General features: G+C 38.9%; 2 protein-coding genes across 2 annotated transcripts; both read right to left on the reverse strand.

The window, feature by feature from the left end:
* Nucleotides 1–753: 753 nt before the first annotated feature.
* Nucleotides 754–11,397, reverse strand: LOC131241061 (GDSL esterase/lipase At1g31550-like). Its single transcript, XM_058239691.1, has 5 exons — nucleotides 11,105–11,397; nucleotides 10,685–10,903; nucleotides 2,626–2,774; nucleotides 1,831–2,107; nucleotides 754–1,122 (listed from the first exon to the last, which is right to left on the reverse strand). The coding sequence occupies exons 1-5, from the start codon at nucleotides 11,358–11,360 to the stop codon at nucleotides 866–868; spliced, it is 1,158 nt and encodes a 385-aa protein (XP_058095674.1). The 5' UTR covers nucleotides 11,361–11,397; the 3' UTR covers nucleotides 754–865.
* A 20,307-nt stretch (nucleotides 11,398–31,704) lies between these two features.
* LOC131241062 (GDSL esterase/lipase At1g28600-like) lies at nucleotides 31,705–45,241 on the reverse strand. Its single transcript, XM_058239692.1, has 5 exons — nucleotides 44,903–45,241; nucleotides 44,484–44,702; nucleotides 40,329–40,477; nucleotides 33,512–33,788; nucleotides 31,705–32,052 (listed from the first exon to the last, which is right to left on the reverse strand). The coding sequence occupies exons 1-5, from the start codon at nucleotides 45,156–45,158 to the stop codon at nucleotides 31,793–31,795; spliced, it is 1,161 nt and encodes a 386-aa protein (XP_058095675.1). The 5' UTR covers nucleotides 45,159–45,241; the 3' UTR covers nucleotides 31,705–31,792.
* Between the last annotated feature and the right edge of the window lie 17,072 nt (nucleotides 45,242–62,313).

The following is a 62,313-nucleotide window of genomic DNA, read 5'->3' on the forward strand; positions in this document are numbered from 1 at the left end:
GAAGATTGACGCTCCAACGGCCCGCCTATCTACTACTGGAGCAGATGGATCTATTCACACCTCTGATCTTACAGTAGAAGTGGCTCCGGATTGCGATCTACGGATTAGATCGTCCCAAGAACAAGCCAAAATTGACAGACTACTGTACACACTATATCTCTCTCTGTATACTTTCGGTATTACTTATGATGCATTTAATGAGAGAGAGTCTCATCCATTTTATAAGAAGGTATAAGAGTTTGGATGAGACCATATCATCCGCTCTTATCCCTATCTCCTATCATAAATCAAATTTAAAGTTGAATTTGAAATATAATAGAAAAGGAAAAAGGCATAAGAAACATGGGACATACCCACTAGTGATTGCTCACCATTGGGCCCCACTGGCCTAGGTCCAACAAAATCAACCTCAAGCCAATTGTCTTTCATTGTATCTCGAATCAAATAAGTTTTCTAAATTCTTTCTTACTCGAATTTTTATTTTTATTTTAATTTTCTTTTATAATTTTTTTAATGTGAATTTCTATAATTACAGATTTATAGATCCAAAATTCCAACACAGCTTGCACATGTAACGAGAATGATTGGATGGTGTCAATAGGCAAGAATGAACCTAACATTACGCCCACTTAAAAAGGGGCTGCCCTTTGATGTAACTTTTTGGCTTTAATCAGAAACATTATCGGTCCCACTGATCAATTGATATGCTGGCCTCATGGATGCGCCTATGTTCTATGGGGTTTCTCAAAAAAATAAAAATAAAAATGAGAACTTTTCTAGAATAGTTTTGTTCTCAGATTTGTCTCAAGAACATCCAATTTCAAGGAAAAATTATCATCCAGTCTACATTCACCGACTTCAAAGGTTACCCGTAATAAGGATGGTCGCGGCCGCCTGATGACAGACATGGGGTTGTGATGGAAGGACTGAAAAATGGTCCTCTTATCAAACCATCAGCGATCAATCTGTGTGCCGCTTCCGTTAGGTGAATTCCATCCCAGGCCACATGCGATGACGGGTTGTCGCACACCGTAGCCCCATGGAAGCCACACATGGCGGTCATGTTGAAATTGTATGGCCCACCCCCTCCACAGCATGCCGTAAGAGCCCCGTCGTAGAATCCTAGATTTACATCACAAAAAGACATGAAGATGTTCATGAACACAATAAGTCCTGCCTATAGCATAAACACTTGTAAAATGGGCGAGTGAAGTGAGGGAGGTGAGGGCAAAGTGCTTGTAAGCAGGTCAGGTTGGATCTGGAGTTGGATGGATCCTTGGGCTGCCTCCTCTTGAGGCCAGGTTAGGCTTGGGTTGACCCTCAGCCGTACTCAACCCACCTGAGTTGCACCCCTAAAGCTTATATATAGAACTAATCACCTACACAGACAGGCCAACCCAACTTGTCTGCCGTGCCAAGTCGCTTGTGCAGGACATCCTAACTATTGAAGCTGTAGGCCCTACCGTGAAGATTTCCTTTTACGAAAATAGGTTGATGCACTAAGTGGACAAACCCTGTATGTGACAGGTCAGCTTGGGTCGTTGAGCACCAGATTACATTTACTTGGGTCGGTTGGGGCCAGATAGTTGGATTATGCACAGGTTTCGGCCAGAATTCCGGACCGTCTCCTAAATGGGCTGCTCTTGGGATGGACCCAAGTCTAACATGAACACGATCACCTCAAGATGGGAAGATTGTTAGTATATGTTCTATTGAAAAGAGGCGCGGCATGAGCGGTTGGATCAGCAGTAGTGACCCTACACGTTTGGAACTAGCAATTGATGGATCCAATATAACATAGATAATCTGTTGCAAGGGGAGAAAGCGCACCAAAATGGTATGGAGAGCGGTAGAAGCGCATCGCAGCATTGTAATAATCGGCATAGATGATGGTAGCGTGTGGATGTTGTGCCCGCAATCGATCCAGCTCCTGAAGCAATAGGCGATTGTGATACTCGGCGAATTCGTTCAAGTACGTGAGACACCCGGTAAGAGGGTCATAGTCTTCCTTTCTTTTGCTCTCAGATACAGCTAGACATGCTGCCGAGCAGCCCATGGGTAAGTTACCAGGGACCACAAGCGTCCTAGCCCCGTACTTGATCAACGTCTGGAATGCAACACATCCATTGAAATAACATATCAACATTAAATAGATTTCAAATATTCAACATTGGTTGTTATGTCCGTGTGGGAGATCTGTGCCATACATCGTTTGGCCCTATCAATCATGTGTCATGGTCTAAAGATTGATTGAGATGGACTTGTCCTTAGGTGAGGCTAACATGTACACCAAATGTGGATCAGGCCTTATCTTTTCTTCACCGTTCAATTTCTTCATGCGTGTGTGACCAGGCATATATATGGCACGTGCATGGTTGGACTAACCAGATAAATGCTGGATATCTGCATGTACACAACGACTCAATTGCATGTGCCTCAACTCGGCCCATCATTATAGTTAGCCGTATCAAAATAAAAGCTTACCCAGAATAGATGATCCAAACTGTCCCGTTAGTGGTCAATTAATGCACAGTTAAAATGTAAAGCAGCCAATGTTCAATCAATGCCACGTGTAAACTGGTTACACACCGGCATTTAAAAATAAAAAAAAAAAATTTAACTTACATCGACGGCTGATCCGATGGCATTGATGACCAGAGGTACGAAGGTCTGGACCTCTTCAAAGCTCCTTCGTTGTAAGAGAGGGTGATTGTAATCGTTACCTCCAATCTCTCCCACAAGAACCACCGACCTTTTTAAAATGTCTCCACAACCTTGCAAGAATAGAAAACAACAATCAATCTAAGACCAACTCAGAATGTAATGTGACGCAGGGAGGACGTGAGGTCGAGCACCGTCTTCCTCAAGAGGATAACTACTCCGAATCTACGGAGCTTCTCTGGACTCCTCACAGAGACTTCTCGAATCCACGGGGAAAGAAAGCAGCAAAATAAAAATAAATTTTAATAAATTCAAAATTGATTAATTGATCCATAAAAATGAGTTCACAACCCTTTAAATAGGGGTACCAAGCAATGAGAAAGAAATCAGAATCAAACTACAACTACAACTCCTAAAATCCGCGACTTACTATAAATAGTAAACTTACTATTTATAGACGGTCGTGATGTCTACTAGTGCGCAAGGTTTTCGGCCAAAAATAGTAAGTGTTCTATTTGGCTTCACCAAACTGTTCTCCTAATTATTCTAAGCACTTTTCACATTGGGCGCAACTCCTAAAGCCCGACGGATGAAGAGTTATAACCAAACTAAAACTTACTATTTATAGTAAAAACGAAATTAAAACAGGAAAACAACCGTCGATCCAGGGGTTTTTTGCAATTTCGGGCTGCGTAACCTGGCGTAGCGGGGTTGGTTGGCTAAAGTAGCTCGTTTTACCCCAAAATCATATATTTTACGTCAGATAACTCATTCCGGATTGTAAGATACGCCCGATCTAAGGTGTGACGGTCTGGATCACTTCTATCGTTGACCGAGCCTTTTATGATCCATCTTGGCCATGAAACTGTCCACGACCCGCTCTACATCAGTCCCCTCCACTTCAAAAGAACTCGTCCTCGAGTTCTTATCCTACGCTGGTTCATGATACTCGGTCAGGTCCGCGATGTTGAAAGTCCGTGAGATCGCCATGTCATCTGGAAGATCAACAACATAAGCGTTATCATTGATCTTTCGGATGATTGGTACCGGTCCAATCTTTTTAGTCTTTAACTTGTTATACGTTCCGGTCAGAAATCGTTCTTTGCGCAAATGGACCATTACTTGGTCGCCCACCTCAAATACCTTTTGTCGCCGATGCTTGTCCGCTTGCTCCCTGTACTTTTCATTCGAGGCATGTAGCTTGGTTTGTACCTCTGCATGAATGCCCATGATCTTGTCAGCCATATGCTCTGCTACAATGCTCATGCCTAGGAGCTTGGGCAGAGGGACCAAGTCTAGTGTGTGGCGAGGTACTTGTCCGTAAATAACCTGGAACGGGGATTTCCCTGTCGAGCGGTTCACCATGTTGTTGAAAGCAAACTCCGCTTGAGACAAAGCCAATTCCCACTGCTTCGATTTTTCTCCTGAAATACATCGAATGAGGTTTCCCAACGTGCGATTCACAACCTCAGTTTGACCATCAGTTTATGAGTGGTAGGCGCTGCTGAACTGAAGTCGTGTATTGAATCGAGTCCACAAAGTCCACTAAAAGTGGCTTATAAACTTCGTGTCACGGTCAAAAGTAATAGTTTTAGGAACCCCGTGTAGCTGCAAAATTTCTCTGAAGAATAGATTCGCCACGTGTGTTGCATCGAGAGTCTTCTTGCATTGAATAAAGTGCGTCATCTTAGAGAAACGATCTACTACCACGAACACCGAATCCATGTTGCGTTGTGTTCGTGAGAGACCAAGCACGAAGTTTATAAATAAATCCTCCCAAGGGCTGTCAGGCACGGGTAACGAGGTGTAGAGGCCCGTATTATGAGATTGTCCCTTGGAGGTCTAACAAATATAACAACATTAGACTGCCTTTCCCACATCACGTACTAATTGTGGCCAGTAATACCGTTCTTTCACAAGAGCTCACGTCTTGTCTTGCCCAAGGTGTCCACTGAAGTCACCTCCATGTAGCTCTTAGATTATCTATTCCCTTAGCGAACTGTTCGGGATGCACAGTCGATTCCCCTTGAAAAGGAACCCGTCTTGTATATGTAAGTCGCCGGGGTGACCTTCTTGGCATCTAACCCATGCGTCCTTGAAGTCGTCGTCATCGACATATATGTCTTTGAGGCGCTCGAACCCGACAACCTCATTGCTCATAGTGACTAACAAAGTTGCACGATAACTCAATGCATCCGCTACTTTATTCTGTTGTCTTGACTTGTGTTTTAGTACGAACGTGAATTCCTGCAAAAATGAGATCTATCTAGCATGCACACGATTAATATTAACTTGACTATTAATGAATTTGAGAGTTTGATGGTCCGTGTAAAGTATGAATTCCCTTTGAATCAAATAATGTCGTAAGTGTCGCAGTGCCTGGACCACCGCGTATAACTCGATCTCATATGTAGACCACTTCTTGCGTGTATCGCTAAGTTTCTCACTGTAGAAGGCTACCGGCCTACCTTCTTGAGATAAAACTCCCCCAATTCCGACATATGAGGCATCACATTCAACTTTAAAGAGTTTGTCAAAGTTGGGAAGTACAAGAACCGGGGTCGTGGATAATCTGCGCTTGATTTCGGCAAAGCTCTTGTCGGCCTCGTCAGTCCACTGAAACTGCCCTTTCTTCATGCAATTTGTGATTGGTGACACAATGGTACTGAAATTTTTCACGAACCGACGATAGAATGTCGCCAGTCCATGAAAACTTCGCAGTTCGTGAATATTTGTGGGAACCAACCATTCTCTAATTGCCTTCACCTCTTCCTCATCCACCCGAATGCCCGTAGATGTTACGACAAAACCCAGGAATAATAAGCTATCTTCATTAAACTGCACTTTTTAAAATTGAGATACAGTTTATTTTTAGTAAGCATTTGAAGGACATTGAGGTGTTCCATATGGGTGGTTTCATCTTGACTGTATATCAAAATATCATCGAAATAAACCACAACGAACCGCCCAATGAAAGGTTTCAAAACCTGGTTCATCAATCTCATAAATGTGTTAGGCGCATTTGACCGAAGGGCATAACCATCCATTTGTATAATCCTTCCTTGGTCTTAAAGGTCATTTTCCACTCATCACCCGGCCGTATTCGAATCTGATGGTAGCCGCTCCTTAGGTCCAATGTAAAGAATATGTTTGCACCCTCTAGTATGTCCAGCATATCGTCCAACCATAGTATAGGAAACCTGTATTTTATGGTGATTTTGTTGATGGCTCGGCTGTCAACAAACATGTGTCAACTCTTAACTTTCTTTGGAGTTAATAGAGCTGGTACAACATATGGACCCATGCTTTCTCGAATAAGACCCTTACTGATCAACTCCTCTACTTGTCCCTGCAGAATCTCGCACTCATTTGGACTCATTTGATAATGAGGACGATTAAGTAAATTGGACCCAGGGACAAAGTCGATATGATGTTGGATATCCCTCATGGGGGGGTAACCCATCGGGAAGGTCATCGGGCCAGATTTCTTTGAATTCATGTAGGAGAGGCCTTAGTCTTTCAGGGATGATGATAGGCTCGAGTTCTTCCCCTTTTATAATTAATGCATAAGTCTGTCCTGTTTCTTTGGATTCTTCCACGAAGTCTCGTATGGTTAGGAGAAAACGGCCCTCCACGTTAGAAGTTTCAGGTGGTCCCTCTAGATCCATAGGGGCCAATATGGTCTTCCGACCATCCTTGACGAAGATATATATGTTATCTTGCCCTTTATGAGTGGCATCACGGTCAGATTGTCAGGGCCGACTGAGTAGTATGTGACATGCTTCCATATCAACCACATCGCATTCTACTTCATCCTTATAATGTTGTCAATTGAAAAGGATATGGTGCACCGTTCAGTTACCTTTGTTTCGCTAACCTTCTTGATCCAACTGATTGTATATGGAGAGGGACGACGCTCCGTTTTCAATTGTAATTTTTTCATCATGACCTTGGAGACAATGTTCTCGCTGCTCCCATTGTCAATGATCACGGCACAAACTTTTCGATTCACCGTACACCTAGTGTGGAAGATGTTATGTCACTGTGGATGCACTTCTTTTCTTGACGCATATAATAGTCGCCTCACGACGAGCGACTCGCCGTGATCTTGCTGAACCCAACCTGAATTATCTACCTCATCCTCGGTGGTATGCTTCTGTTCTTCAATATCTGGATCTTCATAAGCATTATCAGCACTACCATCATTGATGGCGAGGTTTGTCACTTTTCGCTGGGGACAAGTATTTGATAGGTGACCCGGTTAGCCACAACGATAACAGTTATCGGGCCTTGGCTGAGTATAGGGGTTCGGGATTCTACTTGGACCAGCAGCAATCGATACGCCCCTTTGGGGTCTAGCTTGCCCGCTTCCATGATCTCGGTTCTCAGACGTAGGATGTTGAGTGCGTGCTCCTACGGGTTCCTTCCCCTTGGGCTATGCAGTTCCCTGGGGCGGACCTGCCACAAGGATCCTTGCAGTAGGATAGGTCCGTGTGTTAGGACGTTCTAGTTGCGCTTCTGCCTGAGTAGCCAACTTGATCGCATCATTCATCATCCAGACGGACTGCATCTTGACCCGATCCTGGATAGCCATACATAATCTACCGTTGAATCGGGCGACTTGTTGTGATTCATTCTCAACCAAATCGTTACGCACCGCCAGGGGGTAAAATTCTTCTGCATATTCTCTCACCGACCGACTAATCTGTCGATAATTTTGGTATTGTTGAAATAATACCTGATCATAGTCGCTAGGGAGAAATCGAGCACGTAGTAGCTGCTTCATCCCCTGCCATGTGCGGATTGGTGCTTTTGTCTGCCTGGTTCGCACAAGTTGTAATTGTTCCCACCAAGCTGAAGCTCCTCCTTTTAACTTGCAGGTCACAAGCTTGACCTTCTTTGTTTCAGGGATGTTCATATAGTCAAAAAATTGCTCAACTTCAGAAAGCCAATCGAGGAAATTTTCAATATGTAGTTGGCCATTGAAGCTAGGAATATCAACCCGCATCTTGAATTCTCGATCTATTCGATCTACTCGATCGCCGCCATGTCTGGGATGTTGGAAGATTATGTCATCGATTTTTTCCTCACTGGAGCTCCCTTCCTCAGGAATGACCCTTGGATGCACTGCCGGTACTATCCTACGATCAGGACGATTACGAGTTTCAGCAATTGGCGGTGGAGGATTACCACCAGGAACACGGAGTTGCCTTAGGTTTTCCATCAAGAGATCCGCTATGCGGTCGATGGAAGCCTGTAGCCCTTGTATGGCTTGCTGATTCTCTCGTTGCGCTACTTCCTACCGCCGTTAAAAGTAGATTACCTGGAGCACCGCCCATGGGATTGTTGCCCGACCCATCGTTAGAAGCCATCGATCCGAGGAGAAATCTCGCTTTGATACCAAACTGATGCATGAGAGGACGTGAGGTCGAGCACCGTCTTCCTCAAGAGGATAATTACTCTGAATCCACGGAGCTTCTCTGGACTCCTCACAGAGACTTCTCGAATCCACGAGGAAAGAAAGCAGCAAAATAGAAATAAATTCTAATAAATTCAAAATTGATTAATTGATCCATAAAAACGAGTTCACAACCCTTTAAATAGGGGTACCAAGCAATGGGAAAGAAATCAGAATCAAACTACAACTACAACTCCTAGAATCCACGACTTACTATAAATAGTAAACTTACTATTTATAAACGGTCGTGATGTTTACTAGTGGGCAAGGTTTTCAGTCAAAAATAGTAAGTGTCCTATTTGGCTTCACCAAACCGTTCGCTTAATTATTCTAGGCTCTTTTCACGTTGGGCGCAACTCCTAAAGCTCGACGAATGAAGAGTTATATTCAAACTAAAACTTATTATTTATAGTAAAAACGAAATTAAAACAGGGAAACTACAATCAATTCAGGGGTTTTTTACAATTCCGGGCTGCGCAACCCGACGTAATGGGGTTGGTTGGCTAAAGTAGCTCGTTTTACCCCAAAATTATATATTTTACGTCAGATAACTCATTCCGAATTGTGAGATACGCCCGATCTAATGTCCGACGGTCCGGATCACTTCTGTCATTAACCGGGCCTTTTCTGATCCATCTTGGCCATGAAACTGTCCGCGACCCGCTCTACATCATAATGGAACCCCAATTTCCTGGGACCCACAATGATCCAAAACTCTAATGGGCCAACGGAATAATGGAGATGGAAACGCCCAACATTTAAACCTTTTGAGGCCGAACCTATATGTTAATATGCGATCCAACCATGGACTGATGCCTGCTATCCAACCAATCTTAACTTTCTCAACGTTTAAACATGTTTAAATGTAATCTAGTAACATTTCATTATTTAAAATTTTCATAAATTCATTTGGAAATGTGTCTTTAGGTTCTGGCCCACCATCCCAATAGTTTGAGATGTCTTCACCAACTCTCGCTGACATGTGGCAACCACAACTTTTATCTCTTCTTAGAGAACATTTTCCATGGAGAAATTCTCCCATGCGCCAAAGATCAAAAACTCGGGTGTCCCACATAACAGGAAACAATGGTCTTAAAACATTCACCCTAAAAGCTATTTCCTTCCTAAGGCTTCCAATGAGTTTATTTGTCATCAAACCAAGTTCATAAGGCCACATAGACATAAATAAAGGAAAAAATAGATATCATCTTGATTCAAATTTTTTGGAGCCCTAAGAAGCTTTTAATAGAAGGTGCTCGATTCTAACTTGTTTCCCATGGCATGGTCCACTTAATATTTGGATCTACCTCATTCTTTGCCTCATACCCAAAAATCAGCTGATATGATGGATGGACCACATGGATATCCAACATTAATCACAGTGGATCCCAAAATTTTTTTGCATCTTTTCTCGATTTTAGCATACTGGTCAACTACAACATTGAGTATGGTGCTCAATTCCAACTGTTTCCTTGTGGTGTGGTCGCTTAATATTTGAATTTACTTCAATTTTGAGCTCATAACCTAAATTCAGCTGACATAATCGGATGGATGGGGGTGGATATACATCACAGTGCGCCCACAGTTTTTCACATTTTCCCTCAATTTTAGCACACTGCAGGCTGTCAACTACAGCGTTGAGATGGTGCTCCATTGTGCTCCATTCTAACTGTTTCTACCGGGTGGTCCACTTAATATTTGAATCTATTTTATTTTTGGGCTCATGTCCTAAAATCAGCTAACATAACAGATGACGGGGTGAATATGCCACATGCATCAATGTGGGCACCACATTTTTTTATATTTTTCTTAGGTTTTAGGTACTACAACATTGAGAATGGTGTTCAATTCCAACTGTTTCCTTGTGATGAGGTCCACTTAATATTTGTATCTACTTTATTTTTCGGCTCATGCCCTAAAACGAGCTGACATAATAGATAGGCAGTGTGGATATGCCATATACATTCCAGTGGGCCTCACGATTTTTCGCAATTTTCCCTGGCCTTAGCGTACTTGAGGCAGTCAACTAAGGATGGTGCTCAATTCCAACCATTTTCTTAGATGTGGTCAACTTAATATTTATATCTACCTCAATTTTGGACTAATGCTCTAAATCCTGACATAATAGATGAACGGCATGGATATGACACATACATCATGGTGCCCTACATTTTTTTTTACATCTATCCTCGGTTTTAGCGTACCGCATGCTATCAAATGGTGCTCAATTTCAGCGGGTTTCCCGTGATGTTGCCTACTAAATATTTGGATCTGGGCTCATGCCGTAATATCAGCTCACACAACGGATGAACGGCATGGATACGCCATATACATCCCGGTGGGCTTCACAATTTTTCGCATCTTTCCTCGTTTTTAGGGTGTCGCTACTGCAAGCTGTCAACTACAGCACTGGGAATAGAGTCGAATAGAGTCGGATGCCTAAAGAATTTTCGCGCATGGGGAAACGTGAAATAGAAAAAAAATTGAGTTAACACGTGCGAATCACGAGGCTGAGTATTAAATTTTCGAAAAATAAAAAACAGAGAGAAAGAGAGAGAGAGATACCTGATGGATTGGGGCAGAGAGAAGGCAACAGATCTTTGAACCATCCCAGCTGAATTCCCAAAGAGTTGTTTGTCAACTCGTTAGATATCCCTCTCTCCCGGAAGAAGGCAGCATCGAGTGCCGTAGCTCCTCCAACCGCAAAATTCACTCCTTGTCTGAAATTACTGTCGCTAGAAGACCCAAGATATGGAGGCAGATATGGAAGTCCGAGCTCTTCGGCTGTTGTACAATGTAACGAAGAACCAGACCTAATGAAAGAGATACACATCCATACATATATAATACAATTTTTTATCACAAATATTGAGGACCCATCATTCCTCACCATTAGATTTAAGAGACTTAAACCTGAAATTGTTAGAATCTCTTATATCAAAAGGTGTTGGAATCACAAATATGTTAAGATCTCTTAGATCATACCAATGAAGTCGACGATCAGCCGTCCATCTGAGTACCGACCAGTGGGACGATGGAAGTACGTCTCTACATAGGGGAAATTGCCCACGTAGCTGGTGTAAATCGATTCGCGGACTGAGTTGCCAGTGTCGGCAAGTGAATCGCCGAAGCTGAAGATGGACGTGTAGCAATCGAGTACTGAATGAGTAGTAGAAAATGTGAGGAAAACTGTAATACGGTGAATGAGGCTGAACATGGTACGAGAAGAGAAGGAAGCCATTTCAAACGGCAAAGAAGAATTAGACCGATGAAATGCATTAAACTGAAGTGTTACTGACCACATGGCACCAAAGGTACATATTGCTTTATGTGGACAAAAATGCCCACCCTGGGTTAGCTAACATGTGGAAGCGGATTGCCTATGTCCTTATCCAGGAACTTAATCCGGAAGTTAGGTGGGGCCCACGTGATGTTTATGAGATATCCATCCCGTCCATCTGTTTTTCCAGATTATATTAGCATACGGGCCAAAAAACAAGGGAGACTCAAGTCTCAAGTGGGCCACACAGCAGGGATGATTAGGTAGGGAAATGTCCTGTTTGGGCGGTGGGATTAGAAGGGATTAGGTGGGATGGGATTCATCTGGCTCCGTGCCAATTTCACTCCATGTTTGGGAAGAAATGGAAAAGCTTGGAATTACATTAAATGGAATTGCATTGGGTCCGTCCCAATTTCACTCAATGTTAGCAAGTTGTGTAGGTCCTACCATGATGAGTGGGCTATATCCACACCGTCCACCCATTTATCGAGATTATTTTAGAGCATGAGCCAAAAAATAGGTAAATCTAAAGCTCAAGTGGACCCCACCATAGAAAGTAATGGGGATTGAATACTTACTGTTGAAAACTTCTTTGGGGCCACATAAGTTTTGGATCTACCTCATTTTTAGGACCATGCCATAAAATGAGGTTACAAAACAAATGAACAGTTTAGATATAAACATGTGTGTTATTCTCAGTAATTTCAAATGATGGTGGGTATATCCATTCAATGTACCACCATATTATTAACATACTATGGTATTAATCTCATCTCATGGCAACTGGAGATAATCCCTGCCATGGGTAATAATTATGTTTTTTTGAATCCCATCCCACCTAATCCCTTCTAATCCCACTGCCCAAATGGTGGGTATATCCATTCAATGTACCACCATAAACATGTCACACGTGATGTTTGTATGCCATCTATACTGTTTATGAGTTCATTCATGATGGGATGAACTGAAAATACAAAAATAATAGCTGATCCAAAGCTTCCATGGCTCAACTAATGTTTTAATGGTGGAAGTTCAATCCTCACCGTTTTCTATCGTGTGGCCCACTTGAGTTTTGGATCCGTCTTATTTCTCGGCCCATGTTATGTAGAAATGGATGGACAGAGTGGATTTCTGAAAAATATGACGGTGAGCCCCAGCTCTTTCCGGAAGTGCTTGCGAAAGGCTTTCCCAGGAAATCGGCATCCGGTGGATGAGTTGATATTATCAAGAAGTTTCTTGATAAACAAAAATCAAGAGATCTCTCTCTCGAGGCCGGTTGCACACTAAGTCGCCGCCTGGATTCTTATTGGCGCTCTTTGAGCCCCACCATGATGTATGTGTTTATCCATGCGGTCCATTCATTTTTCCATATCATTTTAGGGCATGAACCCAAAAATAAGGCAGATTCAAATCTCAAGGGGACCACACCATAGGAAAACAATAGTAATTAAACGCCCACCATTAAAAACTTCCTAGAGCCCACTACAATGTTTATTTTTCATCCAACATTTTGATTAGGTAATACTGACAAAGATGAAGGGAAAACAAAAATAGCAGTTTAATCCAAAACTTGTGGCCCAGGAAGTATTTAATGATGGGTGTTCAATCACTGTTATTTCTTGTGGTGTGGTCCACCTGAGATTTGAATCTTCCTCATTTTTGGCATCATGTCATAACATGAGAAGGAAAAATCAATGGATGGTGGTGATGTAACATCATGGTGGGCCCTACAATCACAAACACACTGAGCTCTAGCGAGCATAGGATCCACTCGGCACAATCATACACACTATGAACACACCATAAAACTCAAAATAAGCAAATAACATTTGGAAATAATGTACTAAAAATAGTAGATAATATTGGAAAAAATAAAAAATTAAATAATAAAAAAAAAGTAAGAAAATATGACTTATTTGTTTAAGTCAAGGCATGACTAGGTCACTCAACTTGAAACCAAATCTGTCCTCCCTGAACTGCATCCCAAGTGTAACATGAATTTTAGATAGTTAGCCTCGAGGATACAATGATTATGACCCAGTTCCAATGGTGCATTCGTTGTACACGGGCTTGAATCAGCCTACGTAACTTAACCGAAGTGAGTTAACTTGGCAGTGAACTCAGTTAGAAAAACAAAATTGAACCATAGACCAATTTTTGAAGAAATAGAGAAAAAAATCATTGGTTTGAATGAATAAATTCAGAAAAAATGAGTACATCTATATATACACCACAATTAGGTACTTAAGCACCGTTTCAAATGGGTTAATTCCATTGGGTTTGAACCCATCTGGTGTGAGCACCCGAACAGATGCGTCCCTGATTTAAAATCCGTGCAAAACCGACAGGTGAGTTATACTCGTGAAGTACGAAATAAAACCGTTAGTACTAGTGTACTCTCAGTACTCACATAGACCTAAACCCAAACCAGGACCCAGCTCAGCGTGGCATGGCACGCCGCATGCACAAGCACGTCCACGGCCATAGCTCGGCCCGACTCAATTTGGCTCAACGCATGCATGCATGTGTGGTCAATGGCATAAGTTCAGACTAATGGTATTGCCCTCCTCCCATTGGACCAAATTCACATACCCTCTTAGAAGGGGCTCAAGCCGCATGCAAAACTTCTCTCTTATATAGTTGAGTTTTTCTTTAGCCCTTTTCGATGTGGGATAAGAGAAATACACTAAAAATAAAACACTTATAAAAAGAAATATGGAGAGAAAACTTTGAATTTTAAAATATATTATTTTAAAATCATTTCACATATTTCAAATTTAAAATACTTCAGTATAAGATAGAAGAGTTGTGTAATAGTGTTAATGTTTATTCAACTTCAATAAACATTTAGAGTAAGCATGACAAGTTTAAAGGAATCGTGTGACTATCAATCTTTAACCTGACCCTTTAAACATAAATGGCTTTACATCCCACTTGAACAACTTTTCCGTTATAGCTGGTTCCACGGTTTTGTATATTTTGGCAATGCACCTTTAAATGAATTTTCATGAGTATTATAAAGAAATGACATATATATTGCATAGAAAGCTATCCCACTTTCATACTCATATAGGTGAATTCCATTAAGTGTACATGGTAACTGGATACACCACCACATTTAGTTATAAATTCATTAAGAATTCAAAAACTCATCATCTCACAGGTTGCTGCTTGAACTGCCTACACCATAAGAATGGGCAAGTTCTCTTTAGTGCTTCTCAGTCTCCTATGTCTTGTTGTTTACCTATTAAATATATCGCATGGAATCTCTACTTGTGTATATTGGGTTGCTGACATTGGTAGCTCATTCTTTTAAGCCTAGCCCTATTCTCTTCGATGTTTCCCTAATTAACACTTTAGATGATCATTTGGTCATAGGATTTGCTATTTTCTTTTCTAATCATACGAAATCAATAGCTATGACTCCATTATTTAACAAGTGTTTCACAATATTGTGTTAGAGTCTAATGTGTTTACTTTTACCATTATATATTTTACTTCCATATCTTACAATAGCTGCGCTATAATCACAATGAATAGATATGACAGATATAGGTTTTGGCCACAAAGGTATATTGGGTAACAAATTTAAAGTCATTTAGCTTCTGATCCTTTCTTTTTTAAGGCAACAAACTTAAATTCCATAGTCGATCAAGCAATGCAAGTTTATTTAGTAGACTTTTAAGATATTACACATCTATCAAAGGCGAAAACATATCCACTTGTGGATTTTGTTTCATCTGAATCAGTGATCCAATTGACATCATTGTATCCTTCTAACATGGGAGGATAACCTGTATAATGAATACCATATACAATAGTACCATTAATATGTTTCAATATTCTATTTAATGCATTCCAATGATCATATCTACGATTGTGTGTATATCTACTTAGCCTACATACTGCAAATGCAATATTAGGTCTAATGCAATTCATCAAATACATTAGGCTACCAATTACTTAAGCATATTCAATCTAAGATATATTACTTTCCGTATTATTCTTGAAATGCGCATTATCATCATTAACTATACTAAAAGGTAAGTAGTTAAAGTGATCAAATTTTTTAAATATTTTCTCAATGTAATGAGATTGAGACTGGGTAATGCTATCATCTTTTTATATTACCTAATATTATACTTACTTCTCATAAGTCTTTCATATCAAAGTTATAAGACAAGAGTTTCTTAGTTAGATTGATTAACTTAACATTAGTTCCAAAGCTAAGTATATCCTCTACATATAAGCATATTATAAAACTATTAAGAATTTTTTATATACACATCTATCCACATCATTTACTAAATATCTTTTTGGCTTTAAAATATTGTTAAATTTCTCATTTCATTGCTTAAGAGCTTGTATTAAATGTTACAATGACTTAACTAACTTACATACTTTATTTTTCTTCACTAAAATTATATAACCTTCAGGTTGCTCCATGTAGATTCCTTCTTCTAACTCTATATTTAGAAACATTGTTTTAACATTTATTTAATATATTATTAGCTTGTATATGGATACTATTGCAACTAATACCTTAATAATTATAATTGTACTTACTGAAGAATATGTATCAAAATAATCATATCATTCTTTTGTATAAAATCTTTTGCAACCAATATAGTTTAAACTTATTTATAGACCCATTTGGTTTAAGTTTATTTTTAAACACCTACTTACACCTTATAGGTGTATTTTCCGGAGGAAGTTTTACGAGTTTTTAAATATTGTTCGATATAATCGATCTTAATTCATCGTTTATAGCTTCTCTCCAGAAAGAAGTATTATGAGAGTTAATGGATTCTGAATAGATCTTAAGATCATCTTCTAACAAGAAAGTAAAAAATACATCTCATACGTTGGTCTCCTTTCAAGCTCTCGTGCTCCTTATAGATTCTGGTTCTACTTAACTATTCATATTTATGCTTCTACTAGTTGAAGGAACATTAGACTCACTAATTTCTTTTATTTTATGGATATAGTCTTTAGAGGAAAGATATTTTCTAAAAAGTCTACATCTTTATGTTCAGTAATAGTGTTTGGATCTAAAAGGCTATCCTTTGATTTCAAAATTAATTAATTCATATACTATACTATTTTTTGTATATCTTATAATACACAATCAATTATCTTAGGACCTAGCTTACTTTTCTTGGTTTTAGATAACCCCACTTTAGCCAGACAACCCCACACTTTAAGGTATTTATAACTAGAAATGATTTTTTCACAATTCATATGGTCTCTGATCAATTTTCTTATGAGATATTCTATTTTATATATAATATGTTGATAGTATGCCTTCTCTCCACATATTAAAGGGTAAATTAGAACCATTCAACATAATGTTTATCATTTCTTTCAATGTTTTATTCTTCCATTCAGCTATTTTATTTTTTTCTGGTGTATAGGGAGTAGTAGTTTCATGTACGATCTCATTCTTTTCATAGAGTTTTTCGTTCACGTATCTTAATCTAGTATGTCATAATGAAAAAAATTCAACAATATAAGTAGAATTGGATGACATCTTATTATTATCATAAGAAACATTTATAACGAACAAACCATCATTATAATAATCTTTTACAATGATGGTTCCATTCTTAGTCATTACAAGTTTATATATAAGAATCAAATATTAGTTTAACTCCAGCCTTGTTAAGGAGTAAATTAGAGACGAAGTTGTAATGAATATTAGACACATCCAGCACGTTCTTTATCATTGAAGTATTTTTTAATATGAGCTTTAAAACAACATGCATTTTCTTTTCTAACAACTGGAGAGGATCAAGCATTTTTCATGAACACTTGTTCCTCATCTTTTGTTACTTGATAGGAGGTGAATATGATCCGATCCTTACATTTTCACCTGATAATATGTTATCAGTGGAATAACGTTGATCAGTAGCTCGGTCATTGCTAAACAGGTATGTCATGTCGCCATACATTTTCACTAGTTTTTGATATACATGTTGTGCATATGGATGTGACTATTGACATTAGTAACAAAAAGTAGTATGAACAAATTTTTAAGATGTTGTATAGTACCAAGCTAATATTATAAATAAGTAAGAAAAGAAAATATGAAGCGCTTCTTACCCCATGTAATCCTCCAAAACCTCATTAGAAGCAATAACAATCTTATGGTTATCATCACAACCAAATTTATAAGCGTTAAGCATATCGCACACTTTAAAATAAAGCTTTTTTAAAGTATATAGACAATTTTTGACATTATTGGAGTTCAGTGATATCCCCAAAATACATTTGGCATTATTTACAATTATCTTAAAAGTTTTCTTCCTGAAGTTATTAGCACTTTTTTTGTTGGTCAGATTCTACGACTTTTATAAGAGTGTCGATGAGGCAATCATTAATTTTATTTGTCCAATGCATAATCCAATTGGAGGATGTGTTTTCATCAAATAATTTGGTAGTGTATTTTTTGGAAGTCCTTTATAGGGTAACATTTGGGTTTTGTTATATTTCTTTCGTAATGGTTGATGGATTATTTTACCTGTTGAATGATAGTTTCATGTCACTCCCTTAAGATATCTGCGATAAGATTGACATCAAAAGTTTTGGAAAGTAAAACCTATAATAAATCGAATTATTTGTAACACTTCTTCAAAACAATATCCACATCATACTCTAAATTAACTTAACATATATTGAAAGTTATGGTAATCATGTTCGTAAAGTTGCAGGTAGAGTATTAGTAGGCAACTGCATATGCCTAGTGATGGTCGAATATAACTTCATCTCTTTCGTCTGCTATAAAAAAATTATTTTTACTATAATATTAATTCCTACTACTTACGGGATGTGAATCATTCCATATCTTAGTAGTAGTTGTCTCTTAAAGTCGTCTATTTGTTTATCTCACAATATTGAGTGACATTCACCACAATTTGTCCATCATGAAGAGACTTGATCTCTACTATCGATGGATTAAGACCATCCACTACATCTGATGATGTGACCTCATCCATCATATTGTCTTCCTCAAACTGTCAAATAAAGTTGTGTTGCATGCAACATACGATCACAATCTTCAACTGTGTAAATATGTTATAAGGTGGAGTCGACTTTAAGATTAGAAACTGAGCTTTAAGTACTCTAAAGAGTTACTCTATGACATTTCATAATTGATCATATTAATAGTTAAATAATTCTTTCTTATTATAGGGATTACGGCCCGTGCGATATTCATTGAGGTGATAACACAAACCGCAGTAAGGAGCCATAAAGCTCAAGAATGTGCATATCCAACATCTACTATATAGTATTTTACCTGCAAAAATAATGTATAATGATCAATATCAATTCAAAACTTTATAATTGTTTAAAATGAATATTGAAGTAGATAACTTGGAGTGTCATGGGGGATATTGAATTGATCATGTAGATGTGTCAAAGTATTATTTAAGATGTATCGAAAGCGGATCTCTCTCGTTCAACGAGTACATACACAAAACTTCATATCAAAGTTACATGTGGCCATTATGTTTTAAGAAATGACCCATTTCCTATTTCAATAGGTTCCACTTTCCAATATAAGGACAAACAAATATATATGTCATATCTATTGTAACGATACAATACTATATTGAAGAGTCGTTGGTAACAATTTCATTAGTAGATCAACTTAACAAGGATCAAGTTGAAGGAGCATACAATCCACATTTACATACACGGAAATATGTGCTCCAACTAAGAAATGAAGAAATCTCGTTCAATGTTTATAATCTAGAAAGTTTGATGAACTTAGGATATAAGTCGGTTATTACATCTAATACCCTATTAAAGTATTGTTTGACAGTTTCCTCCAATCTTATTAAACGATGCCCGATGACTCAGTTTCGCACATAATGGTCTATCATATGGAGGAATGTGACAAGTTGTTCCTCCATATTTATATATTTTTCATTAGGGAGGAAATTCTTCTCCTTGATTAGCAATGAGCATAGGTGGAAGAATGTTGCATTCCCCATTCTTAAATGTATCATGTAATATTATTATCTTCATCTCTAATTATCTCATTAATTAATTAAACTCATTTGTAATCCCCACTTTTCGAAGGACATTAAAATAAGTGGTTGTTATAGTACTCTCTTGTGGCAATAATTATCGTCGCAGCAACAATTGTCACTATACATGTGGCCAACTCCTCTTCAAACCATTCAAGTTGTTACATGTTTTTTACTTTTCTTATATAAGAGAGATGAAAATCGAGTCAGCACATAAATATCATATTCAAACAACTTCGATATTATCAAGTTATGTCAGATCCCAAACACACCACTTGGATATTTAAAGGTCATTTCATATTAATATTTCATAATAGTACAAACAATTACTACTAACTTGTGGCCTTATAAACAAATGTCTAGGTAGTACCTCTATTAAAGAAAATATTCATAATGATTGATGAAAACATTTTGAATTATTACAATCAGCTTTATGATTTAATATTGTTATTAAGTAACATGGACAGAAAAATTTCATGTAAGCTCAAAGAAAAGATATAGAGATTATCAAAAGAAGAAAGCAACTAAAACTTTGGTATATCAAAAGCAATAGAAAGATCCATGATAAAGTTGAATAGTCAGCACAACTCTGAATTCTATATGAAATTAACGAAGTTTTTATAAAGAAGTAAACTCATCTACCACAATTTTCAAAACCACTGCATTCCACAATCCAGTGCATACTACACCTTAAAATATTGTTACACTTCAACGCCTACTCTCCACTTATTTGAACAAATAAGTGTGTACTAAGAAAACTAAAATTGATTAGGCCTCTACCTCTCCTCTAATTCTATTTGGTTATCAAATATTATTGTACTTGAGGCTCATAACAAGATAGCAATCCATTTATAGTTTAGCATCTAATATGAAGAATTTACTAAAGTCGCTTCAGTGACATGTTATGCACAACGCAAAGGAATGCATTGTGCCCTCCATCATGCCAGCTTCTTCAATATTATGTTTAATAACGTCCACATTGGATGTGATGTAGTTCATATATGTATTACTTAACAAAGAGGACTTCTCATGTCTCATAGAAGCTATTCTCACTACCATAAAATCGTGAATTTGCGACAGACCAGATCCATCGCAAAACCAAATTAACGACGGATTTTGTCCATCGCTGTTTGCCATAAAAATTGAATGACGGATAGGATCCATTGCAAAAAATAAAAATCCGTCGCTAAACTAGAAAAACCCATCATCATTATAAAATTTTGCGACAGTTACTGTCCGTCACTGATCTTAAGAAAAGCGATATACTCAAATCTGTTGCTAATATGTCGTTTTTAAATGATGCATCAATTGTAGAATGTGCAAGGGTTAGTTTTTCCAACTCCTGAGGAATCCACTCTTTCAAGATTCAATTGCATTTCTGTAGATTATATATATATATATATATATATATATATATATATATATATATATATATATATATATATATATATAAACAGTGTTAGATTTGCTTTTATTTATTTTTTTCTTTGAATTTGTTACATGTGATGGTCATCCAATAATAATTTCACATGATTGTTTAATAAGAATCCCATTCACAAAAGTCAGAAGATTCAACTGTATATGAAATTGGACTAAATTTCATTTTATGTGTGTTTGGATGCTCGGTCTGAACGACAAACTGAGCTAAATATATATAGTAAATAGCCAAAATTGGGTCTACTACCGATGAAATAGGGTGATGTAAAGAATATCATGTCCTGAAAACTTTAAAAAAAAAAATGATCATCTTAATTATGTTCCAGGAGACTTTTATTCTCAATATTTCTACAAATATCCAAATGACACGTAGCACAATTGAAACAAAAGAGATGGTAAAGATGTAAGGAATTTCAATGGTAGGAATTTCTTTCCCCAAATTTCCCTCTCGGGTGACCCACTTGAGTTTTGTATCCACCTCATTTTTGGTAGCACGTCCTCAAATGAGCTCTAAAAACGGATGGACAATGAATTTATCGCATACATTGAAATGGGCCCCACCCAGCATCTTGCGCATGAACTTCCTGCCGGGCTTTCGCAGGAAATTCACGTCCGACCCGAAAGCAAATTGGCTGTGTACCACACCACCAATCTTGCTGGTGCGTTTATGTCACTATGTGGGTCCCATCATCAGGTATGTTTTATATCCAATCCATTCGTCAATTTGGAGAGCTCATATTAAGTCTTAAGCCGAAAAATAAGATAGATCCAAATCTCAAATAGACCACAATACAAAAAAGCAGCGAGAGAATGAACGTCTACCATTGATACCCTTTTGAGGGTCACAGAAGCTTTGGATCAATATGATATTTGTTTTTCGTCTTCATCTAGGTATGCGTGATATTATTAATAGATTGGATGGAAAGTAAATGTTATGGTGGGCCCTACGAATGTTTTAACGGTGAGAATCATTGTCCCACTGCTATTTTTTGTGGTCCAGTTGAGCTTTGGATACGACTCATTTTTTGTGTCCATGTAGGTTTGATCTCCTTTAGACCGTTAGTGCAACTCAGATCTCAATGAGCGCCAGCGCTCGCCTTCGCATGACACGTACCAACACCAACTAGGTCGGTGGTGTATGGTACACCAGCCAATCCACTTCCGTCCGACGCTGATTAGCTACTTACTCGACACTCGTGTCAATACTAATGTGACGTCACCACATTCTGTGGGCCCCACCATGATGTATGTGTTGCATCCACACCGTCCATCCATTTGGAGAGATAATTTTAGTAAATGAGTCAAAGTATGAGACAGATCCAAATCTCAAGTGGACCCCACCACAAAAAAGTGTGATTGAACGCCTACCATAAAAAACTTCTTTGGGCAATAAACTTTTGGATCAAGCTAATATTTATGTTTTCCCTTATTACATGTCTGTATTAACTTATAAACGGGTTGGATCGCAAATAAACATCAGGTGTGCCGTAAGAAGGTTTCAACAATGGGTGTCTCTATTCCACCCTTTTCTATGGTGGGGTCCACTTGAACTTTGGATCTGCTCCATTCTTTGGCTCATACCTTAAAATGATCTCTGTAGATGGATGGATGGTGTGGATACAACTCATACATAATGGAGGGGCCTAAGAATGTGGTGACGTCGTCCGGGTAAGAAATGGGAGCAGATTAGCTACCACTTGGGTAACTCCTTCATAGGTGTTGTTCTAACCGTATAAGGCACATCTTGATATATTTTTTGTATATCCACACCGTCCATATATTTTTTTCATCATATTTTAGCATATGATTCGAAATCATAAAAAGATCCAAATCTCAAGTGGGCCATACCAATCAAAACAGCAATGAATAATCATTAAAAACTTTTGTAGGCCACATAAGTTTTGGATCAATTTAATATTTGTAATTTCCCTTCATCTAGATCTTCTTGACATTATCAGCAAGTTGGATTGCAAATAAACACTATTAAAATCTTATGATGGGCCCTTGTAATTTTTAATGGTGATGCACTATATTACTACTCTTTCCGGTCGTCTGGTCCACCCAAGATTTAAATCTATATAATTTTTGATACCCCACCCAAAACTGGGCCAGAGAAATAGATGGACAGCATGAATATTCAACACATTATCAAGGTGGGCCCCACGGTCATGGCTGCACTGTGTTGGGTGCGGTCGGGGCCGCACGTAATCCACTCTCCCTTAGTGGGTTTATGTAACCGTGTAGGGCCCACCTTGATGTATTTTTTATAAGTCCACACCGTCCATATGTTTTACCATCTTATTTTGGGAAGTGATCCCAAAAATTGTGAAGCTCCAAATCACAAGTAGGCCAAACTAATAGAAATAGTGATAAATAATCATGTGAGCCAAATTAATGTATTTAATGTATACCAATCTGGTTCATCTGTTCCTAAAATCCATTTATATCTAGACAAACTAATCATACCATTTTAAAGTGTCTTGGATAGATGTGATTCGTTTCATGTTAGATTGGGATGAATTTTGTTCTCCATCCTAATTAGCACATTCCAAATATATCTGACCTTTAAAATTAACTTAAGGATGGCCCGATCATAGAATTTAATCAATCTCATCATTATAAGTTATTTTTATAATTACACTTCTATTAAGATCTCCTTTTCAACTTTTAAGTTATTTTTATAATTGTCCACTTCTATCAACTCATATCTCCTTTAAACCGTTAGTACAACATCTCCTTTACTCTTCTATTAACTTTAGGATGGCCCGGTTATAGAATTTAAAGGAGATCAAATGGCCATGTAAATTGTCCATTTTTTTTTTTTGACTTTTTGTTTTTTTTTTCCTTTCAAAAGGACAATTTTTTTATTCAAAATCATAATGTTGTTTTAAAATCACTATTTTTTTATTTTTTTTTGTTCAAAATCTCAAATTTTTTAAGTTCTCAATTTTCCATTTCAAAATGTCAGTTTTTTGTCAAAATCTCAACTTTTTAATCTCATTTTTTCTTCAAAATTTCTATTTCAAAATGTTTTTTTTTTTTTTAAAAACTTGTCAATTGTTTATTCAAATTCAATTTTTTTTCAAAATCTCAATTTTTTTTATTGAACTTTACAAAATTATTTCAAAATAGAAAATCTCAATTTTTTTCGAACTTTATTTTCTAAAATCTCAATTTTTAATAAATTACTAAGGATGTAGAGTGATTTTCCATGTGATATTGAGAAGCATTTAAATAATATCAGTTTTAAAGCAAATAATAATAATAATAATTTTCGCTCAATTGATATAAGAAAACAAAAATCAATACATTCAAACAATTGATGCAAAAATAATCTTAGATAAAAATAAATACAATTAAACCACTAAAATTCTATTTAAAAAGAACACTTAAGATTACAATAAATTATAAATTTTCACTAAATTCTACAAAAAATACAAGAGGTTGGGGACAAAAGTGATTTTACAACGGAGCATGAACCGTCGCAAAATCGAATAAGATCCGTTGCTAAATGGTTCAGGTTTGTTTCAGGCGGTATTTTGTGACGGACAAAATTCGTTGTATATCTCATTTTAAAGACATTTTGGTCCGTCGCTAAATCCCGCCACTAACCACCATAATTTTAAAAAGAGATGAGCGCGACGGACAAATTCCATTAGCGACGACCTAAGTCTATCGTGAAACCCTTTTTGCGACAAATCACATCCGTCACAAAATAGCAATTTTGGGACGCATTGAACTCAGTTGAAAAGTTGGCATAGAATTCTATGAGCAGCACGCAAGAGCTTTGTATGCTTTTGGGAGGTGTGAACTTCCTTCATAAGGCGGCATTGCAATGCATCTTTGAGCCGAAATTCTTCAAGTGGGCCATTCATTAAATGGTGAATCAACGACTTATGGATGGAATGGATTTTACATATATAACATAATAGGCCCTATAAAGCTTGGGTGTTATACCCACTCAATAAAATGGATGTTATAAGATAAATCCAACTCATGTTACGATTTTTTTAATGGTGGACAACATATTGATCGATGCGATGAAGAAGAACCGCTTACATTATTTTAGGGTTGATTTGATAATGACCTGACCATTCCAATTAACTTGAAACTTTGGTGAGACTTCATTAAGAGAGAGAGAGAGAGAGAGAGAGAGAGAGAGAGAGAGAGGTAGGTGACCAACACATACTTTTGATGTACAGCTATCCAGGCAACCAAAATCATGGCCTAGCACTAGTAGTATATAGTTTAAGCGGACAGGGAATCCACTTTCCATATATGAAAATTATGAACCCACCTCATTTCTCCTTTTATAGTGCATTGTGGTAGCTGGTGGCTACTGACTATTCTGGCCTCTACGCATATAGGTCCCTGCTTGATATGGGTAGAGGTTAGCCCTACATCACTTTTCGAAGTGCCGATAGTTAATGTGTCAGGCCCAATGCTGAATTTTCTATTAGGTCATGTCCTGAGCTTAATTTTGACTATCAATGGGCCCGGAGTAGGCTAATCAAATGTGACGCAGGGATGAACGTGATGAGGATAACTACTCCGAATCCACGGAGCTTCTCTGGACTCCTCACAGAGACTTCTCGAATCCACGAGGAAAGAAAGCTGAAAATAGAAATAAATTCTAATAAATTCGAAATTGATTAATTGATCAATAAAAACGAGTTCACAACCCTTTAAATAGGGGTACTAAGCAATGGGAAAGAAATTAGAATCAAACTACAACTCAAACTCTTAGAATCCGTGACTTACTATAAATAGTAAACTTACTATTTATAGACGGTCGTGATGTCTACTAGTGCGCAAGGTTTTCGGCCAAAAATAGTAAGTGTCCTATTTGGCTTCACCAAACCGTTCTCCTAATTATTCTAAGCTCTTTTCACGTTGGGCGCAACTCCTAAAGCCCGACGGATGAAGAGTTATAATCAAACTAAAACTTACTATTTATAGTAAAAACGAAATTAAAACGAGGAAACGACCATCGATCCAGGGGTTTTTCGTAATTTCGGGCTGCGCAACCCGGCATAGTGGGGTTGGTTGGCTTCAGTAGCTCGTTCTACCCCAAAATCATATATTTTACGTCAAATAACTCATTCCGGATTGCAAGATACGCCCGATTTAAGGTTCGATGGTTTGGATCACTTCTGTCGTCGACCGGGCCTTTTCTGATCCATCTTGGCCATGTAACTGTCCGCGACCCGCTCTACATCAATCTCCTCCACTTCAAAAGAACTCGTCCTCGAGTTCTCGTCATGCTCTGGTTCATAATACTCGGTTAGGTCCATGACATTGAAAGTCCGTAAGATCATGTCATCTGGGAGATCAACAACATAAGCGTTGTCATTGATCTTTCGGATGATTGGTACCGGTCCAATCTTCTTATTTTTCAACTTGTTGTACGTCCCGGTCGGAAATCTCTTTTTGCGCAAATGGACCATAACGCAGTCGCCTACCTCGAACACTTTTTGTCGCCGATGCTTGTCCGCTTGTTCCTTATACTTCTCGTTCGAGGCATGTAGCTTGGTATGCACTTCTGCATGGATGCCCATGATTTTGTCTGCCATATGTTCTGCTGCAATGCTCGTGCCTGGGTGCTTGGGCAGAGGGACCAAGTCAAGTGTGTGGCGAGGCACTCGTCCGTAAATAATCTGGAACGGTGATCTCCCTGTCGAGTGATTCACTATATTGTTGAATGCAAACTCTGCTTGAGACAAGGCCAAATCTCACTGCTTCAATTTTTCTCCTGAAATACAGCGAAGAAGATTTCCCAACGTGCGATTCACAACTTCGGTCTGCCCATCAGTCTGTGGGTGGTAAGCACTACTGAATTGAAATCGTGTATTAAATCGATTTCATAAAGTCCGCTAAAAGTGGCTAATGAACTTCGTGTCACGATCAGAAGTAATGGTCTTGGGGACCCCATGTACCCGAACGACCTCCCTGAAAAATAAAATTACCACGTGTGTTGCATCGAGGGTCTTCTTGCATGGGATAAAGTGCGCCATCTTTGAGAAATGATCTACCACCACGAACACCGAATCCATGCCGCGTTGTGTTCGTGGGAGACCAAGCACGAAGTTCATTGATAAATCCTCCCAAGGACCGTTAGGTACAGGTAACGGAGTGTAGAGGTCCGTATTCTGAGATTGCCCCTTGGAGGTCTGACAAACATGACAACGTTGTACGGCTTTTCCCACATCACGTACTAACTGCGGCCAGTAATACCGCTCTTCCACAAGAGCTCGCGTCTTGTCTCGCCTCAGGTGTCCACCAAGGCCACCTCCATGTAGCTCCTGAATAATCTGCTCCCTCAGAGAACTTTGGGGGATGCACAATCAATTTCCGTTGAAGAGAAAATCGTCCCGTATATGAAGGTCACTGGGGTGAGCTTCTTCACACTTCATCCAAGAATCTTTGAAGTCCTCATCCTCGGCATACAGCTCCTTGAGACAGTCGAAGCCGACTACCTCGTTGCTCATTGTAACTAGTAGTGATGCACGACGGCTAAGTGCATCAGCCACCTTGTTCTGCTGCCCTGACTTGTGTTTCAGAACGAACGTGAATTCCTGTAAAAACACAACCCATGTAGCATGCACACGATTCACGTTAGTCAGACTATTAATAAACTTTAATGCTTGATGGTCAGTGTACAAAACAAACTCTCTTTGAATTAGATAATGCCGCCAATGTCGCAGCGCCTGAACAACTGCGTACAACTCAAGCTCATAAGTCGACCACTTCTTTCGGGCTTGGCTAAGCTTCTCACTGTAGAAGGCTACCGGCCTGCCTTCTTGTGATAATACTCCTCCAATTCCGACGTATGAAGCGTCACACTCAACCTCAAAACAATTTGTCGAAATTAGGAAGCACCAAGACCGGTGTTGTAGACAAACGATGCTTGATCTCATGAAAGCTCTTATCAGCTTTATCGATCCACTGGAATGGTCCTTTTTTTCATGCAATCTGTTATAGGTGCGACTATGGTGCTAAAATCTCGCACAAATCGACGATAGAAAGTCGCCAACCCGTGAAAACTCCTCACCTCATGAATGTTCGTCGGGATCGGCCATTCCCTAATAGCTCGCACATTTTCATCGTCCACACGAATGCCTGTGGACGTTACAACAAATCCTAGAAACAATAGGCTGTCAATTAAAAAACTACACTTCTTCAAGTTGAGGTACAACTTGTTAAGTTGTAGGACCTGTAGTACTTGCCTGAGATGTTTCTTGTGCTCCGCCTCATCCTGGCTATATATCAATATGTCATCAAAATATACTACCACAAATCGGCCAATGAACGGTTTTAGAACTTAATTCATCAAATGCATAAAAGTACTTGGTGCGTTCAATAGGCCGAAGGGCATGACCAGCCACTCATACAACCCTTCCTTGGTCTTGAATACCGTTTTTCACTCATCACCGGGTCGAATACGAATCTGATGGTACTCGCTCCTTAGATCTAGTTTAGAGAACAACTTGGCCCCTTCTAACATATCGAGCATGTCGTCCAACCGTGGTATTGGGAACTAATATTTGATGATAATTTTGTTGATTGCTCAACTGTCGATACACATGTGCCAGCTTCCATCTTTTTTTGGCGTTAATAATGCTGGTACGGCACATGGGCTCATGCTCTCTCTCAAGAGACCCTTACGGATCAATTCCTCCACTTGCCCCTGAAGTATCTCACACTCCTTCGGACTCATCCGATAATGAGGGTGATTGGGCAGGCTAGCCCTAGGGACGAGGTCTATGTGATGTTGGATGTCCCTCATGGGGGGCAATCCATCAGGTAAATCCTCAGGCCAGACTTCTTTGAATTCGTTTAGCAATAGTCTTAAACTTGGAGGGATGTTTGAGGGTTCCTCTTCCTCGCCCTTGACCACTACAGCGTATACCTCGCCGGTTTCCTTGGATTCTTTCATAAAATTCCAAATGGTCAAGAGGGAACTCCCCTCCACTTTAGAGGCTTTAGGGTATTTCTCTGGTGCCATAGGGGCAAGGATTATTTTTCGACTATCCTTGACGAATACGTAAATATTATCTCGTCCCCGATGGGTCGCATCACGGTCCGACTGTTAGGGTCAACCGAGTAACATATGACAAGCTTCCATATCGACCACGTCACAAAGTATTTGATCTTTATAATTTTTACCAATTGAAAAGGAGATAGTGCATTGTTCAGTTACCTTGGTCTCATTCACCTTTTTTATCCAGCCAATTGAGTACGGGGAAGGATATTTCATCGTTGGTAGCCGCAACTTGTCCACCATCACTCTTGAGACGATGTTCTCGCTACTACCACTGTCTATGATCACATCACAGACCTTTCCATTGACGGTGCACCGAGTACGAAATATATTGTGTCGTTGTGGATGTAATTCCTTTCGTGGGGCACACAACAATCGCCTCACAACTAGAAATTCGTCACGATCCTCGCCCGTCATTTCATTGCCACCTGCTATTTCTTCAGTGATTTGTTCATGTTCATCAAAGTGTTGGTTTTCTTCTACGGCCTCATCTTCAGTGCCCCCTTCGTTTATAGTCAAGTGTGCTGCGGGACGTTGAGGACAAGTGTTTGATAAGTGGCCTGATTGGCCACAACGGTAACAATTGTTCGACCTTGGCCGAGGATAAGGATTTGGAATCCTACTCGGACTCGCTGTTGTAGGTGCTGCACGTTGAGGCCTGGATGAGCCGCTCCCCGTATCACGGTTTGCGGTTGTAGGAAGTTGAGGTACTGGGTCTTTTCCTCGTGGCAGCACTGGATCCTGCATGGGACCCGTCATGGGGGGTCAAGTTAAAGGATATGGACGAGCAGGAGCTCTTGCAAGTTGTGTTTCTGCCCTACCCGCCAATTGAACTACTTCATTCATAGTCCCGACTGGGTACATCTGAACTCGGTCCTGAATTGTTGGTCGCAACCCACCTATAAATCGTGTCACCTTCTGTGACTCAGATTCTGATAGATCGTTTCGTGTAGCCGGCCGTTGGAATTCTTCAGTGTAATCTGTGACTGTTCGATTTCCTTGCCTGTAATTTTGATATTGCTGGAATAATATATGCTCATAATCACTGGGGAGAAATCGAGATCGAAGAAGACGTCTCATCTGTGGCCATGATGAGATGGCGCCTTATTCTGGCGAGCTCGTGAGAGTTGTAATTGTTCTCACCATACAAAAGCACCAGATTTTAATTTAAACGCTACCAATTTTACTCTTTTATGATCTGGCACGGCTATGTAATCAAAATATCTCTCTACTTCGGCTAGCCAATCGAGAAAATCTTCTATATGTAATAAACCGTTAAAACTAGGAAGTTCAGCCTTACCTCGATAGTCTTTTTCAGCACGATCTAGATGATCACCTCCATGGATTGGTCCTCAGACAAAACCCTCATTAAGGTCCTCGTCGCTAGAACTTGAATCATCTAGTGTAGCCCTACGGTTTGCACTGGTAGTGCTCTATAAAAATCGGGGTTGTGTCGTACAGCAACCATGGGTGGTGGAGCCACCACGGGTGGTGGAGCACCGCCTAAGGCTCAGGGCGGAAGTAGCATATCCGCAAGACGGTCGAGAGTTGCCTGCAGCCCTTGCATGGTCAACTGACTCTCCCGGTGGAAAGCTTCCATTCTTTCCGAAAGATAACGAATCCCTGAATTACCGTCCACAGGATTTTGATTCATACTTTCGTTGTTTGCCATCAGCCCGAGGAGAATCCTCGCTTTGATACCAATTGACGCAGGGATGAACGTGATGAGGATAACTACTCCGAATCCACGGAGCTTCTCTGGACTCCTCACAGAGACTTCTCGAATCCACAAGGAAAGAAAGCAAAAAATAGAAATAAATTCGAAATTGATTAATTGATCAATAAAAACGAGTTCACAACCCTTTAAATAGGGGTACCAAGCAATGGGAAATAAATTAGAATCAAACTACAACTTAAACTCTTAGAATCTGCGACTTACTATAAATAGTAAACTTACTATTTATAGACGATCGTAATGTCTACTAGTGCGCAAGGTTTTCGGCCAAAAATAGTAAGTGTCCTATTTGGCTTCACCAAACTATTCTCCTAATTATTCTAAGCTCTTTTCACGTTGGGCGCAACTTCTAAAGCCCGATGGATGAAGAGTTATAATCAAACTAAAACTTACTATTTATAGTAAAAACGAAATTAAAACGAGAAAACGACCATCGATCCAGGGGTTTTTCGCAATTCCGGGCTACGCAACCCAGTATAGCGGGGTTGGTTGGCTTCAGTAGCTCGTTCTACCCCAAAATCATATATTTTACGTCAGATAACTCATTCCGGATTGCAAGATACGCCCGATTTAAGGTTCGATGGTCTGGATCACTTCTATCGTCGACCGGGCCTTTTCTGATCCATCTTGGCCATGTAACTGTCCGCGACCCGCACTACATCAAAATGCCAAATTTTGAGTGGTCCTAGCCCAACAGATCGGGCAAACAGTTCAAATTCTGGCCTGAGACAATCCTAGGCACATCCTGTTGACAGCCCCACCTGAGCTTGAGAGTCGGTCCGTTTATGATATCAATGGGTGTGAATGGACCTGACATTAAAGGCGATCTTAAAATCGGCCTGTCTTGATGAAACTTTTGGCACGAATCAGAAACATTATCAGTCACACTGATCAACTGACATGGATGGGCCAATGCTGGATGGGGTTTCTTTAAAAACCTTTTCTAGAATAGTTTAGATCTGAGATTTCATTCCCTGTGCACAAATCAATGATTAGTAGGGTGGGTACCATACCACTATTATTATTAGATATCAATCTTTCGCAGCATATACTCAATAATAGAGGAAAAACTATTATAGAGTATACATTCACCAAATTCTGAAAGTAACATTCAAACATTTTCTTGAATTGACTGCACATCAGTATACTATTGCCTGTAACAAGGTTGGTCATGGCTGCCCAATGACAGACATGGGGTTGTGATGGAAGGAGTTAAAAATGGTCCTCTTATCAAACCATCAGCGATCCATCTGTACGCCGCTTCCGTTAGGTGAATTCCATCCCAGGCCACATGCGATGACGGGTTGTCACATGACGTAGCCCCATTGTAGCCACACTTGGCGGACGTGTTGTAATTGTATGTCCCACCCCCTCCACAGCATGCTGTGAGAGCCCCGTCGTAGAATCCTAGATTTACATGACACAAAGACATGCACATGTTCACAATACAGAAGTGCGTCCAGCATAGAAACTAGTAAGGTTGACAAGTGCAATGCACGTGGAGAGAAGTGGGGGCAAAGTGGTTGTAAATAGCTCAATTTGGACCCATAGTTGGATCGGTCCATGGACTGGCTCCTCTCGAGGTTAGCTTGCGCTACCCTCAGCCCAATTCGAACCACTTGAATTGCACTGGTAGAAACATATATATATAGAACGCCTACAAGCAATGGAAATACAACTTGGGTGCCGTGCCAAATCACTTATACCGGACATCCATACTACGGACACAGTAGGCCCCATCATGAAGATTTTCTTTTGCAGAAATAAGTTGATGCCCTAAGTGGGCCACCCCTGTATGTGGATGATCATCACTTCTTTTTTTCTTTTTTTTTTTTGAAAATAAAGCAACTGATTAGGTGGACCACATTGAGTCAGGCTAGCTGTTGGTTATCCATTGATTCCAAAAGCAAGATCCAACCAGCTCGATATTCATGCCAGGTGATCTTTACAGTGCCAATGTCCTGCACGAGTGGCATGTTGGCTATGGGAAAAAGAAAAAAACAAAATGATCCAGCACGCAGGTCATGGTGCTGTTACCTGTAGGTAATCAACTTTTTATATACGGTACAAATCATGCTGGGTTATCATTTGATGCTTGATTGAAAGACACATTATGAAACTCTTCTACCCAACAATAGTACTTTCGTTCATATGGTGGGCCTTACCATGGGATGGTCCATTGAACAATACTTCTGCTATCAGTTGATCCTAACCATCCAATTAACGGCTCTCAAATGGACAAGTACAGCCAAGGTCCATGTCAAGGAAGGAACCAATCATTGTAGTATAATCCAATGGGAATAGGACTCAGGCTAGGAAATGTGCCCGTATTCGTAACTGGGTCAGGTTGGATTGAACCCTACCCAATCCAATCTGCCCATGTAAGTAATTATCAATACGCTGTGCTAGATGAACCAATCCGACCCAGCCCAAAACCAGAACCAGCTGAAGGTATGTTTAGATACATAGATATGATGTATACATGTAGTGTATCATGCCTTTTGCACCATATTCCCCTCACAAGCTGATTCGTGCCAGGTCAGCTTGGGTCATTGAGAACCCTATTACCATTAATTGGGTCGGGTGGGGACAGTGCATTCGGATTATGCATCAGTTTTGGGCCAGAATTCCTGGCCCATTCACTAAACAGGCTAGATTTGGACTGGACCGTGGTCCAACCTGAACACGATAGATGGCCACCCCCAGATGGGCAGATTGTTAGCATATGTTCCATCGAAAAGAGGCGTGACATGAGCAGTTGGATCACCATAAGTGAGTCCCACATGATTGGGGCTGCCAATATATGTGATCCAACATAACATATTTCCCATGCGTAGATAATTCGCAACAAGGAGAGCGAGCGCACCGAAATCTCGTGGGGAGCGGTAGAGGCGCAGAGCAGCATTGTAATAATCGGCGTAGATAATGGTAGCGTTTGGATACAGTGCCCGCAATCGGTCCAGCTCCTTCAGCAGTAGGCGATTGTGATACTCGGCGAATTCGTTCAAGTAGGTGAGACAACCTGTTCGAGGGTCATAGTCTTCCTTTCTTGGGCTCTCGAAGACCGTTAGGTATGCCGCTGAGCAGCCGATCGGTAGGTTACCAGGGACCACAAGTGTTCTAGCGCCGTATTTGATCAACGTCTGGAATGCAACACATCCATTGAAAAAACAGACCAACGTTAAATGAATTTCAAATATTCAACATTGGTTCTTAGGTGTCCACATGAGAGATCCATGCCATTCATCGGTTGGCCCTATCTTGTCCTTAGGCAAGGCACACGTGTCCACCAAAGATGGGTCGTCTTGTCTTTTTTCGCCTTTCAATTTCCTCATGTACATGTGACCAGGCATATGTATTGTGGGACCAATCAGATTCATGTTGGATCTCCACGTACACAACGACTCAGGTGCATGTACCTCAAATCATCCAAATGGTCGCCTCACTATAGACGTCAAAATAAAAAGTTCATTCCGATAACCCAAACTCTATGGTTGGTGATTATCTAATGGACGGTTAAAATGTAACGCAGTCAACGGTCTCTATTCAACTTGTCTGCATGAGTTGTATATGAGGTGTGATTGATTCTATAATTAGTCTTTGTAAATATAAGAATATTTAAATTCTTTTAGAATAAGATTTTTTTCTTTTATATAAGATGTAATTGTATCAATATATAGCACCCGATTGGAAGAAGATAATTCAATTCATAATTAATATTATTCATAGAAACCATGATTTGACATGGTATCAAAGCGGGTTCGATTCTAAGGAGCTCGTATTCCAATCACTTCGTCGACCACTCCAAGGACGTTGTATCTGTTGCTTTCTCCATCAACAAGACGATCAAGCTCTCCTTACTCTTTACGCTGGTTATCTTCTTCATTCGACGGTTCTCAACGAAGGTCGTGACTTCGAGAGCGTACGACACCGGAGTCACCCCCATAAATCTGTTGTAAGTGTGATGGCAATCACCACAAGCGCTGTAACTGAATCAGCTCCGACATCAGCACCACAGATTATTGTCCACCAAGATAATTCTGTGTTTCCTACCGGCATCACACTAGATGAGACCAATTACTCATTATGGTCTCAACTCATGGAAATGCGTATTGACGCTCGTAACAGAGCAAGATATCTCACCGGAGAAGCGAAAAAGCCTGCACTCGGATATCCAAATCTTGGAACATGGATTACCGAAAATCACAAAGTGAAAAGTTGACTTATTGACTCAATAAGTCCGTCGCTGATGCAGCGATTTATTCGTCTCCCCACAGCCAAGGAGATAGGGAGGCCATATCAAAAACCTTCTATGATGGATCGGACGAAACCTGTATCTTTGAATTAAATTAAAGATCTTTTTCTACCACGCAACATGGTCGGCCATTATCATCATACTATAATGAACTTGTTGCTATTTTTCAGGAAATCGATCACAGGACTATTTCTCAGGAAGGGACAGTTGAAGGGGTGGTCCAGTTACATTTCGCGATGGCTAGACTTCGAGTTCATATTTTTCTAAGTGGACTCGACTCCGAATTTGATCAGGTCCATGGAGAAATCTTACGAAAAGACCTAAAACTCGATTTGAAGAGCTCGTATGCATATGTTAGGAGAGAATATCAACAAAGACAGACAATGGGAGGCTCTCGTCTAATCTCTGAGAGTTCAGCTATACTGGCTAACCAAACTCGATAAGGATCGTCGTCTGGCTCATCGAAAAACCGAAACAATCAATTAACTAGAAAGTCCGGTGGCCTGGTATGTACTTATTGTGGTGAAACAGGTCATTCGAAACAGCGATGTTATGAAGTCATTGGCTATCCTGAGTGGTGGGACTTCACAAAAAACCTCGAAAGAAGATTGTAGGGAAAGCTATGGTGACATATACGAAAGAAGACCAATCGCAGCCTACCGCAAACGTGTTTCATCCAGGTATTGTCGGTAAGGCATCTGTATTCTCTGCAACTTCGAAGAACAGTACTTGGATTATTGATACAGGTGCATCCGATCATATGATAAGTGACTCCGATCAATTGCATTTCATTCTCCCTTCTTCTCAATCCGTTATCTCCACGACTAATAGTAATACCTCTCCTATTACTGGAGAGGGATCTATCATCTTATCTAATACTCTCACATTACATACTGTCCTTGTTGTTCCATCCCTTGAATATAATCTTTTGTCTGTTAGTCAAATTACCTCCAGTCTTGCTTGCAGCATGACCTTTTGGCCCTCATTTTGTGGTTTTCAGGACATTCTAACTCGGAAGATTCTTAGTTATGGTGTTAGATGGGGTAAACTCTACTACTTAGAGTTGACAGAAAATGGGGGACCGAAATTCAGTCAGGCAAATCAAACTACTAGCGAAGACAAATCTCGAGCAACTATATGATTATGGCACTGGAGACTAGGACATCTGTCCTTTGGTTATCTTAGAAAGTTACAACCACATCTTTTTTCCACTCTGAATGATTTGAATTTTTATTGTGACATTTGTAAATTGGCTAGGAGTCATCATATTTCTTATTTACCAAGTTTGAATAAAAGTTCAGAACCTTTTGTGATTATTCACTCTAATGTTTGGGGTCTTACAAAAATCTCTTCTATTTCAAAAGCTAGCTACTTTGTTACATTTATTGATGAATGCACTAAAATAACTTGGGTGTCTCTGCTTAACAAAAAGAGTGATGTATGTACAGCATTTCAAGAATTTCATAATATGGTGGGCACTCAATACTAAAAATGGATTCGTGTTCTGCAATCTGACAATGGTACTGAGTATACAAATACATCCTTTGACAAGCTGCTAAGCCAACATGGGATTCGTCATCAGACCTCTTGCACATATACTCCGCAGCAAAATGGATTGGAAGAGGGGAAGAATAGACAACTATTAGAGGTGGTTCGTGCCTCTCTCTTTGACATGAACATGCATCAGTTCTATTGGGGAGAGGCTGTAAAATTCGCTACTTACCTCATTAATCGCATACCTTCTCGAGTCATATATTTTCAAACTCCTCAACAAAAGATGCAATCCTTACTTTCAGCTTCTCATCTCCCAAATCTTGAACCACGAGTCTTTGGTTATACAGTATATGTTCACATCCCCAAAAGTCTGCAAAACAACTTGATTCATATGCAAAATGGTATGTCTTTGTTGGCTATTCTGAGTTTCAGAAAGGGTATAAGTTCTATAACCCTCAAACTCGAAAATTACATGTGACTTTGAATGCTTCTTTTCGTGAAGTAGAACCTTATTACACAGGGGAAAGTCTCTGACCCTTCTCTTCAGGGGGAGAGCTCTAGTGAAGAGAATGTGGAAGGTAGAGGAGGAAATGAGTTTATGGAGTTAGAAAAGGTGAATGAAAGTTTTGAAAAAAGTGTTCATCAAAGTTGTGATAGTATTCCTGAAGTTGAGAGTGAGTTAATAGTTCTTCCTCAAAACAATTCATGTACTCCCGACATGTCAAAATCATCGATGCTCTCAGAGTTGCCCATGTCCACACCATTAACTGAAGAATCAATCCCAAAATGTTCTTCCTCAGGTAATCTCGAATCCCAAATTTGATGAGTCTAATGAAACACATGTTCCTACAGAAGATATAGCTCTTAAATATCGATAAAGATCAACAAAGGGAGTTCCAAAGAAACAATATGAACCTGATCCTAAAGTCAAGACCAAATACCCAATTAATAACCATGTGTCCTCTCATAGATTGTCTATATCATATGCATTTACTGTTAACTCCCATGAATTGTCTACATCATATGCATTTACTGTTAATCAATTATCCACTGTATCTATTCCTAGTAGTGTGCAGGATGCATTAACTGATCTGAAATGGACAAAGGCGATGAACGAAGAGATGGAGGCTTTACAAAAGAATGCGACCTGGAAACTTGTTCTGTTACCCAAAGGAAAGAAGACAATTGAATGTAGATGGGTGTTCACGGTGAAACTCAAAGCAGATGGCAGTATTGATAAATATAACGCAAGGTTAGTTACAAAGGGTTATATGCAAAGGTATGGGGTGGATTATCAAGAGACTTTTACACCGATAGCCAAGATCAATACAATTTGCATTCTCATATCTATAGCAGCAAATCGGGATTGGCCCTTACAACAATTTGATATCAAAAATGCTTTCCTCAATGGAGATTTAGAAGAAAGGGTCTATATGGAGTTGCCACCCAGAGTCAAATGCAGTTCTTCGTGTAGAAGTGAAGTTTATAAATTGAAGAAATCATTGTACGGCCTGAAACAGTCACCTAAAGCTTGGTTTGGGAGGTTCTCTTCTACAATGAAGGCATTCGGTTATAAATAAAGTAATTCAGACGATACTTTGTTTATAAAACAGAAAGAATGAAAGGTAACAGTTTTTATCGTGTATGTCGATAATATGGTCTTGACAGGAAATGACCCATGTGAAATGAAAGCATTACAGGAGTATTTGTCTACTAAATTCAAAATGAAGGATATCGAGCAACTTAAATATTTCTTGGGGATTGAGGTTGTAAGATCGAGACACGGGATTAAATATATGCTAAATCTTTTAACCGAAACTAGAATGCTTACTTGCAAACCAGCAGAAACGCCCATAGAAATGAATCATAAGCTCAGAGTTTTTCTAGATCAAGCTCTAGTAGACAAGGGTCGTTATCAGCGGTTGGTTGGGAGATTAATCTATTTGTCTCACACGAGGCCGGATATAACTTATGCAGTGAGCTTCATAAGCCAGTTCATGCATGCACCAAGTGAAGAGCATATGAATGCGGTATATCGAATCTTAAGATATTTGAAGCATACACCAAGCAAAGGTTTGTTGTTATCTAAAAACAGTGTCTCTAACATTGAAGGATACACGAATTCTGATTGGACAGGTGATCAAACTAACAGAAGGTCCACGTCTGGCTATTTTACCTTCGTGAAGATAATCTTGTCACCTGGAGAAGCAAGAAGCAGAAGGTTGTGGTAAGATCAAATAGAGAAGCCGAATTCCGAGGTATGGCTCATGGTGTATGCGAATTGTTGTGGCTTAAAAGTTTATTAAAAAATTTGGAAATTAAATATGCAAAACCTATGAATCTCCATTGTGATAATAAGGCAACCATTGAGATTTCACAAAATCCTGTACAACATGACTACACCAAACATGTTGAAGTTGATCGTCATTTCATTAAAAAGAAACTCGATCAAAAGATTATACAGTTTCCATTTGTTCAGTCTGAAAACCAGTTAGCAGATATACTCACGAAAGTAGTTTTCGAAAAGGTGTTCCATAGTATAATTGATAAGTTGGGCATGATAGATATCTATCTTCCAACTCGAGGGGGAGTGTCTGCATGAGTTCTATATGAGGTGTGATTGATTCTATGAGGTGTAATTGATTCTATAATTAGTCCTTGTAAATATAAGAATATTTAGTTTCCTTTAGAATATAAATTTTTTCTTATATATAAGATGTAATTGTATTTATATATAGCACCTAATTGAGAGAAGATAATTCAATTCATAGTTCTTATTATTCATAGAAACCATGATCTTACACAACCATTAAATGTCCGTGAATGATGGTTAGCATCATCAGTATAGGCCCTAGCAAGGTTTCAACGGTGAAAATCATTATTCTCATTGTTCCTATGGTGTGGTCCACATGAGCTTTGGATATGCTTCAACTTGGCCTAAGATGACTGAAAAAATGGATGGACAGCGTAGATAAGTCACATACATTCAAGGTGGCCCAACAGAGTTTACTCAGTACCGTAAAAAGTGTACGGAGCAACTCACTAAGCAGAAAATGGAAACGGATTGGGTGGTGTGTTCACTTCATCAACTTCTGTGGGCCCTCCATGATGTATGTTTTGTATCCAACCCGTTAAATCCATTTTAAGATATCATTTTAGAGCATAAGCCCTAAAAAGGGCATATCAGAAGTTCAAGTGAGCCACTCCACATAAAGTCATGGGAATAAATGTTTATTATTGAAAGCTTACTGGGCCTAAAAAAGTTGTGGATGAATCTGATATTTCTTTTATCCCTTCACCCATGTCTTTACGACCTGATGAATATATTAGATGACAAATAAACATCATGGTGGCCCTAAGAAGATTTCACCGGTGGGAATAATTGTCTACACTGCTTTCTGTGGTGTGGTCTACTTAAGTTTTGAATCTATCTAATGGTTAAGGTCTGAACTAAAATGATCTCACCAAATGAATGGACGGTGTAGATATAACAAATATATCATGGCGGGGCTCACAAAACTTGGTGACGTAAGCGCATGGTCGGAGGTGTGTGCACATCCGGCGGTCTGCTTCCGCGGAAAAAGGCAAATGTACGGCGGGTTGGCTCGTCAAACTCGGCCAGCAAATTAAAATAACTCCGCGGTAGGTTGATGCGCTGGAAGAGTACGACCATTCAAATGCGTGCACACTACCGTCCAAATTACGGGGCTCATCATATCCCGAAAATCATATACAATACATAAGTATTTGTCTTTTATTAATGATTTTATTTCATTGATGAATTGGACCGTTGAGTATTCCATTTTAATTTACACCTGCTGCCTATTAAACCATTTTGACGGTTTAAAATGTTACCTATATCCACGTGTAAACTGTTTATGCATTCTCATTCTTTTATTCTATTTTCTTTTGTATTATATTGTTTTAAACTCACATCCACAGTTGATCCAATGGTATTGATGACCAGAGGTACAAAGGTCCGGATCTCCTCCATGCTCCTTCGCCGTAAGAAAGGGTTGTTGTAATCGTTGCCTCCAATCTCTCCCACAAGAAACAGTGACCTCCCAAAAATGTCTTCACAATCTAACAAAATAGGAAACAACAGTCAATTTAAGACCAGCCATGGGTCCCACCATGATGTGTGTGCGATATCCACCTCTGTCACTTCTGTCCATCAGCTGTACCAGCTCATGTTATGTTATAATATGTGTCCAAAAGTCAAGCCGATCCAAAACGTAAATAGGTCACAAGGAAGAATGGAGATGGGAACACTCAACATATATATTTTTTTATACCCACACAGTTTCTATATGCCATCCATCCATGTGAGCGGTTGAGGTGAGACCTGGCCTCACCCAGGACGGTGGCCTTTACCATGGGTCCACCTTGATGTATTCATTCTGTATCCACTCTGTCCATCCTTTTTTCTTCCAAATCATTTTAGTGCATGGTTCCAAAAATTAAGCAATCCAATTATCAGGTGGACTATATCATAGGAAAAAGTGGCAATTGACTATTAAAGGGCCACGAAAGTTTTAGATCAAGGTGATATTTTTTTCACCCTTTATCCAAACTTATGTGACCTTATCAACGGATTGGATGGCAAATAAACACCATGGAAACATTAAGGTGTGCCCTAAGAAGTTTTTTATGGTAGGGCATTCAATCACCACTGTTTCCTAAAGTATGGTCCACATGAGTTTTGGATCTTTTTTTATTTTTTGGATCATACCCTAAAATAATATAGAAAAACAGATGGACGGCATGGATACAAAATGGATACATCAAGGTGGGATCCACGGTAAGGGCCCCAACGTCTGCAGTGAGGTCGGGGTCTCACCTAATCCGCTCCCACCAACCATGAAATTAGGACTCGAAAGATTCCAATGCAAGTTGTCCGATGGACCTTGTCCAAGTCAACTCAAAATCAGTAAATGCCGCGTCCAGCTTGACACCACAAGTCACCCACACCAGTTACCCCAACCCAACGGGCTGGCCCATGCATGTCAAAGAGTCTTAAATCCTTGCATCGCAATTCATAAGGATAGTTCCACTGTGATTAAGTTGAAAACCAATATTACTTAACTTGGTCTAAAACTTTTGTGGGCCCAAGAAAGTATTATTGACAGACTCTTCCAGGCCCACTGTTCCGAGTGGGATGGCCCAATTTGGTTTGGAATTGGCTTATTTTAGCTCATGTTTCATTTAGGGCATGTTTGATTTTCTAGGTAAAAGGTAAACCCAATGAAAATGGGTAATAATTATTTGCCTAGGAAGTACCTTCGCCGTTACCTATGTTGATTTGACTCTTACTTTACCCAATGCAAATATTGTGGAGGTTGCCAAATATATGAGAGCCCACCATGATGTATGTGGATTATCCACACCGTCCATCCATCATGGCAAATGATTTTAGGGCAGGAGCCAAAAAATGAGCTAGATTCAAAGTTTAAGTGGACCACACCATAGTAAAAATGTAATCTAACACTTACCGTTAAAAACTTTTTGGAGCCGCTATTTACTTTGGTGTGGGCCCCTTGAATGTTGGATTTTTCTCATTTTTCGGCTCATGCCTCAAAATGTTACGGTAAAACAGATGAACCATGCGGATATGTTATATACATGACAGTGGGATCCACAAATTTATATCAGTCATTTTAAACCGTTTTTCAAAGAAGGAATACCCCGATATTTTCAAACAGGTGAAATTGTAATAACGGGTTATTTACGGGGTACGTACAGGGTAAATACTCTGAATTTGAAAAATCAAACGGCCCAAGTGATTCGGTGCATGGATGGATCAGGTATACATCATACATCACATCACCACACGCCTCACAGAGATTTTTATTGTCAGACTGCGATCAGAAATTCGAGTCCAAGGGTTGGTGGGAGGAGTCCAAAAATTCTTTACATACACACCGATATGGACCAAGTCCTAAGTTTTCTTTAGAACATAGATTATAATACCATGTAGAAGTGGTTGGCATGTATAAGATTAGTAAAATCAACAGAAGCTGACTTTTGTGTTTGGATGTACCATTTGAATTGAATTGAAATTTATGAGATAACCAAATTGTGGTTTGCTTCCTTAGCTCTAGTATATAGGATATAACCAAATTGTGGTTTGCTTCCTTAGCTCTAGTATATAGCGTATGGGCTGACTATTGCAATTATGTTAATTTCATGTTAGCCCAGGAACATAATTGCAATTTGAGAACTAATTTCTTCTTGATTAAACTAACTATTTGCAGTTCTATTTACCAAAACATCCAAACAACCCCATCTTGCACAAGTGCATCAAAGTCAAAATAAGATAAGGTTTGGTGGCTTCTTATTTATATATGTTGTTCCTTGTTAGTTTATCCTGTTACTGTATTGCAACAACCTCACCAAACTCTATGTAACATTTTAGATAACTGATCCCAACGGTCAAAGGCACGACAACCTGTCATGCAGGTCTATCTTTTCTGCCAATATACCACTTGAGGAGCACCTATATCACGTAGGCAGGAGGCTGTATCACCAAGGTCACTCATCTAAAAAATGAGGCTGATCCACTCATCAGATGGGCCACACCTGTGTACTGACTCAAGCCACTGGTTGTCCATTTACCCAACTGATGTGGGCCACTCTGGGCGGATCAGGATGGTATTTCTGTTGGTAGATCTTCATGATGAGCCTGCCCGGCTGCATGGCACGGATGTCACAAGCGACATGTAGCCGGTTGGTGGGAAAGATAGAAGACGCATTACAAGTTGTAATCCTCTGTCAGCTAGACATGATTAGATGGAAACTAGTAATATTTTATAATTTAAAATCTTCAAATTTTCATTAACCTGATTAGATGGAAACGATTAATATTTCATAATTTAAAATCTTCAAATTTTCATTGGAAAATGCGTATATTGGGCCATCATTAATGGATGATTGAGATGTGAGTTCACCAACTCTCTGTGACACCTGGCGTTACAACTTTCCTCCTCATAAAGAATATCACCTACGGAGGAACTACCCCTTTTGCCAAAGACCAGCTGACCTTGCAGTGGGCCACGTATCCTGTCCAATCAAAATTTTCACAGGGCCTGGGTAATCGGGAAGCGGATTGGCTGGGGTACACCGGCCATATAGATGCTGTAGGCATGTGTACTCCTGCGAAGACGAGCACTGACGCTCCTCAAGCTCGAGTTGTACTAAGGGTTCAAAGGAATTCAAAGTTACGTGGGCCCACAGTGATGTATTCATTATATCTATACTATTCATATATTTTTAGAGATCATTTTAGAGTATAATCCAAAAAATGAATTATATCCCAAGATCATTTGGACCACACCACAAATAGCGGCAGAGATAATATTTTCACCGTTAAAAAATTTGTAGGGGCCCATCATATTGTTATTCTCCACCGAATCTGTTCATGAGTTAAGAGGAAAAACGAATTTCATATTGATCCAAAACTTCTATGACCCAAAAAGGGTTTCAATGGTGGATGTTCAATTCCCTCACTGGTTTTTTTCAGTGTGCTCCACTTGATAGTTATATCTGCCTTATTTTTTTCATCTCAAGTATGATAAGCTCGCTAGATGGATGGACGTTTTGGACATATATAATCCACAAAACTTGCTAACGTCAACACAGCAGCTATATAGCTGGTGTGAGGTCCACTAGCCAATCCGCTTCCCGATTACCCACGCCCCGTGAAAATTTTGATTGGACAGGATACGTGGCCCACTGCAAGGTCAGCTAGTCTGTGGCAAAAGGGGTAGTTCCTCTGTAGATGATATTCTTTACGAAGAGGAAAGTTGTAACGCCAGGTGTCAACGAGACTTGGTGAACTCACGTCTCAAATCATCCATTAATGATGGGCCCATATACGCATTTTCAAATGAAATATTGAAGATTTTAAATTATGAAATATTAATAGTTTCCATCTAACCATGTTAATGAAAATTTGAAGATTTTAAATTATAAAATATTACTAGTTTCCATCTAATCATGGTACAGGAATCCCACCTTCAACACAGACAATCCGACTGAGACTGAAAAATGATGGCCAAACGCCCTTGAAAAAAAAAAAAAAAAAAGTTACCTGGTGGATTGGAGCAGAGAGAAGGCAACAGATCTTCGAACCATCCCAGCTGAATTCCCAAAGAGTTGTTTGTGTACACGTTAGGAATCCCTCTCTCTTGGAAGAAGGCAGCATCGAGTGCCGTAGCTCCTGCAAACGCAAAATTCACTCCTTGACGGAAATCTCCATCGCTGGAACCCTCAAGATACGGAGGCACATATGGAAGTCCGAGTTCTTCGGCTGTTGTACCATATCACGAAGAATAGACCGAATGAAAGAGATACACATACATGCATGTATAAATTCAATTTTCTATCAAAAATATTGAGGTCCCATGATTCATCACCGTTGAATTTAAGAGATTTGACCCTCAAAACGTTAAATCTCTTATATCAAAAGGTGTTGGAATCACAAATAAGTTAAGATCTCTTAGATCATACCGATGAAGTCGACGATCAGGCGTCCGTCAGAGAACCGACCGGTGGGATGATGGAAGTACGTCTCTCCATATGGGAGTCGGTTCACGTAGTAGGCATAATTCGATTGGCGGATCTTGTTACCGGTGTCAGCAAGCGAGTCGCCGAAGCTGATGATGGACGTGTAGCAATCTAGTAACGAATGGGAGATAGAAAATGTGAGGAAAACCGTAATAAGGTGAATGAGGCTGAATATGGTAGGAGAAGAGAAGGAAGCCATTCCAAAGGGCAGAGATAGTATCTTATCCTAAGAATTATAGACCGATGAAATGAATAAACTGAAGTGTTACTTATCAAATGGCATCAAAGATATATATAGACAACTAAACTGTGGAATGTTAAATGTACGGATATATATATATATATATACACGTAAGGAAATTATACGCATGTCCAACTAATACGAACGTAAATCTAACATGATCTAATTAGCGTATGTACAGTTGTACAGATATACATGCGCACCTACCCTAGCTGAATGGTGCTGATTTAACTATAATAAAAGTAGCCGTTATGGAACGGTGCTGATCATAGTATCCGTTGCCAAGAAATGTATGGTTTAAAGGAAGAAGTCGTTTTTATCATCATTTTTTAAAGTAATCCATTAACTGGTTGTGTTATACGGTTGGTGCAACTATAACATCTCGTCTAACGTTTTCAACGAAGCCCAACAAGCAATTGCTTTTTTTATCATTGCACGCCTCCATCTGTGCGGTGGAGATTGAGAGAGCCCTCATTTTCGAGAGATCCACCGGGTATGAAAGAGAGTGTGTTTGGGTAAACATTCCAAGTCATAAAATATTTTTGATGGAATGATTTTCTAATTGGCGTCTTCTCAGGAAGGGTTGGCCTGAAAGGCAACCGATTGGATGGAGTTCACTAAGCATCTGGGCTTGCTTTAAAGTCGAGATTTTTTAAGAAAATCGATCTTTTTATCTATCTTTGAAAACACATCTGATTTTGGCATATTTTAAGGGATCCGCCTACCTTTTGTGTGTCTTTATATGTTGTTGCTCAAATCTAGTTGATCCCATAACACCTCCTGTAAGCCGATGAGTACCTACACTTTAATGAAAAATAGAATAGCACTAGGGACGCCGATTGTGGTTAGAAACCCTCCGATGCTTAACTCAATTAGATAAACCCAAAGTAAATACGGCTAGAGTTGGAATCTTTGTATGTACCTTTTCCCTTAGATGATATGATATATTTATAGGTTTTCTAGGCAGCTTGTATATTTGAGTAGATTTGTGGGATACGTTAGAGGGGTCCATATTAAAGTTGGAATTTATTCTCAATTATATCTCTAATTATGCCTCGATTGGCATAATTTTTTATTAGGATCTCCCTGTGTAATCTTGACCGTATACAACACAAGATTCTCTTTGAATATTTTCATCCCAAGCTCGAGATCGGTATCCTAGATCGAGGTCGACATCCGTGATCAAGGTCAGTATCCGTGGTCAAGGTCGGTATCCACGATTGAGGTATGTCGATATCGATGAACCCAGTGTTCCCATTGCCGATGAAATGTCGATATTATCACCCATAATATTGGTGTCGGTAGTCTAGCGATACCGAAATCCCATTGTTTTGTTTCTCTTCAGATTATCGGCAAAATATTGCAGATATCGTCGAAATATCGGAGATATTAGCAAAAATCATGGATTAACGCTGACAATATCGAGATTCCGCACTTTAGCTACCAACCACAATCCCTATCATAGGAAAACTGTAGCCAACAACCCATAAATCCAATAAATAGGTAAGAAAAATCCTCTTTCAAAAAATCCAAAAAAAAAAAAATATCGAAACTAAGAAAACTCTCTTTCAAAAAATTGAAAAAAATATCGGAACCGAGAAGATCTCCTACTTGTTGATCGGAACTCGGAGCTCGGAAGAACGCCTCGATCAACAACGCCGGTTGTAAACATTCTGTTCGGATTTACAGGTAAGAAAATCCCCCTTTCTTCGGCATCAATCCTCTTTCAAAAACCCCCTTTCTTCGACTGCAATCTCTCTTCCACGAAATTTTAGGTTTTTTTTTTTATAAGAAAAACCAGCCCAGAAGACTTATATGCGTTCGAGCATGATGCGGTTTGGCTACTAACGCTGTCAGGTGGCTAGTCGCAACTCACAAGTGCTATGTAGGCCCCACCATGATTTATTTATTTTATCCACTCCGTCCATACATTTTAACCGATAATTGTAGGCCTTAAGGAAAAACATGAGGCATATCCAATGTTCAAATGGACCACACCACAAGAAACAATTGAATTGAATGTTTACCGTTGAAAAATACTTGCAGGGCCATGGAAGTTTTGAATCAAGCTTATATTTGTTTTTTCCCTTCATCCATGTCTGTACGATCTTATGAATAGGTTGGATGAAAAATAAACATCACTGTGGGGCCTGGAAAGGTTTCAACGGTGGAAATCATTATCCCCACTGTTTACAATGGTATGATCTACTTAATCTTTGGATATGAATCAATTTTAGGCTCAACCCCTTAAATTAGATGGAAAAATGGATGGATGGCGTGGATAGACCACATACATTCAAGGTGGGCCTAAATGAGTGGTCAATTATGTTTAAATGGTGGTCACTGAATCTCCACTATTTCCTCTCGTGCGGCTGCCCTGAGTTTTGGATCCACATGATTTTTTGTCTCATGTCCTAAAATGATCTTAAAAAATGGATGGATGGTGTAAATTTTTTAGAAACATTATGGCGGACCCCACGTAGCATCCCAGTGGAGGAGAAAAATCCCTGTCCAGACGCGAATTAGCTGCTAACAAGTCTACTAGGGAGACTCTCTACCGAGGTGACATCACTAAGTTCTGTAGGCCCCACCATGATGTATGTGTTGTATCCTCACCGTCCATCTATTTTTCTAGACCATTTTAGGGTATGAGACCAAAAATGAGGTGTATCCCAATCTCAAGTGGACCACATTACAGGAAACAGTGTTGAATGAACATAGACCATTAATAATTTTTTGGGGCCCATAAAAGTATTGGATCAAGCTAATATTTGATTTTTCCTCTCATCTAAGTCTGTATGACCTAATCATACAGATTGGATGTCAAATAAATAGTACAGTGGGCCTTAAGAGGATTTTAATGGTGGATATCCAATCATTATTGTTTTCATGTGGTGTGGTCCATTAGAGATTTAGATCTGACTCATTCTCTATCTCGTACACTAAAATGATATCTTCAAATGGTTGGACGGCATGGATATAAAATATAAACCATGGTGGGGCCACATAACCGCTCGATGTCACTTTAGTAGCAAGTCTTGCTGCTCAACCCGTCATAGCTAATTCGCGTCCCTACGGACTCGGGTACGTATGTGTCGTGTGAGGACTCTAATTGCGTACTGAGTAAATTATGTGGGGTCCACCGCGATTTGCATATTTTATCCACTCCGTCCATCCATTTTAACAGATAATTTGAGGGCTTTAGCCCAAAAACTAAGTATATCCAAATCTCAAGTGGACCTCACCACGGGAAACAGTGTGATTTAAAATTATACCGTCTAAAATTCCATGAGGCCACGGAAGTTCTAGATCAATCTCTTATTTTTGTTTTTCCTTCATCCATGTCTTTGTGATCTTATGAACGGGTTGGATGACAAATAAACATCAATGTAGGCCCTACCAAGGTTTCAACGGTGGAAATCATTATTACCACTGTTTCATGTGGTGTGGTCCACTTGAGCTTTGGACATGCTTCAAATTTCGAAACAACTATTAAAATGAGCTAAAAAAATGGATGGACAACGTGGATAGTTCTTCGAGCCATGACCCTTTGACAGGATGATATTCGGGGTACCCGTATGACTGACAGCAATACTATCAAGGAGTCGAGGTTGGACTTAATCTGTTCCTTCAGCACCCTGCTCAGCAAATGTCATCGATGTATGTCATGCAATACTCACATCTAAGCGTACTCATACAGTTTAGGGAAGATGACTATCAGAAGTACATAAGAGAGTTCCTCAATTGGTACGAGCAGAGGATGACCTGGGAACAGTACTGCCAACATGTTCGGCAACAGTACTACTCTCAACTGTTAAGGGATCTGGATAATGATTACGAGTCACCTTGTCACTCTATGTGGGGGATGAAATATGGCCAAAAATGTGTATTTTTTTGAATTCATTTACTTTTGCATGTATTAATTGTTGTAAGCTTGTATTTGTATTATAAACTCATTTTGGTTACTATTTGAGTGATTTCTTATGACAACGTATTCCTTTTTGCCCCCATTAAATGGAAATTTATTATTTAATGTATTCTTTTTGTAATTTTTTCATTCCTGAATATGTAAATATGTGCATTTAGGCATGTCCTAAAGTTTCACTGAAAAATTCCACCATTTTCTCCATGTTCCCCCCTTTTTTCCGTGCATTTTCGGTTATCGATGATAACAATATTATATCTTTATCTCCGGCCAGCAAAACTTGTAGCGATAACGACAACTTGAACACTGGATGAACCTTATTATCGAGCTCGGTTGACTAATTCAATTTGGTCGCTAGGTTTCCTGGCTCGGCCCAACTTCCCTAACATTTTGGTGGTTTAGGGAGTCTGTTTTGATGTTTCTCTGTCATGTGACTCATACGTTAGGTCAATTCGATCTTTCCCATAACATTATGGTATAACCGTCTGTCATGAGTATTATATACGGTTTTACAACAGTATTTTTTAATGGCAAAAATACCCTCCTTTCTCACTAAACTAAGGGAGTTTGCATCTGGTGTTCCGAAGCTAGGTAGGGTCCACCATGGTGTTTATGAGAAATCCACCTAATCCATATGTTTTGCTCATTTTATGGCATAACCCCAAAAATGAGGTAGATCGAAAGCTCAAGTTGGCCACACAACAAAAAATGGTGGAAATTGTACGCCCACCATTGAGACATTCGTGCAGCCTATGGCCACTGGTGGGAGGTTTCCCCCCTATACGGGCTGCCCCACTAGGTATCCAGGTCGAACTGTATGATGGTTGCATGAACGATGGATGTGTGTGTGTGTAGTGATAGATATATATGGATATTGTATGCTCAGTTGATACGAGCAATAGCATATGAATGCCCAAATCCAAAGTCTATCCAAATCCAATGAAATTTATAACTAAGACCTCCATACATGAACCTCGCAGAGGGGTTGAGAAGAGAAGGTTTATAATTTTAGATGCTTGGTTGATACGGACAGTAGCATTTGAAGGCCCAAACTCGAAGTCTATCCATATCCAATGAAACACATAGCTAAAACCTTCATACCTGAACATCGCAGAGGAGTTAAAAAGATAAGTTAATAACTATACTTATACCGTTCGTAATACCCCATACAACCTATTCATATCCATGTATTGATCAAAGTTATCACTAGCTAAAATGAAAGCTCCAGAGTTCACGGTTGGCTAGAATCCGTGGAATCCCCTAGAGATTGAGAAAAATCATATAATTCCCGACTCAAGTGACTCTTGGATAGATCTGCATCATGAATTTTGGGTAAGAGCCCCAATTATGAAAAAGAAAGAGGTTAGGCATCTTTTTACTGCCCCTTGTGAAACACAGTATCTACTTTACCAGGCTATATGCTTCAAAGGGGATTCAAGGAACTTTTGGTAAAATATTAAGATTTAGATGTCTAAACTATAAGAGATAAACTGAAAATGAAATAAAAACAGTAGAAAAATGGTTTTCCGATAAAAGTACGGAAAAGAAAAACAATGCAAAGTTTTCGGTTACTCCGTTAAGTCACATTTTCTGTTAAAGAAGATCCTCAAGAAAGGCAACTATATAGAGCATATTTTACGTGATGTCATAGCATATCCTACAACCTCAAGTATTCAAAGTGGGAGAAATATTGGAATGTACATATTGGAAAAAGATATATTAAAAATACATTTAGCTTCAAAATTGAAATGAGATAGAAGGGATCGAAAGATTAAAAGAGGTCAAGGGAACAGAGACCCAGTCTCTGTTTCTATCTCGACCCTGGCCAGACGCTTCCTGGATTATGTCCTCTCTCCATCTCTGAAGGCTCTCTGATGGACGCCCAAACTCACTTCTCTCCAAACTAATGCCCTCCCCTCTCTTTTATAGAGATGGCTAGTTTGGATCGTACGAGCCACAGACTCAGTTTTAATGTTAGGCTCGCATGAACCAAACTATCACATGGGTCATAAAGGGTTTATGGATGATGGCATGTATCATGACATGCATGATGGCATGGGTGAGGGCATGTGTGAGGCTCATATGAGCCAAGCCACGTGTCAGGGAGCGAGTGGATGACTAGAACCCGTGAAAAATGCCCAAAAATTAGTTTTTGGCTACCGACTATGGAATTTTTTTGCTATGAAAACCATAGCTATATTGCTACACTTTTACTCCATAGCTAGAGACTAATAATCTATAAGGGGCCCTATAGGGCTCACCACAATGTGTGTGTTTTATCTAAGTCGCCCGTTCACTTTGAAACTTCTTTTCAGGCATGAGCTTAAAAAAGGAGGTAGATCGAAGGTTCAAGTGGACCACATCATAGGAAATAACGGAGATTAAGTGTCTAGATTCGCTAATTAGGACACTCCAAAATAAAATAAAAATCACTATGATGATACTCATATTTCTCTAGATAAATTTACTAGAGTGCTTCTTTCATTGGAATATGATTTAACAAGTTTTAAAGGCCCACAAGCTATATTATACATATTTTGGTGGTAAACTCATAATTTTAAAAGAGTAGAAAATCATCCATGTATCCATACTTACAATTGTAAATCCGACGCCCCATATCTTACAAACGGGTAACACATTCACAAAATCAACCGTATATCGACCTCTCTACTCATTAAGGTACCACATGGTCTACTTAAATATTATTTTTAATACATCTCAATCATCCATCCATATACGGTATAACTTCTTAATGTAGTATCTCCTAAACGTGTGTAACATGCCCATTTAAATTTTAACATCTTAAAGAGTTAATAGTATGTATTAAATATATTAATTTTTAATAAAATATAAATATATTAATTCGTAGTAAAGTTATTAGCACGTGAATGTTGAATTGAGGAAACATAAGGTGTGTGAGTATGATCAGAGATCACTACTCTAGACCACACATCACAATGACCAACCCATCAATTTCGAATCGTCCAAGTTTTATTATAAGATCAGTCAATCATCCGTTCGTTAACTTAAATCAATAAAATGAAATCATTAAATTCATACACAAATCAACACCGTCCAAAGAACTTCTCAATTAGTCATCTATTAATTTGACCCATCAAACCACCCACCTGATCAACCATCCATTGTACATTAATTATTTTACATATATATGTCATGTGGATATTGTTCACACATGCTCAACCATGCACCACATGCATCACTCTATATACACGCGTGATGCATATTTTTGTAATGAATTAATTGAATGTAGTGGGTGTTTCACATACATGAGGGGTCACTTAAAAAGAATAATTTATCATTCTTCCACATGTGTACATTATGTATAGTGGAACCTTGTATTATAAATAGGGTCATGAGTTAGGCACGATAAGTAAAAAGTGTGAGAAAAAATAAAAATGATCGGGAAAAAAAAAAAAGGAACTTTGGAAAGATTTTATTAAGGTGGGTGATCCATCTTTAGTCGAAAATTTTTATAATTGTTGTTATTAATTTTTTTTAATCATTATACTTAACTTCTTTTAAATTAAATTTTACAGTAAATTATTATTTATTATTGGTATTTTTATTCATGGAATATTTGGAGAAAAAAATGTTCAATAAGATTAGAATATATATATATATATATATATATATATATATAAATTACCTAACCTTAATAGGATTAACTTTCATAAAATAAAAATTTAACTCTTAAGGTTTAAAATAGAAAAAAAAAATTTAATTAATATGTTTAGGATAGATCTTTCATATAATCTATTAGAAGAAAGTAGAAAATTAAAATATAAAAAAAAATAGTCAGATTTTTTATTACTAAATTAATTAAATTAAAATTATTAAAATCTAAATCATATATTAATTTATTTGGATTCGGAATTTAACATGGGTTAACTTTAGGAGTTCCTATGCTTTACTAATTTACAATTTCATAAAGAAATTTTAATTCGGATGGAATTTTAATTTTGATAAATTAATTATTAACTTATATTAAAAATTAATTCTCAATTTATAATCGATGATTTTAATTATCTAATTAAAAAATTATTGAGTTAATAGTCATCGAACCTTACAACGACTTATATGCATAATTTGAGAATAACGAAGAATATGTGATGTAATGTTATGTAGTTTGTAACTAACACACAGTAAGTTGCATATTTAATCATTCTAATTTGAATGGATGGTGGTCACCCATATTTATTTTTTTAATTAAGAATGAATGTTGAAATGTGAGTGCGCTGCCTGAATATGTCCCTAAAAGGCATAAGCAGGTAAGGTGATTGTGTTCCTTGAGTGAAAGTCCTTAAAGCCAGCAAGTAGGGCGATCATGTCCCTTGAGTGAAAGACCCCAGAACCCATTGAATTCTTTGGAGTCTTCTTTATGTACTGCGTATGAGTACAATTATGTGTACGGACATACGCTAGAGGTACGACTGGAGCAGTAGTCTAACCAACTAACATATAAATGGGTCCTTCACCACGAGGTACCAGTGCGTAGGCATTAATGTAGCATGGTCATCCATTTGAGTACAGGGTTGTAAAAGATGATGATTATTTAATTTTGTTATTTATAGACTTGATGGAAAGCTTGATATTCAGAGCATCATTTCGATTCCAGTATTGCATTCATCTCATATTTTAAGATTCGGTACTTTAATTCGTACTTTAAACTTTAAATGAATTATTTTAATTATTTATACATTTTGTATAATTATACAAATTTCAGATTTGAGTTGGATACAATCCCACGAGCTATTATGCTCACACCTATATTAACAATGTTTTAAGGCTCAAGATTAATCAGGGGCGAAGTGAAGCGACGATCTAACCATCCATCTAGTCGTAATGATATTTTCTATTTGTGTTAGAAAAAAAAGTATAGTGGAAAACAAACTCTAAAGTAAGTCTAAACATTGTATTAGATGAATATTTGATGTAGTTTTTATTAAATTTGTATATGAGAATGTTTAAAAATTTTAATCACAACTTGGGATTTGAAGTCGGATCTACCCAACTCGGGCACCGAATTTCGAGGCATGGCAACCATTGACTGAATCTTTCATTTGCAGTGGAGCTGAGATTTATTTATTTGGAGGTTGTATTACATCGTGAAAAGTTGCAAATAGCAAGGACCTCCTTTATGTTCGACCAGATGTTGTATTCAATGGGTAGAAGCCGATAAGGTTATTCATGCTTCTATGTTCTTAGTTGTGTGCTTAATTAACATTCTGAAACTTCAATTTATCTAATGCATATGAGCCGAGTCTTAAATGATTAATGTGATTTTTTATTTTCTGTTGTGATTCAACCATGTCAGTGATCTAAATTTTGAACTAGAAAGATGTTAAATTTAGTTATTCTTTTATTGGATAAGTGTATTTGAGCTTATTGATGCTTCAACATGATTTAAAGTGGATAAATAATGTTGATTTTATAGTGGGTTTTGTGCATGTGGCTTGAACGTAAATGGGAGTGGAATTGATTTTGACTTCTATCAAATAAGCATGTTCAAGATTTGTCTTTATAAGTATGATATCTTGGCTGCTGACGATTCTAACTTAATTGAAAATAAATAACAGGAATTTTGAGAGATCTTGGCATGTTGATGGTTCTAATATTGAATCTAGAGAGAGAAGTGGAAGTGTTTTTTATTTTTATTTTTGTTGGCAGGTTGAAGGTTACCTTTGCAAGTATGATATTTTGCATGTAGATAGACTGAGCTGGATCTTAAATGGTAATGTAATTTTAAACTCCCTTTGGGAATTAAGCATGTGAGTAGTTTTATTCTTGAAGTTGAATGCAATCGCATGTTGGTTATGACATGGTAGCTATGCATATGAGCCGATTCTTTAAAATTCAAACACCTTTGAGCTTATTTTTAACAGATCCTTACAATCCATCCATTAGAATGGCACCACTATATCACTGTTGTTGCCAAAGTAACAGGCTGATCCACTGGGTTCCTTCTATACCCTTCCAACAGAATTGTATAACCACAAGAGCTTGTAAGACAGAATACTCTCTTGTTATGCATGTAAATAAGTGTGATGTATTTCTTCTATTATTCTTTATCTGTATTAGTATATATGGGTAGATGGATTTGTAAGCCATGAATGAAGTCTTTATCTTTATTAGCATAGATGATTTGATCTATTGGGACATGTACCGATAAGCAAGATCGTAATTAATATTGGTTAGAAAATCAGTCCTCACTACGGCTATTGACCGTAGCTATTGACAATTGAAACCGTAGCTGTGTGTAACTTAACCTTTACCGCGGATCTCATTCTACCGTTAGTACAAATAAAATGGCGTTCGCTACAGAAGAAATAGTGACGGATAAAAACCGTAGCTATTTGATATCTAATATAATCCGTAGCGCTTGGATCAAATGCAATGGCTATATTACCATAGTTAGGCACTTGCTACGAAATATACCGTAGCCATAAGTGTTAAGTTGCGGCTTTTATCCTAACCTTTGACCCTTTTTCTGATAGTGCACAGTGGTAGCACCATGGGCAAAGACAGCGCTGGCACCGCAGCCTTTGGGCAAAAACCTTCACTTAGTAAAGTCAGCATTCAGCACAATGTTGGGCTATACCCGGGCTCAGTACAGATCATTCGTTGTCTTTCTATGACAATTTTAGTTGTTCAAAACGAGGGCTCACCCACGTTACAAGACCAAGTGGTCATGTTTTGATCACAGGGTGTATACAGCCATAAAATATTTGAATTAGGCTAATATTAATTCAAATATTTTTTTCTTTTAGTCATCCCAATGGCAATGACGTTATGGATAATTGGACCGCTTTATAAACAGTTTGGATTGTATATGAACATTAGGTGGAGCCCAGAAATGTTTGAATAATATACCACCCCTTTCCACTATTTCCAACCGTGTGACCCGATTGAGTATCATATCCTACTCATTTTTTATCTCCTATCTCAAATTACTGGCCAAAATGGATGGACGAAGTGGATTTCTCAGTAACATCATGGGGCTCACATGTCGTGAATGCTTCACGCAATTAAAAGTCCTCTCACGTCACATCAGCCAGCCTGTACAAGTTCATAGAGGGAGAGAATGGATTAGGTGAGACGTCGGACTTACCCAAGATGGTCTGGCCATCACCGTCGGGCCAAACTTGATACACCTAATATATATCTACACTGTTAATCTATCTTTCCAGATTATTTCAGAGCATTATCCAAAAAAATGAAGCACATCTAATTATCAAGTGGACCGTACCAGAAAAATAGTGGTGATCAAGTGGACTGTACCACAAAAATAGTGTGATCGGACATTAATGGGCTGCAAAAGTTTTGAATCAAACTGATATTTGTTATTTCCCTTCATCTAGGCTCATCTGACCTTATCAACAAATTTGATGGCAAATAAACATTATGGAAATATTAAGATGCTCAATAATAAGCTTTTAATGGCTGGAAGTTCAATCACCACTCTTTCCTAAGCTATGGTCCACCTGATAATCCGATATGCTTTGTTTATTGGGATCTTGCCGTAAAATTAGCTATCAAAATGGATGGATAGTGTGGATGTAAGTTACATACATCATAGTGGGCCCCACAGTCAGGGATGCATATAAACATCAGGTGGATCCCAGAAAAGTTTGAACGGTAACCAACTACTTTCCACTGTTTTACATCGTGTGGCCCATTTGAGCATCATATCCCCTGAATTTTTAATTCACAGCGTAAAATGACTTGCCAAAGCTGACGGATGGAGTGGATTTTTAACAAATATCATGATGGCCCCGCCATCCATGAGGCAGTCACATCGTCTAAACGCATCTGCCACGTCAGCCAGCCTATAATACAGGCTAGCAGCAGCCGGCGCAGCTTCGATGGATCCCGGAAGTGAGTGGGACCCTTGACCATGGGGCCCAGCTTGATGTATTTGACTTATATCCATGTCGTCTATTTTGAAAACTCACTTTAAGGCAAGTCAAAAAATAAAGCAAGCACCGAAAATTGGACCCCAAACTGTAGATATGAATGGTAGCAAAAGGCATAATGGTCTTTTAGAGACATTAACCGCACATTTCCATGAATAGTTATTCAAAGTCAAATAAGATGTCTTTTCCTTATATTTTTAAATGGAAGACGTGTATTTCTAAGTATTTCTATACGAGGCTAGTATTAAAAAATAGACCTGGGAATGCTCACATTAAATTGATGGCAGGCAGAAGTTGTTACCTCACATTATCTTAGATTTGAATGGCCAGCACGTCTCTATCAAAATTGGAACCAAGGCACTTATGTTTGGGAGTCGATTAGCTGTTACCCAGGTCGGTGTTACCCGAGGAACACATGTCCAGGTCAGGTGATGAATGCATTGTATGTCTAGATACCCTGTGGACCACACTACTGAAAAATAAATGATAAATAATTATTTAAAAAATCTTTAAGCTACACAAGCTTTGGATCAAACTGATATTTTTATTTTTCCTTTATTCATGTCTGGATGATCTTTTCAAGAGGTTGGAAGGAAAATAAAATTATTTGCTGCTTACAATAGGCCTTGGGTAGTATTTAAAGGCGGGCATTTAATCACCGTTTAGATTTAGATCTGCTTAATTTTTGAGACCACCTTCTAAAATGGGCTTGAAAAATGGATGGATGGCCTAGATATATAACACATGTGACCCCCATGGTAAGGGTAACACCTACTCTCTTGTGTTTGAAAGGTACTTTTGGCTTTTCCTGCAAAAAGAACTTCGCACACTGATAATTCACCGTGATGTTTGTAACCAATTCACGGTGTTCATCCGTTAGTTTAAGACATTTGATCAAAAATTAGGTGAATCCAAAACTCAAGTGTACCCCATGAGAGGAAACAGTGGGAATGGAGCAACCACTTATAAAACATTAAAATATTTGTACAGCCATAACAGTTTTATACCAAGCTATAATTTTTTTGGTACTTTCAGCTCATCCTAATAGAAATGATCTTATAAATGAATTGAATACATATAAACAACGAGGTGGACCTCAAGATGGTTAATTTGAATGGTAGAATTCTCCGGTTTTCCAACTCCGATGAGGATGGATTGGCTGGTGTACCACAGACCACCGATCTGGCTGGTGTGGGTACCGGGCGTGAAGACGAGTGTTGTCGCTCCTAGTTATATGAACGGTTCAAAGGAGATCAAAGCTGCTTGGTGACCAGGCCACATCTGTGGTGTGTGGTGCACCGGCCAATCCGCTTCCCTCCTGTGGCCTCTTTATTTTTGGATCTACCTGAACACGGTGGGCCCCACCTAACTTCCAACCGTGCTTCGGCCTGTCTTAATTGTTTTCAGATTATTTTGGTTTTCAATTTTCATACTTTACAGAAAATATTTTTTCTGTATAATTTTTCAACACCCAAGACCTATCCTACCTTTGTCTCAACATGGATTTGGACCATTCTTCCTGAGGGCCCCACCTCTGATATCCCATTTCCTCTTAAGAATCACCTCCGATCTGCTCATCCTAACCCTCAGATCTATACCCAGCAAAATGAAGAACATAGTTCGCTTATTAGAAAAAGTAATCTGGTCATGTATCTAGACTGTTGATCTTGGGGTCCCCACCTTTTGCTCCCTCACTTGGAAGAATCGCTTTGACAGGACGATCCTAGCAATCTGATCCATGGCAATAAAAATGAATGGCCCAAATCATTTATGAAAGATATCCTATCATGTTAGGCCGTCCATATACGGGCCTCACGTCCAATTCCATTTCATCTAAAGAAAAACTTTGATCCCACCATCTAACCATCCAATCAACGCCCAACAAAGTAGACGGTCCAAATCTTTATGACGAAGTTTTAATCATGGATCTAGACGATCCATCATGTGGGTCCAGTTAAGGTTATGGATCAAATATTGGCTTGGACTATCCGTGATGTGTACCCCACCATAGTTCCACTAACAAAGTATGCATGTGTCATGTTCTTATGCATCAGGACCTTACAATTCTTCCGTGCAAGCGTTTTAATCAATCCAAATACTTCCTCCACTGTTTAGATGAATGGTCGTGATCATCAAAAGTAGAATCTAGATGGCCGGTTAGGCATGTATTAATGATCTGGTCCATTTTTATGGTTGGTATTTCGTTACTAACCGTGATGCTCCATGCGCTAGCAATTTTTAAGGATGGAAGACAATAGCCGCTTGATCTTCGTCCATTTTTATGGTTGAATGTTAATAGCTGTATCATTTTCTATCTCAACCTTCTAATGCCGGTCACCAGAACCCAGTAATTCTACTGCTTTGATCACTTCATCAGGGGCCCACTTCGACAAAATGAAGACGTGCCTTTCAACAGTGAAACTGACCAGCTGAAGACAGGTCTTATCCTCGAGTCTATCGTCGTACCCACTTTCTCGGAGGAAAGCGACTTTAATTTAATTGCTGCTTTCCATCACGACTAAAATGAGAAAATTAAAGTTGGTTTGGTAATTTCAATTTTGCACACGAGTGTCGAGCTCCGTCCATCCACACGCAGCCACACGTGCTAATATAGATCCCCCGTGCTGGACATTTCCTAGTTCCATCCGCTAGGAAATAATTCTTCGATCTTGTGGTTCAAAAATCAGGGCCCAGCTTTTAAGCCTACATTTGTTCTGTATGCGGTTGTCATTGTGGCTGTCCATTTATTTTATCCGTGAAATGGTTTGAATTTTGAGTAAGATGATCTAAAGGTTCAGCCCACCTAATGGAAAGATTTGATCAAGATATATAACGTTCCCATATTGGCGCGAGTGCTTGTGTTTGTATGGGCAAGACTGCTACACGCGTGGTTTTAGAGAGTGGCCGAGCTCACGAGTTGAGTCTTAACAGGATCATCATTTAATTACACTTGAGTCGTATAAAACTCTGGTAGGTCCATGCTATCTTAATCAGACACTTTAACTAAATACATACCTTTACCAACACGTGGCCTTATATTTAATTGAATTACAACGACAAATAATAGTAAGAGTTTGTTTGCCTCATATGCGACTAACAATCCATTGTTTTCTGTACCGGATGTAAACATGGTAAGGTCCAATAATTTCAATTGTCCATATTTTAGGTATCATCATAAATTTAGTGTGTTGCTACAGTTTTCGGTAGGGGTGTACACAAACAGAGCTAGCTCGGTTAGCTCGCTCGACTCTACTCAAAAAAGCTCGATTCGACTCAGTTCGAAGCTGAGTTCGAGCCGAGTCGAGCTGATTTTTTTAGCTCGAAAATGAGTTCGAGCCAAGTTCGAGCAGGCCCCAGCTCGACTCGACTCAACTCGAATCGAACTCGGATCAAACTAGTTTGGTGACTTGGTTACTTTGCCATTGATGTTGTTCACCAATTGTTTGATAAAATGACTCAACGAAATGTGGCTGGTGGCAAGGAAGGCTTGGGTGGTGGCAGTCAACTCCTCGCTTGCTTTTCTTTAAGAAATACTTCAGCAGTACAAGTTGGTCGAAATGAAACTTCTCGCTCAGAAGGGTACTGGTGAGGCGTTGATTGCTAATTTCGAAGTTCCTGAGGGAATATATGCACGGGCTCGATTTGAGGATGCCAAGTCGGTCTATCTATGGTTAGGAGCAAATGTCATGCTAAGGTATTCTTGTGAAGAGGCAAATGCTCTTCTATGTAAGAATCTTTAAAATGCTAAAGCGAGTTTAGAAGTCCTTGTTGCTGATTTGCAGTTCCTGAGAGACCAAGTGACAACAACCCAAGTTACACTCGCTCGAGTATATAATTGGGACATTCATCAGCGAAGGAGTAAGCAAGCTCTTTGGTTTTTTTTTTTTTAATTATTATGTTACTTGAAGGTGTTTGTGTTTGATAAAACACCTATAAAATCATTGCCTTTGTTTGTAAAATACTGGGATTTTAAAGTTGCAGTTCAAGTGTTTGTGGAAATGCCTCAATGGTGAACTTGGTTCAAACTCGGCCTGAGCTGGCCCGAGCTGCTAACCAAACAGAGCCGAGCTGGCCAGTCAAGCTTGAGGACCGAGCTGAGCCAAGCTAAGGTCAGCCAGTGTTCGAGCCGAGTCGAGCTGAGGCCAGCTCGACTCAGTTCGACTCGATGTACACCCCTAGTTTTCGACACTACGTGTGCACGGGTGTACTAGAATTGAAATTATAATTTCAATTCAAACCGAACAACAATAACCCCAAGCGCTAAGATAGGTAGACATTGTAGTGTATGACCAAGATGTAAAGAAATTAGTCGCCTATTTAGTCACTCGCTCCATGTGTAAAATCAGATCAGGTAATATTCAAATGGTGGGGTTCATCCTCTAATGATGGGTTACACATTTACCTTCCATACAAAAGGATTTTTCAATACAAATAAATTGGAATGAAGAATGAACTCTTACTATCGATCGCAAAAACACATTTCCGATTAATGAACTAAATCCAGCGCATGAGCTTAAACTCAAACTATAGCTAGAGATTATCAGCTACTTGATTACCTCTATGAATATACTAATAAATGTAAACAGCATGCTGAAATGTAAAAGATTCAACTAAGAAATGTAATTTGCTTGACAGGAAAAGTAAAGGTTTACAGTATAGAATGTAATTTGACTGATAAATTGAAAGGATAATTTGAAAGATTGATTCGATTTGTTTGGTTTGGTATAAGATAAATTTTCTTCTTGTATTTTGCTTCTATTTATAGCTTTAATCTAGCCATCTAAATCATTCTCACGTTCCGACGATTACCGTAACCGTTCTCCATTACTTGAACTCTTTTGCTTCTTGTAGCGCCCCGAAATTTAAGGACCGAGTAGCAACTTGGCTCCCAAATTTCAAGTGTCACGTGTGCAATGATGAGTCACGAATACGTATAGTTAGTAGGTATTAACAAGCAATGAAGGATTAAACTAAATATGTTCAGTACTAACCAGGTGAATAAGATCCAAGTAGTACTAAAACAAATAAATACTCCAACATAAATACATAACCATCTGTAAATAGACCCGACAAATCCGGAATATCATCGTCTAGGGACCCTGTCCCATACATGTGTCAATCCCCAAAATGATTTGGGCTCTGGCCCAATCCCACCTCCATCCATCGCACTAATAAGGTCCGTCAAATGCCTGGAAATATGCTCGCTTCTCTATGTCGTCTGCATCGACATCGTCCAATGCATCCCACTCCAAGG

Source organism: Magnolia sinica, chromosome 3 (assembly GCF_029962835.1).
Source record: "Magnolia sinica isolate HGM2019 chromosome 3, MsV1, whole genome shotgun sequence".
Classification (NCBI taxonomy): domain Eukaryota; kingdom Viridiplantae; phylum Streptophyta; class Magnoliopsida; order Magnoliales; family Magnoliaceae; genus Magnolia; species Magnolia sinica.

What these genes read in the sequence shown, in the direction of transcription:
- LOC131241062 (XM_058239692.1), bottom strand. Translation starts at nt 45,158, where the DNA reads ATGGCTTCCTTCTCTTCTCCTACCATATTCAGCCTCATTCACCTTATT. An exon ending in CCATTGGATCAACTGTGGAT is followed by an intron (nt 33,789 to 40,328) that starts GTGAGTTTAAAA and finishes GTTGCATTCCAG; the next exon opens with ACGTTGATCAAATACGGCGC. An exon ending in CCGCTCCCCACGAGATTTCG is followed by an intron (nt 32,053 to 33,511) that starts GTGCGCTCGCTC and finishes ATGTAAATCTAG; the next exon opens with GATTCTACGACGGGGCTCTC.
- LOC131241061 (XM_058239691.1), bottom strand. Translation starts at nt 11,360, where the DNA reads ATGGCTTCCTTCTCTTCTCGTACCATGTTCAGCCTCATTCACCGTATT. An exon ending in GCTGATCGTCGACTTCATTG is followed by an intron (nt 10,904 to 11,104) that starts GTATGATCTAAG and finishes ATTGTACAACAG; the next exon opens with CCGAAGAGCTCGGACTTCCA. An exon ending in CCATCGGATCAGCCGTCGAT is followed by an intron (nt 2,108 to 2,625) that starts GTAAGTTAAATT and finishes GTTGCATTCCAG; the next exon opens with ACGTTGATCAAGTACGGGGC.